Below are 60948 nucleotides of genomic sequence, written 5' to 3'. Positions count from 1 at the left end.
GTAGGGGTAGGGGTAGTGGTAGGGGTAGGAGTATGGGTAGTAGTAGTGGTAGGGGTAGATGTAGTGGTAGGGGTAGGGGTAGGGGTAGGGGTAGGGGTAGTGGTAGGGGTAGTGGTAGGGGTAGTGGTAGGGGTAGTGGTAGGGGTAGGGGTAGGGGTAGTGGTAGGGTAGGGGTAGTGGTAGGGGTAGTGGTAGGGGTAGGGGTAGTGGTGGAGACAAAAGCAGAACAGTGGCCCGGGCTGATCCCAGCGGACGAGAGGTGACCTATGTGACCTGGCCTGACCCAAAGTGACCGGGGCTGACCCCTTTGACCCGTCTTGACCCCGTATCACCCAAATTTCATCCAACAACGCCCTCAGAACAGTTCTTTTTTAAATTCTCTTCACATTTCCGTCCATATCTATGCTTCTAGACGACACATCGACATGAATCAAACACCATTCGAAAGCAAATTGGCTGGTGCCGCAGTTTTTTTTCCTACCACGCAGCAAAGCAAGTGGCGCAGCCGCTTGTCTATATTACTATTTGAGGAGGGTGCGTCTGTCCGTTACCGAGGTCCCGACTTGGTGGTGCTTTGCGTGGACTACAGGCCAGACCGTTGCACCTAGCGCGGTGAAATTTGCACAACTTATAGATCAAGGATGCGCGACGTGCCTTTGAGGGGTCTGACCTCGATCGGGTTGATAGGGAGCGCGTGGCGCGTGCTCAAAAAGTGCAAATTCGCGTCATAGACTTTACATGTATAAATCAGCGTGCAAAATCGGGCGAAAACGGCTAAATTTGCCCGACACGAGTCCGGTCCCCGTGCAATATTTCGGCAACCGGGCGCCCGATTGACACGGGGAAAACAGCATCGGGTACAGAATTGAACGGGCTATTGAATGGTGTGCAATGCAGAGGATGGCACGTGCCACGTGCACCCGTGAGGGTACTTTTGTTGAAAAAATTGCGGTTTTTGACGAATTTTAGAATTGATTTTATTTTTAGGTGATCGTTAAACTGAGCGAGTTGGAACAACGTCTGTTGGCAAGATAAATGTACCGCCTCTAATGGGAAAATTGTGAATAGCTAATTGAGCGACGCCAAGGTGGTACAAATCGCTGAAGAAAATGGTGTTTGTCGATGATGTGCAACTTTATTATTCACACTGGTTTTGCTGCATAACCTGATATGTTTCGCAATTGAAACTGGTACCGTTTGAAAGAGCATTCAATTTTGTCCAAGATACACCCAACATTTTTGCATGACAAGCAACAATATTCTAAAAAATGCAAATGTTTCAAACCACTACATAGCCATTTTTACCGAAAATCATCGATGGCCCTCAAAAGACTTCACGCCAGTTTTCGAATCATTCTTAAGTAGAACGCATGATAATACGATACGGGCACCTCGATGCGATGTATCTTTTTGTTTTATTACAAAATGCTTGGCCGTCAAAAAGCAATCGAACGAAATGGATACCAACCAAACCGACACAGACCAACCCAATACCCACGGGTCAAAAATAACCCTTCTTCGCGTTGCGGAGCACGCGGGTAACCCTAGTGCAACACTAAAAACACAAATATTGACACCATGTCAGTTACAAATCTCACTGGCCACTGCTATGTGCCTAATGTCAGCTCTAATCATTATTTCTACGCCATGCTTGCTATCACCTACCTTTAAACGGAATACTTAGAGAACCTGAACAAAGTGGAATGAAATCAAACAACACACTTCAACTTTGTTTGAAGCGAATATGTCTCGTTCTCTTGCCTGACAGCAGGCATCACTATCGTATATCGTGTGTCGTATAGTGGCAATACTTCATTGACTAGGGATGCATTTATATCGATGTTTATGCCTGAGATATATTCAAAGACTCACAAAAAAGCGACCTCACATCTGATGTGCCGGCACGAGGGTCAACCAGATCTCTGATTCTCACATTTGTGCGCTTGGATTTGCTATTGATCATGTCACTCCGAGTTCAGTTTATGATATTGCTGTCCCCACCTCGCTATTGACCCATCTGGAGCATTGAAACACGTAAGTCAGCTCACAGGCTGGCCATGGCCGGTTCTACCGAACAGTTCACAGATCACTGTCCTGGGCCAGCCAGGTCTAGCGAGCCACCACCGCTACATACAGCGCACCCGTTAGCTGTCAGAGCTCTTGAAGCGCAGGCGGCTGCGCGGTCGCTGCCGCATGGAGCCTTGGTCGAGCGGCCAGCGGTAGGAACGAGCCGGTCTCGCCACCTCCCCGGCGGACCGTGCCCTCCGCCGCGGTACGGCCGGCGCCGACAGCAGCGCCGCCTCTCGGCCCAAAGGTGGCGCTGCCACACGCCGGTCTGTATGTTCAGATGTCGCTAGTGTCGGCGGCCGGCCAGCCGGTCTCGCCGTCAGCAGGGCAGGGTTGAGCGGCAGCTGTCGGTCGTATCCGGCTGGCGGTGGCTGTAGCAGCTCAACAGGCCGCGGCAGCGGTGCCGACTGAGTGCGCGTGCGGCCCGCCCTCTGCCGGTGCAGACGGAGCGCCTCCTGTTCGGCGACAATTTTGGCGCGCAGCCAGTCGGCCGGCTCGGCGGCGGTGCAGCCCAGCAGTCGGACGCACACTAAACTGTACATGGCCCGGCGGAAGTCCTTGAGGTTGTAGGCGTACAGCAGCGGGTTCAGGGCCGAGTTGGCGTGCGACAAGATGATGGTGAAGTTGGTCAGCTGCAGCGGGATGTTACAGTCCGGACAGAACGCCTGTGGCAGGCAAACACAGTCAATCAGCACTCATCTATGTATGTACAAAAGTAAGACGCGTTCGAAACGGCTACCTCTCTGATATATATATATATATATATATATATATATATATATATATATATATATATATATATATATATATATATATATATATATATATATATATATATATATATATATATATATATATAGTCCTTATTTTTCGGAGGAGGTGTGAAGTAAGTTTTTGAACGTTTGGGGAAGCTCACGCTTAGCACCTCAGCAAATCCCAGGGCTTTAAGCTATAAAGCATGGTAAAAAGAACCGAATTTTCCGACAATCTGCGAATCAGGCTACGTTACTGCTTACCACGGGTTATCGCGCACTTACATCTTACTTTCTACCCACACACGAGCCTGTGATTACTTACGTTGATGCAGTTGATGGTGTAGAGCGGGAACCAGCAGACCATGAAGAACAGCACGATGATGGAGAGGTTTTTGGCTGCCTTGACCTCCTTGCGAGCCACCTGGCCGCCGGCGCAGTTACGGTAGCAGCTGCTCTCCCGGGCGCTCTCCGGTAGGTGGGAGAAAAACGACATGCTGCGTACCTGAAGGCACGGACACATCACAGGTCATTTGATGGTCGCTGTCCAAGCGAAAAGATGTGCTCACCAATGCTTTATTACGTGCAGCAGCAGGTGGGGCATCGGATCGGTATTTATGCGACAGTGAATTCAGGATGCATACGTGAGCTAGAGAGTTAAGCTAGAGGTTTTTATTATTGTCAAAATAATTGAAATGCTATACGACAATACAGTTAGGTATATAATTCGCCAGCAGGTACCCACTGGCTGCGCCTTTCCTTTCTTTTCTTTTTGGTAATGGAGTTGCATCAATTTTGCAATGAAAGTGCGAATGTCATAAGCGCGGTAACCGGGGGGCAGTGGGGGCAGCTTGCCCCCCCCCCCCCACCTCAGGGGCCGTGGGGGCGGTGCCCCCACAACTTTGAGACGTAATACCGTACTTTTTTTGCAAATGTTTTCTTTTTTTGTTGAAAAAGCCAAGGGATGAAAAATAAGTGTCCTAAAACCGATGAGAAAACTTGATTTGGGGTAGGACCCTAGGTTGATCTGTATTATAGTGCCCCCCCCCCCCAGTCTGAAAGTAGTTCCCGCGCCCCTTGCGAATGTCGCATCAGAAAATGCATAGGCAAATATTTTATGCCAGCCCACCTTTGCCCGTCCTTCCGTGTTTGAGACGCTAGAGAAATAATTACCTACTGCAATTGCAGCGCGGAGCTTGCTATAAATCTGAATACGCATTATTGGTGCGTCTATGAGCTGCATCATTGCTGTTCCAGTGTCGGGACTCATTACCTATCACCTGATCGCTCCCCAACATAGTCATTTTAGTCCATTGAGTCCAACACGTCCCTTTGTGCGCTCCTCACGCAACCTGCTCGGCAAATTTATAATAAAAAATATGCTCGGCAAAATTATAGGTATTTGGTTCAAAATTGACGGCTGGCACTCAGGCGCAGCGCACAAGGTGGGCGATGGCTTACGTGAGGCGACAGAGTACAATTATGCTACGTGTTTGGAATTTGACAGGCAACATAACCAGTTCACCACGTATAGCATTAATTCTTATAACCCTTATAACTTGCATACCATGTCTCGCCAGTATGAAATGCTACTAACACATTTTTATTCTTGCCAAAATTACTCGCAAAAAAATAGACACGGCCGCTGAAGGACCCACATCCGGTGTGACCTGTATGCTGCCCCCTTATGACGTCAGCCGTCAGCGCTCGTCCCGGGAGGGGCCTGGTCGGCCGTCACTGGCGGCTATTTTCCGGTGCCGCCCCGCGCCAGTGCGCAGTGACGGCGGCAGCCGGTTGTTTTTCTCCCGGCGCACAAACGGCGGCGACACTGTGCGCCCGGACGACGATGGCCAATTATGTGTGGTCCCAGGACTGGTGCCGGGAGTGCCCGGTCTCCGCTGCGCAATACCTCTTCAGTCATGGTAAACGGATATGTGTGGGCTGGCTCTTCGTAAGAAATGTGAGGCTTTTATACAAGCTGGCTTTGATGGAAAGTTCAGCTTGACAAGTTCCTAGAGCTCATGTTTTCATGTGAGGTGGATGCCTAGGCATGTGGTCAAAGAGCAGCCACATTGTTGGTGAGAATGAAATGAAATAAGAACTGGGGCTGTGAAAATCCAAGATAGTATCAACTGCAATACGTTTCAATGTCACAGCTACTGCTGCCTACAATGCAGCCTGCAGGTCCACATGTGGCTGTCAACAAGTGTGATGCGCAGTTTTCTCCGCCTGTTTGTCCGCCTGTTTGTCCGTCGGTTCTCCACGAGAAGGCCGGAGACGGCAGATAATCAGCGTGCCGCCCATGTCCCCGGTGTGTGCACGGGACGCTCTCCGGGGTATTCATTAGAGACCGCGATAACAGCGCGGCTCTGGCCGGCTTCTCGGGCGGGCGGCAATCGCGGCGGGTCGGCAGCGAGTCCCGGTGGGACCGACTGACCCCACCGGGCCTACCCCGAGAGCAGACAGCGGCCACGGCCACCGACTGTCCGTGGCCGAGTCACCGACACTCCACCCCCTGCTACGTCGATAGACTGCCACGCTAATATATTCATCGATTATAACGCGGTCTCGGAGGCGGTAGATATAGGGCATTACCACCGCCCGTCTCGGCGCTGGTGTCGGCGTGGCCAAACAGCCATAATTTTAGCGGGCCGACACGCTGCCGGCACCGCCCGCCCGAGACGGAACGGAAAACACGTGCTTCGGACACAATCAGACGGAATGATGGCGGATTTGCGGTTAGTAAGAGGAAGTGATTTCAGGTTTGATTTAACATCACAAGGTAAGGGTAGCGAAGATTTCTGAAGAGAATTTCCGAAAATTCTCCTTGGGAAGCATTGTCGCAAAATACTCATTTTTGTTTACATCAGAGTTCAGACATCAGCACATAACAGCATTGACGCCTGGTGGCGCATCGAAAAATAAAACCGTCTAAAGAGATTTGTAAGTGTTGAAGCAGTACGTTCAAGAAGCATTTATATTTGAGCTGATATAAGGAGACCTATAAGCAAATACATGTATATCCCTTTTTATTCAATCGGCTTCAATGACGACAACGCCAGCCCTCACCGATCATGCAGCCCGATTTCTAGTTAACCTGGCGCGTAGACTGTACCGCCGAGCCGGTATGTAGTGCGGGTTGCCTACCCTGCCAGTTCCCAAGCCGCCGCGCCCGGCCGGTGTCCTGTCTATCCTGGGTGTTCTGGTATCCGTCCGTCGTCTTACCCACCTGTTTGACGACGACTATGTAGATGCGGATGTAGAATACGGCCATCACGAGGCCGGGGAAGACGATGGTGGCGAAGTAGAGGAACACGAGGTAGTCGTAGTCCATGACTCGTGTGAAGAGACAGGACGGGTAGGGGCCGGCGTTCCAGCCCATAACTGGGAGCAGTCCGACCACGGCTCCCAGCACCCAGCAGCCGATTATAATACCTGTAACACCAGTAAAACGCCTTTTGGGCGAAGAACGAGCGAGCGAGATAGTGAGCCCTGCACGTGCGGAAGGGCGAGAGGGTGCTTCCAACGGGCTTGCGCAAAGCACCCTTCTAACTGGTCGCTAGCGGTGTGCCAAATTTGAACGCAATCGGCCCAGCCGTTCCTGAGATCTGGAAGCGGCATTCTGCACGTGCGCACGTGCAAACGGGGTCCAAAATGACTTTTGCACGGCACCCTACTAACTGGTCCCCAACCGTGTACCAAATTTGAGCGCAATCGGCCCAGCCGTTCTCGAGATCTGGAAACGCCCCCTGCACGTGCGCACGTGCAGTAGCACCCTAACCGCAACACATGGGAATGCATTGCCTGGTGGGTGCCTACATGTATGCCAAGTTTCAGCGAAATCGCCCCAGTAATTACCGAGTTACTGAAATGGGAACAAATTTGGCACCTCTTATTGTTGTATTTTGCACGTGCACTGGGGGTGACCCACATGCATCGAGAGTATCCTATTTTGGGTAGAAGGGATGCTGCTACCCTATAAAAATTACCGCAAGTCAATCGCCCAAGCGGCTGCTGAGATATGAGCCTCTCAAAATCACTACTTTTGCAAAACAGCTTGAACACCCTTGACTTTTCACGTGGCACGTGCCACGACGGTCACTGAGATGTATCACAAGTAGTCAATTACGGGGTAGAAGGGATGGGGCTACCCAACAAAAAAGACCGCAGGCCAATCGGTCCAGCGGTTGCTGAGATATAAGCCTCTCAAAAGCGTTACAGGCCGGGCCGGGCCGGGCCGCTCATACTGAGATTTTTCCGTTATATTGAAAAGACTCACTTCGCTCGCTGCGCTCGCTCGCTCGTAATAATATGCAGCGGATTCATTACATTGGAGAGAAAATGGAAAATGTTTGTTAACCCGCGCACCGACGGGGGTCTGCGCCAACTTCGCACCGACGGGGGGGGGGGGGCGGATGACCGCCCCCCCTGAGATCTCGAGAACGAAGCAAGATAGCGACAAGCGGTAAACGGCATCGGATACGCACGGTCAAGATCTACAATTTTTACAAAGGTCATTTTCAGGTCAGGTCAAAGATGACGTCACAGGGGTCGAAAAAGTCAAAATGGCGGCGCTAGATATGGAGAGAGTTTTTCTCGAATAACTTTCGAATTACTCAAGATAGGAACAAACTAAGGGCATCATCGTGATCCTCTCGTCAATCCGCATCGAATGATATATATGTTGACCTCGAAAGGTCAAGGTCAAAGGTTGACCTCAGGTCACGTGACCTCGAGGTCATCATGTATATCATTCGATGCGTCTTGACGAGCTGAACACAATGAGACCATCCACGCGGCTGTATTTTGTTCCTGTACGGAGTTATTGGCCAAAAACCTTTGGTGACCTTTGATGACGTCACATGACCTCACAGCTGCCCAACAGCAAAACAGACCTCAAGGTAGTGAAGGTTGATCGTATATGAAGTCATGTATGGTATATGGGGCCATTCCGACCCGTTTTAGTGGTAAAAACAGGGAGTTGATTTTCCCCCCATTGACTTATAATGGGGAGGTCGCGAAATTGACCTGACCTTAGGTCACCGATATCAAAATTCCGAGATATACAAATTGTAGCTACTAATGACCTTATAACATCCTGCGACTTTCAAAGGCCTCCGACATCTACTGTAGCTCTGGCACGGTGACAAAGTTGCAAAAAAGTGACTTGAGGTTGGGTCATTCAAAGTGACCTGGTGACCTGACCTTAAAAGGTAGGAGGTTCAAACTTGCACACCATGTGTAAAATTGATGAGGGAATAGTCGTATTTAATTTCGCGCCGCGGTTTTCCCGCTATTCGCGAAAAACCTCAGGGGGGGCGGATATCCGCCCCCCCCGTCGGTGCGCGGGTTAAGATAAATAATTCGATTTATTGAAAATAGTGACATGTACCAGAACAACCCATTGAAGGAGTCTAAATCGCATTGGGCTAAATTTTCTAAAACGGATTTCACTCAGATAAAGCGCCTTAAACAACGCGCACCTAGCGTCTATTGGTTTGGTGATACAAACTTCAAAGCTCTCTCAGTGAGATCACAAAGCCTTTTATTCTAATTAGGAAGGTAGGTATGCATGCACATTGCACCATTCTAGAAACTTCTTTGAAACGAAAACAATGACCACGTCAGGTGCGGGTTAAATGTACATAGGTAACCGACCTGCAGTTTTAATCGAAAACGACTGTAAAGCTACGGCAAATGGTGAAAATGCCGTGTTCAGTTATCGTTAGTTCAAATTCTCATCTCGAATAGTGCACTAGTAATTCCCTCAAAGGTCATCGCCACTGTGAAGTCCGTTCTCAGGATGTACCCAATCAATAGCAATACAATTTTCTGGCGGCGATGCTATGATGGGCAATGTTGGTGTGGTATCGCGGTGTCCCCAGACCGAGTCATTACTGCAGACCACGATTCAAGTGTGGGTTGTTGGTCGTTATTGGCGGGGTGTTGGTCGTTATTACAGACGGCCGGACGAGAGGCGTGCCGTAGACTGTTTTTGCCTATATCGGCAGCTGTCCAGGTCATTAGCGACAGCCAAGGTGGGAGGTGGCGATAGCGGTCGCCGGCGGAGTCATGACACGCCATCGACCCCGACACAGCGGCACAACAGTCAGCAGGCTGCAGTCCGCCGCCGCCGCCGCCGCCGCCGGGCCGGCTGACTGCTGCCGATACTCGGCTAATGACGACCCGACCCCGAACCCTATCCCACCAGCGCGGCGCGGCGCCCTCGCCGCCGTCCCGTCCCCACCTCCGCTACAGATCCCCATGCCGTCGGACGTCAGAGAAGGCGTGTCGCCGAGCTTTTGTGGCCAGATAGCCGATTGGTGCCAGTCTACGGTCTATTACGAGTGGGGTTACGGGGTCAAGGGTGCCACTCATGTCAGAATATTGCATGCGTAATAAATATGGCTGGGAGCTGGATGGGAGTGCCGGCCGGATCCTTTTGCCTCTGAGGCGTCTGGATGCTGAGTTTTTTTTTCTCTCAAAGTATTGCCATTGAGAATAAGAAAACGACATTGTTATACTAGACATTGCAGTATTTAATCGTAAGTCTATTTTAACGTCACTTGAATGCTCACCGCTGGTCACATCCCTGAACAATAGGTTCTCAACAGGAGGGTCTCCATCGAAGCCTATATCTCTCACCTGTGACTAGCTGTGACGTCATGATGCGCGCGTACTGCATCGGATAGAGGATGGCCCAGAATCGGTCCACCGACACGGCCAGCAGGTTCAGGATGCTGGTGGTGCACAGGATGAGTAGTACCGAGATGCTGACCAGGCAGGCGCCGAGGGCGCGCGGCAGGCCCACGCTGGCCAGCACCGCCACCGGTACTCCCAGCACCCCGACCAGGAGATCGGAGAGTGCCAGCGACAAAATGTAGTAGTTGGTCTGCTTGCGCAACCGCCGGTCGGTCACGAACACGATGCACACCAGGCTGTTGCCGACGGCTGCCACGATGCCCACCAGGATCTCGCAGAGCGTGTAGGTGAGGCTGAGCCGCGTCTCCAGCTCCGTGGCCGGATGCTCGGTGGGCGGCGGCCCCAGCCGGGCGGCCGCCAGCGACCAGTTGGCCAGGTGGACCGAATCGGCCGACCAGCCCGGCAGACGGTCCGACCCCGCGCCGACCGGCCAGCCCGCCGTCAGCAGATCAGGACCCGGCGTCCCCGGCACCTCCGAGCTCCAGTTGAACGCCATCCGACCGGCGCCGCCAGCTCTGAAACAAAAATAATGATATCTAACAATCGTGACATGGCTAGCTGATCAAAATATGGTGGGAATAGGAATTAAACGTTAAGTCGGTCGTTTCATATATTGGGATGCTCGGCAAAAGTTACGGGCTATTTTTCAGTGTGCCAGTTAATTGTGTGCTAATTTGATGCCTAATTTCGTGGATATATGCCCTCAAATCACAACCTGCATGACTATAGTCTGAGTTTACATTCGATTTCGCTAACGATCTGACCTCAGCTGTCCAACTGTCTAAATAGGCCCGAGTTATTTCTGGTAGGTCTTCACACGATGAATTATAGCTCTCTCATCGATTTATTCGACAAACCTATGAAACTCGACTCTGCACCAGACAGCATGGCTATCTATCCCAGACAGCTTTAAAAAAGAAGATAGGGACCAAGTTACTGAAATGATAGCATTGCGTCAGAACATCCAATAGAAATATTGGTTTCTTGTGAAAGCTTATCTTTTGATTGCGCCCTACACCGGCATCATACCTGAAACGCTATACCTATTGTAATGTTTGTTGTCTGATATGTAGGTTGGTAGTTGCATTGGCAAATTGTAGATGCAACTAGGCTTTGTATGCATCACTTTTTACTGTACTACTGCCGAATTTTGAGCTGCCAGAGCTCCGAAGCACGCAAATGCAAGATGGAATAATATCCTAATAATGCTGAGTGGAGTAATGATTCAAATGCAAAAAAAGGCAGCTAAAAGGATTATTAATGATGCGCTGTGCTTTGCATGAAAGCGCACTTTTTGGTGGCGTTTTTGTTCCCGCTCTCTGGTCTCTGTTCTCATTGCGGCACAAGTGGCCCGAATTGGCGGCTCTGAGCGCGTCTGACGCTGATGGGATCCAGTGACTTGGAGCGTAAAGACATAATCACCGCGTCAGACCGGAGGCTCCCGGGGCTCTGAGGCGTATAAGAGGTCCCGACAGCGTGCAGCGACGGAGTTACCGCCCCGAACCCCGAACCCCCTCCGCATGGCCCGGCCGCCACGGGGCCCTGTTGGTAGCCGGCTGCTCCACGTCAATACATCAAATGCAACCACTACTTCTGATTCTAAAGGTTGGCGACGGACTGCTACACAGTCAAAGATAACCACTACTTAGGTTCTAATGATATCAAGGTAAATCCAGACTTCCAGTATCACGGTTTTTAACTGACTGCATCAATGTAACTCGTGTGCTCCGACATTCGCTACCTCTGCTTTTCGTCCCCCTCCACACCACCACACCCCGTGTTTATTGTTTCAAGGTCGCTGCTAGTGGTCAGCGTCCGGTCGTCTGTTTTGTCCTGTGGCCGGTCTGTTTTGGACCGCTTTCCGGCTGTTTTGGGTTTGTGTTCACCAGCCGACAGTTGACCGATGGCCACACAGACACTGCAGCTCTAATGATGTGTGCGGTGTTATTTGGAGAGAGAGAGAGAGAGAGAGAGAGAGAGAGAGAGAGAGAGAGAGAGAGAGAGAGAGAGAGAGAGAGAGAGAGAGGGAGGGAGGGAGGGAGAGAGAGAGGTAACGATTGAAAGAGACAACTATGCATTCCTGTCACATATAAATATTTGACAGATGGAATTGAAGACCCAAGCAGTCAGGCAGACAGACAGACAGACAGACACAGAGACAGAAAGACAGAGGGGAATGAATCTCTTCCCAACCCATACTGGCTTCTTTTTGTTTGTTTAGTTTGTCCCTGTTACGGCCTACGAAAACATGCATGCATACATTTTAGTCACCAAGAACCGGGCCTCGTCATGCGGAGAGAATAGCAACGTCACGAGCTCGCGATATCTGTCTGTTTCAGGACGAGCGCACCATTTACGACCGTGCGAGTGAATAAACAAAGGGCATCTCGTGTGTACCATGGGACCTTCACTGGAATGAATTGTGGTATGTAGCTGCTTCAATCTGAAAATCAAATGAAAACGCTGTAAGTGAAAATGGCAATCAATTTCTTTAAGATTAACAGGATTGGTTTGACGTAACTTTTCGGTATTGATTGCATGCAAGCTCAATTTATCTCTGAAGTGTGTGTTTTATCAAATGATGTGTAGTGTGTACCTACCATGCCGACGGCCGTCAGACATACCTATTTCGGTTGTGGGTGGCACGCTAGCCCTTTTGACACATCAATAAATTAAGTGCTATCTATGCAACACAGCCACGCTCACGCACACAGCCCCCCCCCCCCCCCCCCCCCACCACCACCACCAAGCACACCTCATCCACTTATCTCCGGTGGCGGGGCGTGTCTGTTTCGTCCCGCCCGCACGCGTGCCCGGCGCGGCCCGGTGCCGACCTGCCGTGGTCGTTCTAAGTCCATCACATTGCTGTGTCCACACGACTCGGCAGTCCGCGCCGGCCCGTCCGTGCTCCCCCCGCCCCTCCCCACACCGCCTGACGTGCAGCTGCGCCCCGACGCGACGGCCGCAGGGCTGGGCAGCGGACGCGCCTTGCCTTATGCCTGAAACAGACTCTTTCCGCAGTCAGGAAATCGCATGCGAGAGCCTATTCAAATACATGGAAGCACGCTCGCATCAATCGCACGCACCTCCCGCAAGCGATTGATGCGAGAAGAATTATAATGTATTTGAATAGGCTCTCACGTGCGATTTCCTGAACGCGGAAAGAGTCTGTTTCAGCCTTTACGCCCGGCCCTTCGCCTCAGGCAGCAGTTCGATAGCGTCCGTCCCGTGACTGTCGTGCATCAGTGAACTTTTCCCATTTCCGTACACTATACGTCAGTCAGCTTCTTATAAGAGTAATTGGCGAATGCCATTTGCGATCTGTCTTCTACAGGTGCCGGTGAAGTAGCGATGCTTTTCAGATGGATAAGTACCTAAAACATCCCTACGCATACCAAAGATCTATTTTACTACCAATTTTTATCTAAAAAGCATTTCTATCTTCCAGGTCCTATTTGTCAATTCAAAACCATTTTGGGATCCACAGCATAATTATAGGTACCAGTATAACGCCTTTTGGGGCGACTAACGGAGCGAGCGAGAGGGTGGGCCTTACACGTGCGAAATTGCGAGGGGGTACTTCCAACTGACTTGTGCACTGCACCCTCCTAGCTGGTCTCTAGCGAGGTGCCAAATTTGAGACAATCGGTCCAGCCGTTCTCGAGATCTGGAAGCGGCATCCTGCAGGTGCGCACGTGCAAAATGGGTCCCAACTGACTTGTGCACGGCACCCTACTAACCGGTCCCTATGTGTACCAAATTTGAGCGCAATCGGTCGAGCCGTTCTCGAGATCTGGAAACGACCCCTGCACGTGCGCACGTGCAGCAGCACCCCAACTCTGGCACATGGATATGCAGTGCCTAGTGGGTGCCTACCTACATGCCAACTTTCAGCGCAATCGGCCAAGTAGTTGCCGAGATATTGCAACAATTACAAAACTGACACCTCTTCGTTTTGCACGTGGCACGTGCATAAGGGGTCACCCACATGCATTGGGAATAGTCCAATACTTGGTAGAAGGAATGAAGCTACCCTACAAAAATTACCGCATGTAAATCGGTCAAGTGGTTGCTGAGATATAAGAGGCAAAAGCGTCCGCACGGCCGGCCGGTCATACTCAGAAATTTCCGTTAATCTAAGGAAAGACTCCGCTCGCTTCGCTCGCTCCGTAATAAATATAATAGTAATTTTTAATTGATTAAAAATTATAATTTCAGTGTCCGAATCTCTTACCGAATCTCTTGTCACCATTTCCCTGTGTGAATTCACCGCTCCTCATGCCTCCATATGCTCCTCTGTTGAGCTGACAGCCCGCTGAGTGACTGCTAATGCTGTACATAATGTCGCACCTCGCCCCCTTCCCATCCGGGACGTGTCGGGCCGGGGCGTGTCGGGCAGTCTGGGTGAACTACAGGCGGCCGCCGAAGGAGGTCCGTCACACACCGTCGTCGCCGCGACGGTCGGTGGGTCGGCCCGACCGTCGTAGCCGTCGCGGCCGAAATGCCGCCACTTCGAAGTTCCAGTGCCGGAGGCCTTCTCGATCGCAGATTCGCTTGAGTGACGGCCACATTTAAGATGGTTCTCAAGCTAACCTGGCCTGTTAACCCTCGACGGCACAGGGGGGGGGGGGGTCATGCAACCCCCCTAAGGTTTTTCGCAAATAACTCGCGTAAAAAGCGGCCGATCGCGACGAAACTTTCAGTACCTTCGCATTAATTAATTTTACATCTACCCTGAAAATTTCATGACCCTGACCCCAATGACCTTGGACCTGTGACCTCTTTTCCGTGACCATGTTTGGCCGAAATCGCGATTCGGCGTATGTCGGCTCGCATTAGCCGCGCGTTTGCAAGTTTTTCGTGGTTTCAAACGTTCAAACATGTGATTTGATGTTTCTCCCATGGATAAGGGTGGGTGTCAAGGTCACCTGAAGGTCAGGTCAGGTCATTGACCTTTGGTGACCTCGGTTCACTTTTTCGAGTTTTACATGTTTCTAGGCTAGTTTTTGGAGCTGAATTCGAATTTAGCAACCATTTGAGCATTTACGAAGTAGGTTTGGTGCCTTCGTAACATGTTACGAAGCTGTCAGAAGTGGATGACAGGTACTACGAATACCTGTCACGATCCCTACCGGTTGACCTGACCTGACCTGACCTGACCTGACCTGACCCGACCCATGGTCTTAACGCTTAACGACATCCTCTGTGATCAAAACTAACACGTTATTCGTGATCAGCACCCCGGAAAATCCCTTAGAAGCCACGCTTTACGACTTTCTAGCAGGTCCCGATATTCTCAATTTTTGGGTCATTGACCTGACCTGGAAGGTCAACCGATGACCTAGGACCTTAAAACCCTCGCATGTGTGCGGCGTTTGCCAGCTTCTAATGTGTAGGGGGGGGGTCGGTTGGACCCCCCTTGCCGTTTGGCCCCTGATCGAGCTAGAGCTTCGCGGAAAAAACCGAGCGTGTTGCCCGTGACGAGAGGAAGCCGATGATATCCAATTTTAAGGTCCTAGGTCATTGGTTGACCTTCCAGGTCAGGTCAATGACCCAAAGTCGGGAAAATCGGGACCTATTAGAAAGTCGTAAAGTGTGGCTGCTATGGGGTTTTTCGGGGTGCTGATCACGAATATCGTGCTAGTTTTGATCACAGATGATGTCTTTAAGCATTTCGACTAGGTCGGGTCAGGTCAGGTCAGGTCAACCAGTAGGCGTCGTGACGGGTATTCGTAGTGCGTGTCAACCGCCTCTGACAGCTTCGTAACATGTTACGAAGGCACCACAACTACTTCGTAAATGTTCAAATGGTTACTAAATTCGAATTCAGCTCCAAAAACTAGTCTAGAAACATGTAAAACTCGAAAAAGTGAACCGAGGTCACCCGAGGTCACCAAAGGTCAATGACCTGACCTGACCTTCAGGTGACCTTGACACCCACCCTAATGCATGGGAGTAACATCAAATCACATGTTTGAACGTTTGAAACCACGAAAAGCTTGCAAACGCGCGGCTAATGCGAGCCGACATACACGGAATCGCGATTCCGGCCAAACATGGTCTCGGAAAAGAGGTCACAGGTCAAAGGTCATTTGGGTCAGGATCATGAAATTTTCAGGGTAGGTGTAAAATTGATCAATGCCAAGGTACTGAAGGTTTCGTCGCGATCAGCCACTTTTAACGCGAGTTATTCGCGAAAAAACATGGGGGGTCTATCCGACCCTCTACACATGCGAGGGTTAAAATTGGGTATCATTGGCTTCCTCTTGTGACGGGCAACACGCTCGTTTTTTCTGCGAAGCTCTAGCTCCATCAGGGGCCAAACGTGAGGGGGTCGTACCAACCCCCCCCCTTGTGCCGTCGAAGGACTCAAAATCGCCTGTGCCGGCGAGGGTTGAAATTAGTTATACCTTACGCCAGCTAAATCTAAACTATTTTTTTCGGATTAACATAAAAGACAAGGGGTGCAGAGACTTCCACTGGCGTCCAACTGGCGTATAACTGAGCAGACGTCCAAGTTGGCGTCTAACTTGGTGTCTAACTGTTGGACGGAGACTTCCAAGCTAGACGCGTCTGAAGTTAGTTGTCGCCAGATAGACGCAGCCGCCGTCCAGCTAGACGCGTTTAAGACTTAGACGCGTCTAGCTATACGCGAAATGAAAGTCTACACCAAAGATGCTGGGCTAGCTCGTATAGCCTGTAGCAAAATGAATTATCCTTCCTCAGATCTTTCAAATCTGTCGGATTCAGTTATCTTTTTCGTTGCATAAATCATAATCAATAAGTGCCAAGTGCAGTTAGTTTGGTTTTTACGGAGCGAGCGAAGCGAGCGGAGTCTTACGTAGAATAACGGAAATTTCTGAGTATGAGCGGCCGGCCGGCCGGCCGGCCGTGGGGACGCTCTTCAAAAGCTAATATCTTAGGAACGGGACATCCGATTGACAAGCGGTCTTCTTTACTGAATGTCACTTGGACGTAAAAGTTCTGTGGTGTGATGGCCACCATGCGTTCTTGCCAACCACCGCACGTGGCGCGTGGTAAAGTTGGACATTTTTTAAGAACCCCCAAAATTGCAACCTCAATAACGGCACAACGGCTGGGCCGATTGAATTGAAACTCGGTACACAGTTAGGTCTCCATCAGATAATTCATCTGCATGTGTTAGGGTTGGGGTGCTGCTGCACGTGCGCACGTGCAGGGGTCGTTTCCAGATCTCGAGAACGGCTGGGCCGATGGCGCTCAAATTTGGTACACGGTTAGGGACCAGTTAGTAGGGTGCCGTGCACAAGTCAGTTGGGACCCATTTTGCACGTGCGCACGTGCAGGGTGCCGCTTCCAGATCTCGAGAACGGCTGGGCCGATTGTGCTCAAATTTGGCACATCGCTAGAGACCGGTTAGTAGGGTGCCGTGCACAAGTCAGTTGGAGGTACCCCCTCGAAATTTCGCACGTGCAAGGCCCACCCTCTCGCTCGCTCCGTTAGTCGCCCCATAAGGCGTTATACTGGCCATCACACCACAGGGATACTAACCGGTCTCTACTAACCGGTTAGTATCCCTACTAACCGGTCTCTAGCGATGTGCCAAATTTGAGTACAATCGGCCCAGCCGTTCTAGACGTGATGGCTTTCTAGGTGTGATGGCCAAGCTATTTTTTTAGATATATTCATCTTATTGTTATAGGAAAATAAATACATATCAACTTTAATTCGCTGACGTCAAAATCATTTGCATCATGCACCCCTTTTCCTCTTCTTTGTAAGTTTTGATGCTAAGCGAAACGCAATTGATGCCTTAGCCTAATGAGTTTCGAGCAAAACGTCCCAACAATGTTTTCATACTTATTTTCTCATGGGATACTCTATAATGATAGCATCAAACCTCACTGAGCAATCCAAGCTATTTTTGCTCTCTGTGGAGTGTGGACTCAGTGGGCGCCGTTCCCACTGCTGCCGGTCGTGACCGACGCACAGTCCGCGAGGTGCCACCGTGCCGTGTCGAGGCGCGCGCCGGCCGCCGCGCCGTCACCGCGTGACGGTTTGATGGCGACAGACGACACTCGTTACGGGCGACTACGGCGGGCCGGCGCGCCTCGTTACGCGCCCGGCCAGGTCGCCAGGTCGGCCGGGGCCTCACGACTGCCTACCGTGCCGGCCACGTATCGACCGATGGGTGGCCGCCGGTGCCGCCGCCGACACAGACAGGGTGGGGGTCGGGCGGGGACCGGTCACAAATCAGATAATCACGAGCCACCGACTCCGAATGCGGAGCGCTGGAAGGCTGCCCGGTAGGCAGGCTCCAAAACCTCTACCAATAAACCGGAGAATTACCAACAAATTCAACATGAATGTTGTGTTGGAAATGCTGAAGTGCAATGGATGGATGCCGGATGGCGTGTGTCCAGTTCCACACATATCAGAGACAGAACGACGCCTGAGCATTGTGCCTCCATCCCATTTCCCGGCACAAATTATGCATAAAGTCAATGTAATCAGCCATTCTCGAATTGCTGAGCCCAGCCGGGTCAAGGCCCAACGGTTCACCTTTATTACTCACAGGAGAGTATACCGAGCAGGTGAATTTGGTACGTAAATGTCAATCCATATAAATTGCGATACGGGCTGAAAACGCATGACTCGGACAAATTTTTCCCTGCCTGCAGTACCATCGTGCAGTGTCAAAGCCACTGCCGTGCCTGCCATCACCACTGAACACATACTACCTCTGCCGCAATCGTTCCCGATGACCCGAGTGCGGTTCAAGTCTGATCACTTCCTCCCTGTTTCCCGGTATCCCTCTCTCCCTCTCGTTGGCGGTTCAGTGCTGTCGGCGTATGTCCGGCCGGGTAGAGCCAGTTCTGATTAAATTGAGGAGTCCGGCCGCAGCCGACGCCTGTTAGTGCTGCGGCCTGCCCCTTTGGGAGCCTCTGGGGACGGTGGTCAGCACGGCAGGACGCGATCGCGCAGCAGCTGTTCCTACCTTCGTCCGCCACGGCCAAACAACAAAAATATCCAGAGTGGTCGGTACGGCGGGGGCAACATCGCTCTGATTAAGTGCGACCACCTAACACATCGCAAGACCACTCTGTCAAGCTATTCCTCCTGCGCCAGCGGATAGACAGTTCTTACGACACATTACGGACAACAGCGCATCCCCATGGACAGGCCAAGAGCCCAGTCTTGTGGACGTGACGTCTCCATCCGGCGACACCCCCGCTGGGAGAAGGTGGGCCGTCTCCACATCTCTGACCGGACAGGACTCCGGCCCGCCCTACCGAGCTAGAAGTCGGCCCGACACGGCAGCCTGCTCCGCCCCCGCCGCGTCGCCAGCGCTCTGTAGAGCTCGTGACGTCTGACTCCACAGACGTCCGAGTCCCCTCCTGACTTGGGTCGTCTGGGGAAGGTGAAGGTTCGCGAGCGGCTCGGTGCCACCTGGCTCCCAATTCCACCTCTGCACGCGAACTGGATTGGAGTGCTTCTCGGGAAAGTCGTGCAGGATATAAAAGAATTGATGTGTGCTGCTCTTACTCCAATGCGCATTTTATTTACTTTATAACATTTGAGTTTTTCTACCTCTTTGTTTTTCCAACCTTTCTCTGTCTCACTCCTCTCCTTCTCTCCTTCTCTCCTCCTCTCTCTCTCTCTCTCTCTCTCTCTCTCTCTCTCTCTCTCTCTCTCTCTCTCTCTCTCTCTCTCTCTCTTCGGCATCTGGTAGCGAGTGCAGATAGAAGCATTGATTTCAGCTCCCTCTCTTGAATCTCCCATTGGTGACGCGGTGGCGACCTATTGGAGCTGAGCCGCTCCAATATCGGTCAGTTCGTGGAGCGAATGTTCGTGCTCAGTGTCCGCCAGAGCAGAGGTGTCGATCAGTAGGCCGGTGACCTCTCCCCTCCAGCGTCACCCGGTCTGTGACAATGAGCAGGACGAGCCGCGGGGTCAAACGTCGAACCGTGCGGATGGCTCGGCCGTTCACACCAGTACGACGCCGGTCCAGTCGCCCTGACCGGGGTCAGCGACATGAAGTGCTGATGTCTGAGTGGAGATCAATGGTGGACCGGTATTACCACTGTCATACTGAAGCGGGTGGTCAAAGACGCGGCTCAACTAAAGCTGTGGTCGTTTGTAACTAGGTCATAGACAAGCTAGCTCGACAGGAAGCTCAGGGCTCAGAGTTGTGTCATATTCGCTTGTGTCCTGTGATGATGTGAGACATTCTACAACGTTTCGAAAAACGACCCATCCGTGCTTTAAGTCGAGTATTATCACAATCTGAATGACATGAGTTTTACGAAACGGGTGTAACAAATTACAAAGCTTTACAGAGAACATAAATAATATGCTAACTGGGGGCAGCTAAGAAGAGGCAATGAAATGACTTCCTGCAGCTCGCAGTGGCTTAATGGTATGTCAAATAGCTACGGATACCTAGCACTTCTGGGAGTTTCGAATCTTCGTGATTCGGCTCCAGGCGTTGCCCAGCGGGGGGTGCAGTAAATTATCGGGGATGAACATTGTAAATCGTTGTGACTGGAGTTCATGAGTGATAGGGTTGCCTGTGGCTGCCGCGGAGAGTTTTGAGTCGCCCTGGCTGTAAGCTAGTGCTCGCCGTTGCTGGGAGCCATAAGTCACCTTCCGTCACCGCTGCGCATGTAGGGGAAATCAGTCCCCACGGCGAGGCGTCGCTGCAGTGGCCGTGACCTGACATCATCGGACACGAACAGCACTTTTCAGCCGGGCATCTAACGATTGCTAATCACAGGCGGACTGGCAATACTTGACACCTGTAGCCGACTATATATAACAAAGCAAATGAAACCAGCTGCTTTCTTGATACATTGTGAAGGTCTTCTGGTAGAAATAAATGAAAACCTATTTGTTAGTTTTATCTTGAGTTTCCCACCGAAAAGACTATGCTAGCTTCACGCGCTCATAAGGTCTTTCTCTTTATGTCCTTAATGTCACCTCTCCCATTGTCATAATCTCCTATGTCTTCCTGTAGCCAAGACGGGTGTCAATTGGGCGTCGCAGCGCTGCTATTAAGCGTGGAAACGGGGCGATGACGTCGTGGTCTGAGCTTGAACAGCTGTAGGTCGACTGCACCCCAAATTGGCTGTCAACCTAATAACTGTCGCGTCATAGACTCATAACTCAACTGCGATGGTATTATAAACGATTTAGTCGTCCAGGTACTCGCGTCGCATCCTGTTCGGTCGCTTGCGGACTGGAGACTGGCATCCGTGTGTCTCCGCCTCTTTTTTCACCGCTTGGACAGACGAGATAGACACTCCAGTAGCCAAACTTGTCTCTTGTGCTACATTGATACTTGCAGCGGCTCTCTCATCACCTTGCTTGAGATGTTCATCTTTCTTATTAGTAAAATATTTGTAGACATTGTATATTGTTTGCCTGGTTTGTGCACCAAGTGGCTTTCCTTGCCGAAGTTTTGAAAACATTTAACAGTAGCTGTATCAACACGATAATATTTTAAATTACCCTTTATAAAAATGATGTTATTAAATACGTTTCAAATAAAAAATCAGTATCACCTGATATTTTACGGACTTATCTGGGCTACCAATGACCAAGACCAAACATACCAAATTGATACCAAAGTGACTTGTCGGACTCGTCGGACTTGTCCGTCAGAATTTCGCCGCAGCCTTGGCTGCAGCTCTGCTCGATTTTCTTAAGTATGCTGTAATGTCGCGTGCTTAATGAGCCACGCATCTTGGAGTGAATGTTGAAGTTAAGTGGAACAGACTATAGAACTCCACTCGCCAGCCGTCATATAACCCGTTGGCACAGATAACACTAGACTATTGTTGATAGCCTACAAAGTGATAAAAATATTATGATATCCAGCATATAGCCATTTAGGTATTCGAGGAACCGGTGGATGAGTCTGGATATTTCTCACGCCGTCACGAGAAAAAATCGAATGTCTAAAATATCTTAATTATCTGCACGACTTATCCTCCTCTTCTATGTACTTCCGTGTGTGTTTTACCACTATCAGTTTTCAAATGCATCATTTTCTCATTATCATGCCTGAGCCTCATTCTTCTTATTTTTCTCGTCGTCATTTTTGTAAGCTTTTTTTTGTACTGCTAGCGACGTGTGCAATGTTCGAGCATGTGTAAGATAATATTATTGAGGTAATTTTCTTAAACGCTAACTTTGAAACCGAATTGCACGACAGTTCACAATCATCAAGCTAGATAATGCCAACTGATTGACCCATTATTGTTCACCTTCCACTTGATGCATTTCAATTCAACGAAAGAACGCTTTGCTAAAGGCGCGCAATGCACTGGAATGATCGTCAATGTCTGCAGTCTTTTTACCAAACTGGCTCATTCTTTACCACGACATCCCTCGGCAAAGTGGTTAGGGATGAAATTATGCAACAAAAATGCAGCATTCATTGCCTGCATAAAATCTGAACTGTCTATGAGAAGGAAAGAGGTTTCTTATATCAGTTGGGAGTCAGATTTCTTTAATTTCTTTATTTTCTTCATTTCTATATTTTCTTTATCATAGTTTCTTTATTCGTAGTTTTAACCATTGCCTACTCGTACTCTGAATATTTTAACTGTGTTCATTGTGTCGTGCTTTTAAAGTTATGTATTTTTATTCAAATGTTCATCGACGTGGCTGCTGGAACACCCACTTTGTGGAAGCACTCAAATATATCATAGATTCATATATGTCATCTCATATTACCTATGCTTAAGTGTTGACGTTCCGCTACCTTTTAGGTAAGTACATGTATTTACGTGCCAGGCTGAAATAAAAAGCAGAAATGATAATTGATAAATCCAAGGCAAACCCTGCATATTTTACAGTTAAATGGACGAATACACACAGAAAAATATTGACACCGTTAGCGGTGTAATTGCACAGTACATATCTGAGCACTTGAGGAAAGTTAATTTAGTCCCTTCCCCGCTTAAATTACTCGCGCTTCCAAATGAACACCAGGAAGAAGGTAATAGAACACTGTTAGGAGGGTTGGGTGTTTTACTACATGTAGCAAAACACCTAACCCTCCTTACAGTGTTCTATTACCTTCTTCCTGGTGTTCATTTGGAAGCGCGAGTAATTTAAGCGGGGAAGGGACTAAATTAACTTTCCTCAAGTGCTCAGATATGTACTGTGCAATTACACCGCTAACGGTGTTAATATTTTTATGTGTGTAGAGTAAATATTTTGAAGGTGTTAAGTTATTCTCCGTATTGTCAGTGGAAACGATACTGATCTCAGGCAGCATTTGCCAAATTGTCAGGGAACTTAGATTTGTTTCTCAATAGAAAAACACAATTCTAACGAATAGTGTTTTAACTATTGACAACAAACCTTAGGTTATTGTCATTAAACCTTAAAACTAATTCAGCTAATTCATAAACAGACAGAGCTCCGATATGTTAAAAAAGTCTTTCAAAATGTCTCTATCACTAAGCTTCATATACACGCAATATACACACTGTCTGGGTTTGACAAATTGCGCTTTTTCACGCAAAAAGTAACACCGTATGTTTTAACGCCATCTATCCCACAGAAATTCCATTTCATAGGCATGATTTACAGTCACATCAGTTGCGGACATTTCCACTGTTTCAATTTGAAATGAAATATTTTCCACAGGTCTGAGGGATCAGTCAAACATATAATGCATCTCATGGTTGCCATTATATCTCATAGCTCTGGCGGCTGACCTTTCCTGAAAGTCTCTAAACCCTGAGTAGATATTCAACAACACTTCTGTTTGCTTCATTGACATTCTCTTGCGTGACCGGGCGCATTTTTCAATTGCCTTTGTGTGAACCATACTGCAGCGGACTTATGCAACGATAGTATCCCGAAAACCATTGTGAATAGGTACTTTAAGACACTAACATATTAAACCTATCTCTGTAGTCATAAGTGACGCAAAGCTGAACTATAGGATAAAACTGTATTGGCGACCGATTACACATTTTGTACTGTAAGAAAAGGAGAGTCCGCCAACGGACAGGCATCGACGGTCGGATGTTTATTTCTTTGCATTTACTGCTATAGGCGTAACTTCAAAACCAGTCTTATACCCACACTCCACCGGGATATTCAGCCGAACGCGCCCTGTTGAGGGGGGGGGGGGGCAGATTCTGTCCATAATCTTCCGAACGAATGGTCGTAGAAAGACGGAGAAAGCGACAGTTGAAATCTCTTAACAAGATAACTCTTTGAAGAACAACCTTTTATGCTTAAGTTAATTAGAAGTCAGGTCAAGGTCAGGTCAAGGGTAAAAAGAAGGTAAGGATCTTGTGGCCAATGCCCACTTATGAAAAATGCCTAAACTATGCATATGAAGCTTTTCAGCACTTGGAGCAGGTGTCAAACAAGGTCAACAATCAGCCTTCATTTTCAACAAACAACACAAGAACACATCAAGTCATAAAACACGAAGCACACAATGTCGTAATACATAAGAAAGAACTGCCGTTGCTACGCGCTACAAATAGATGAAAAGAAATGTGAATTCCAAGGCAGGCTTGTGACCATATATTTCATTTTGTCATGGTCTTATACACATAACCAATCATGAGCCACGTCTGTAGACGCGAAAACCTACCTCTCCTGGCCTATCACCAATAGGGTAAGTGGATGATAAAGGCCGCCGTCCACTGGTTCAGTAGGTACGCGCTGAATTTAACATGGGAGTTTATGGGCTGCGCGCCGACTGCAGTGTCAGCGCCGAATGCGCGATGAATCGCATTCAACTGATATTCGGCGGCTGTTGGACGTCGAATCTTGCGCTGACCACTCAAGACTACTTAATTACCCCTGACGACTTTCAATACGTTAACTTTTCAGCGCACACTAGGCATCGGACGATTACGCGCAAATGCTCGCCTAAACAGTGGTCACTGGTCAGTGGCCTTAACCCACTAGTTGCTGGGGGGGGGGGGGCGTTAAACGCCCCCACTTTTTTCGCCGGGCCAAAGCATAAAAACGGCGGCGTGCGCCAAATTTTGAGTACCTGTAGGCAGGGCTGCGGAGTCGATGGATTTACGGCGACTCCGACTCCGACTCCGACTCCGGCTTTCAAAAACCAACTCCGACTCCGACTCCGACTCCGGCTTTCAAAAACGAACTCCGACTCCGACTCCGACTCCGGGCAGAAATGTCGACTCCGATCGACTCCAACTCCCGACTCCGACTCCGCACACCTGGTAGGGCTGCGGAGTCGACAGATTTTCGGTGACTCCGACTCCGACTCCGGCTGGGGTTTCCAATATCGACTCCGACTCCGACTCCGACTCCGGTCACAACTGTCGACTCCGACCGACTCCGACTCCGACTCCGACTCCGACTCCGCAGCCCTGCCTGTAGGAAATTGATTGAAGTTTATTGTGACAAAGTTTCAAAAAAATCGGTCGAAAATTTTTTGAGATATCGAGGTTTTAGTGACGTCATGATTTCTGAGTTTTCGACCAAAAACGGCATATGTTAAAAAATCATATAAAATCACAGAATAGACATACAGACATAACGTAAACGCCATTAGACTGCCAATACCATGAACAACTAATTGGCTATCTTCGATTATTGATTATCGTTCCGCATTTTCCAAACTCTTGAACTAAATCTTGGCAATTTCTCGTGACTACTTCACGACCATGATACATGCATTTCTTAAATTGAACTTTTTGAGCCAAACACGTACACTTATGATAAAAGGAATGTCACCATCGTGTTCTACGCCCCAAATTACCCATAAAACATGTGTCACAGGCTGCGAATATCAGTTTTGATTTTCGGGGATATGTGCCTAACCGGTTGACCTGACCTTGACCCTGACCTATGCTAGACTGACCCCTACATGGAGCTGACACTCTTGTAGGCCTTATATGATGGATTGTGCACCGTTTTGACAGAGTTTATGACGAGAGGCGCCCATTGCGAAGTCCTGAAGTTCATGCTACTGAAAGCCCGATTTCAGGTGTTTGACCTGACCTTGACCCGACCTGTGACCTCAAAATCCAATTTTAAAGTACTCATCTGAAGCGTCTCGTCGCGTTCTTTCGTTTGCCGCCTCGTGCGTTTCGCTGTGCCTATTCGTTTTCGAGTTATCGGCTGGGGGCGTTTAACGCCCCCCCCCTCCCCCCCAGCAAACGGTGGGTGGCGAAATACCCCAGCAACTGCCGGGTTAAGAGTCTATTTTCGCGTCATAGATGTAGACCCTGGCGTAGCGACATTTAAAATGGTATCTTACATCAACCTGTTGTATCGAAGGCATTTCAGGATAAACATGTCTTTCACAAAACCATGGTTCTGTCTGAGGATGAAATGCAGTTGCCTCAATTCACACCTCAGAAGTGTTTTTGTTTATCTTCATTCTTTTCCGAAACGGTTCCAGCAAAGTCATGTGTCAGCTGCACCGCCAGTGAAATATCTTTCTGCTGAAAATGCGGTCTGCATCTCATTGGGTCGTCTGCTCCTGTGAAATGTCCGATCAATCCTCATGCAGCGAGCTCCAGACATCATAGACGAGCTAAGATTTTCCCTAGTCCGCCTGAAGAAGCCGCTGTCATGGAAAACCATTTGACAAAGAGGACCGTAACCCATGCCAGGAGGGGCAGTAAAGTTTAAATATCAATGGCGCGATGAAAAAGTATCAGAAGGTCATGAGGCGAGTGACCATTCAGAATGTCACCAATACGGATGCTGGATACGTGAATGACTTTGACCTGCCATGTCACTATTCTATAGCCGGTAACCAGGAAATACACGCAATGTTATTTTATTGGCGACTCAAGAGGCACAGCTATCCATCTAGTATCCATTAGTGGTTCTAGGTAAGGTCCATTTCTTTTCTTCAATCTATGCAGCTGAAATGATAAAAATGGTAATTATGAACATCAATTATCAAATTGGCTCCTATTTTTTCGTACCTATATTATCAGAAGGGAGCCAATCGATTGAGACTTGATTTATTGGGCAGCTGCTAATCAAATGATGTATTTGTCCCCACTGACTTTTTGATGCTTCACAATTATCCAAGGACGGGGCTAGAATTCACATGGTTTCGACAAGCTCTCGAGTACCTCCCAACGTGACACGCCCCGCACACAGAGGCGGAATTAGAGAGGTGACGTGAACTACATTCCCGTTGCATAAGACACTGACACGAGCACCTACACCGTATATTGTTGTTGAGTCACGTAGCGACAGTCTCCACAAAAGTATCGTATCGGCCCTCTGCGTGTCACTGTCGCGGGACGGTTAATGTCAGCTGTCATGAGACAATATCAGGTCAATAGTCCTGACTTGTGGAGTCGTGGACGGTGACGGCGCGTGCGAGGAGTTACAGAGCTCCGCCTCTTTGTCTCCCTCACTGCCGCCACGTCATTGGGCCTTGACTCTGAGCAGGACTTCCTGCTTAGGAGTTCATCGCGGCTGTGACGTGAAGTTCAGCCCCCCCCCCCGTTGGTTGATAAAAAAGGTCATGCGGTCTGGACAGGAGTTGATGATTCATGACGAGCTCAGTTATGGACGTCCTCTGTATGTCTGTATGCATTCCGGCTTTATGGTTAAACTCTGAATGGATCTGCGATCATTTGCATTCCCGCAGACAGCGGTATACCAATGCATACCTTATACATCTACCACGATAAAATGTTCGTCAAACTTCAAGCAGTTGCTCTCAAACTATGCACAGAATACAGATGCACGACAGATAAGCTGATCTCCGCCAGATCTCCGCTCAGTAATATCTGGCCGCCCGCATGACCTGAGGTCAATGCCATCTGACTTAAGGCCTGCTAGAAATTGATCATGTTCTCCTACGATTTTCATTAAAAATACAAACAATATGGCAGCTAAATCTGCCGTTTTACCAGAAGTTAGGTAATGATTGACATTAGGGGAAGTTGGGGGAACGCCGAATACTTTTTTTCTGACGCCCGTAGCACGCAAGGTAGACAACATAAGCTATTCTTGTTGGCGTCATTCGAGAGGCCAGTCTTTTGCCTTTCAAACATACCAGGCGCATTTTATGAATTCGCATACCGTTAAGCGCACAAACTAAAAATGTCAAAGAAGTGACTTTTTCGGCGTTGCCGCGGACTGCGGGGAAAGCCGAAAATGGGGGAAATGATCTACGGGAAATGCCGAAATTGATGTTTTGCCACTTTATCTCAAACTTTATCCAGAATTCATCAAAGCTGACGCGCGTTTTAAGAGCTTGAGGACGCTTGGTGCACACTGGAAGTTATAATTGTGTGATATAATAAGAAAAGGCCAGGTAAATCATTCCTTATAGATAACAGGCCGTTGTGTCGGTTGAAAGTGTAATTTGTGTGACTAAAAATACATGTTGCTATTCTACAGCAATTAAGTCCACGTAGCGTGCTTTAACGTGCGTAATTGCACGTTTTCGGCATTACCCCAGCCAGCCATACTTTCATTTGCAGGCCCATAACTTTTTAACGTGCTGTATAAATTTCAAATAGGCAGCACACTTATGCAAAGACATGCTGAAGATTACTTGACCGAATTGGCCAGACAAACGGTAGCATAATGAGTAAGAAATGCAGCTTCAAAGGCGCATGCAGTACAAGGGAAACGTACCTTGAAAACGCTCTTGGCGCCCTCACAGCCGAAGTATTCCGAATGACGACTCGTAACAAACATGCGATAATTGGTAGTCACTTAACCCGCGACCGCCTGGGGGGGGGGGGTCGGATCCGACCCCCCCCCCCCTCCGTTTTTCTTGAATAACTCATGAACCACTTTCGCTATCTACTTGAAACTTCGCATACCTTCTCCCCCATCAATTTGACGTCTCCTGTGCAATTTTTAAGAAAAAATTTCCAAAACATTTTGAGATATATCGATTTTAGTAACGTAACTACATGGCGTTTTTAGTCAAAAAGTGGTAAATGTTCAAAAAATCGCCAAAAATCAGGGTTTGAAGCAATTTGCAAATTAAGGACATCAAAAGACGCAGCTCAACGAGTTCTTTAAATTGGATATCTCGGACTTTCCATAAAATGCGTTTTTAACCCCTAAAAATTAAAAAAACTATATTTTTTGGAAAACAGCTAATAAAATCCAAAATTTTGGGAATTTCCAAAAAAAACGGAATATATGTTGTAGAGCTCTATTAGAACATTAGATGCCCCAAATTTCAACTTTCTATCTTGATTTTTGACCCCCAAATTGTAAAAAATAGCTCCAACATGCATAGGGCATGGTGACGTCATAGGCGTTTTCGTGAATTAGAGGCACTTCTGAACATCGCATGTGAAAACAAATGGCACCACTAGATTCCTGGGACAAAGCTCGTCTAGAAAAGTGCATTTTTATGTCAAAAATAAAAAGTTGAAAAATTGACCTTTTTTTCTTAGCCCTCGTTTAGTTATGTATAGTATAAACGATTTTTTATGCTTTCAATGCACATTTATCACCAGCACAGTGACTTGGGGTCACATATAACCATTACCATCGGATTCGGCGTGAAAAATAAGCCATAAAACATGTGTCGCACGCCCATGTAGCAGAAAGTGAAAACCGTGACCTTTCGTGACCTGACCTGACCTTGACCTGTACCTAGTATGACCCCTATACGCACATGGCACCTTCACTAGGCCTTTGAGGTCATTTTTGGTGAGTTTCGAGCAGCAGCTATCGATTCCGCTGTCCGTAAGCCGATTCATGCAAAACCCCTGAATTTGACCTTTGACCTGACCTTGACCCGAAAGTTGACCTCAATCTTAAAATCTTAAGAGTGCTTTGGGAAGGTCTCGTAGAGACCTTTCGAACGCCGCCTCGCGGGGCTCGATACGACCATTGGTTCTCGAGATAACAGGGGGGGGGTCGGATCCGACCCCCCCCCCCCAGGCTGTCGTGGGTACGGAAATAGCCCAGGCGGTGCCGGGTTAAGCTTCAGAGCATCACTGACAGGTGGCATCCATGTCGTACGGTTTTCGTACGACATTTCGAATTTCGGCTTTGCCCCAACTCCGGCATTGCCCCAACTTCCCCTATATAATTGATTTATAGACTCTGGACCTGCGTCGCTCTACGATGACCATCAAACCACGGGCCCACACTGGGTGAGACTTGGAGCGTGCACTGGTTTCCAGGCAAGCGTGCTTCATGCACTGCGAACTTCAATCAACTCGCTTTTGATTGAGCACGGCAGTTTAACTTTTACAGCTTCCCGTCGAGCAAAGGGCATTCACAAAGCATACCTGTCAGAACAGTCGCGATTGTCCTACGAAAAAGGTCGTATAAACAGCACGGTAGCTGCGTTAACCCGCGCGGGGCTGGGGTCTCCAGCCGAACGCGCGGGGCTGGGGGGGGGTAAATTTTACCCCCCCCTGTTATCTCCCGAACTAACGGTCCGATTTGGAAAATTAAAACGCCAATCGAAAGCTCTCATCACGAACTATTAAAAACATGTACTTAATTTAAAGTTTGAGGTCAAGGTCAAGGTCAGGTCAAGGGTACAAATTGCAAGTTTCTACAGTATCGGCCTTGCACCGTAGTTGCCGAAGAATGGAGTCATGGACTGAGACTGATCGCCCAAAACGTGTTCTTAGGCTACCAAGACAATATTCGTTGCATACAATATCATTCAGAGGTCAAGGTCAAGGTCAGGTCAGGTCAGGTCAGGTCACCAAAAAACAAAATATAGAAAAGGGCATGTGCGACACATGTTTTATGGGTCATTTTACTCATAGAATTCAATAGGCACACTCAATAAGTGATATGGACCACCTCTGGATGAATTTCAGGTCGAGGTCAGGTCAAGGTCAGGTCAAGTGAGGTCAAATTTTGAAGTTGGTTATTAAGGCCTAAAAAGGTGTCTATCTGATGCAGTTTTTCACGGCGAATGGAATGGTGCTACTTTTGTTTCCGTACGAGGTCTATAACTTCCAAAAAAGTCATTTTTTAATTTTTTTGTGTGTCGTGACGTCATACAATTTTAAATAACTCCCACATTTTTGAACCGATTCTTGTAAAACTTGGTATGTAGGTGCACATAGACCACTTCTCTGACATATATTCCGGTTTTTTCGATACACTTAAAATTTTGGATTTTATAGCTATTTTCCCAAAAAAAATCAGTTTTTTGAAAAAAATTTGGGCCAAAATCCAAAAATTTCAAAAAACCGAGATAGCCATTTGATAGACAAAGTAAAATTACGTATAACCTTTTTTGTTACGTCTTGATTCCTTTAAAAATGAAGATGTTAGCGGCGTTTGAACTTTTGCCGTTTTTGAGGCGAAAATGACGAACATGACGTCACTAAAACGTCAACATCTCAAAAAGTTTCCGACGGATTTCGCTCAAATTTTCAGGGAACGTGTCAAATTGATGTAAGAAAAGGTACTGAAAGTTTGGCGGCGCTGCGCGCCGCCGTTTTTGAGATATCACAAAAATTCGCGAGGGGGGGTAAAATTTACCCCCCCAGCCCCGCGCGGGTTAATGACCCATCCAGCCTGCAGGTTGTAAGGGGCCGAGTCTGGGATTAGAGAGAGCACGGTCGCGGCAGTCTGTTAGCCAGACAACCAGCCGTCTGTCGGCCACCAGGTGCCGATGACAAACGAGCTCAACTCTGGAGCGTCATTAATAACGGCGCGGAGCTCCGCAATTGGCTACGACACGTCCGCGAATGAAGTTGTATATTATTTACAAGTTGAGGTAAGCTCCGATTCAAATTGCACCTAGTTGCTTTTCACAACGGAAATAGCACCAGCTTACGTTTGCATTTGCTTAGAATATGTATGGTGAAGACTGATATTACTTGTCTAATTCTATTGAGTGGCACATATTTCATCAACATATTACATTGCAATATATTGATATTCATAATATGCTATTGGGTTTCTGTAATTGAACAGAACCCCCATAGAATAAACCAGTTTTCTAAACGTGTTCAATAACGTAAGAAAACACACCAATGCATCACATTTCCCATGCTTTTTAGTTTTTACCAAGGCCCTCTAACCATTTTTAAATTTGCCTTTTCTTTCTTCATTTTACATACTTTTAGGTATGTCCATTAGTTTGTCTATTCAAGTGCTCATTTCACATTCGTCGTTTCTCTTCTTATTACAGCAGAGAAAAGGCTGATAGTAAAACTGTGCGACAATAGTAGTTCGCTCAGCTGGTCTAAAAGTACCCCAAAGGCTCCAGCCGGCGGCAAACAACCTATCCGTTTTTGTGAGCTCACGGGCTATAGCTCCGGTGGCTGTTTGCTCTACCCTTCGGCAGGCTGCCGAGGAATGTCAGATGCACGAAACCGAGCCCAATCGCAGATCCTGTGTACAGAGTAAATGCTGCCAGCGCCGAATTGGCAGGCCAGATATGCGCAGCGGTCCCGACGAAGTCGGGCCGTGGCGGCCGCCGAAGGTGCGAGGTCTGTGGTTGGAAGGTACAACAGGCGAAATTGAGTCGTTTGCACCACTCGACGTTGGTGTGATTATTCAGCACTGATGACGAACGGCCAGTTTTTGGTGTTTACTTTTGTTGTTGGTGATGGTTACGGCGTATATACCTAGGCAATGATGCTTTATAGAAAACCCGGCTCCGCCTAAAACGATTTAACATGAGCATAAAGTTATGGTCTAGGCCAAGGCCGTATATAGGGTCTAGGCCATATTTTACATGCAGTGACAGTGTTTTGTATGGGAACACAAACTAATTTATTCAGCTACCATTGACATGCTGCAAAGTGCTTTGCAATGCACATTGCGCGCGCGGACGGCGATTTGATTGCAAAAGGGAGGAATCAATCTTCACCTACGTCCTTCCAGCGCCTGTTGTCTAACGCTGTTGTCTAATGTCTCTTATAAGCGCACTAAGGTTACTGACTAACGACTTTAATCATGAAACTATCTAATGTCCAATGTCCATTTAATCAACATTCAATTGGCCATGTCTACGTATGTCCATTGTCCACTGACCACTACCACACAATGTGCGAAAGATGCTTTGTGCTTATTTGATGTTCAATACTGTATCAGACTATCTACGCGCTACCACCCATCGTCCAGTATCTGTCGATGCAGACAGAGTAATGAAGACACTGCTCTATGAAGTTATCTCTACCGATTTGAGAATGCTCGGTCCAGTATCTAAGTCTACCTACAAATGGCACCGATTTTCCAGCGTCTGCCGACTAACGAACTGAAAAGCAAATACGGAGTGTAACGATCTTCGGATTATGGGTGTATCCGCTGTCGTTAATCCAAAACTTCAGCTATGCACATTGCACGCTCCTCTAGGTACGTTATAGTCGATTCTAGAAACGTGGTAGGCGCTTGACATTTTAACGAATTAATTGGAGCAAATTAGAATCTGCACGGTACCAGCACGATGCGCAGATTGTGTGTGTCAACGGTGTCCAGAGCCATAGGTACTGCTTTATATATTTAAGAAAAAATGTTTATGATCTATGCAAGGGCGGATCTAGGGGGTCGTTTTGGGGGGGGTCACCAGTCGGCCGACATACCAGGTCTGGTGAATGAATTCTGACGACCGGGGGGGGGGGGGGGGGTAGGGAGCGAGTATGTCGAGATCAAAAAATGACATTTGATCTTCGTCGTTTATAAGATGAAGTTTTATCGTAAGTCACTCGGCTCAGTAGTTTTAGTTAGTGAAACCCACCTATATAGGAGCGTCGCCACGGATTTTTTACTGGGGGGGGGGGGGAGGCGGGTCGACCGACTTAAAAACCCAGAAGTAGATATAGTTACCTCACTTTTAGCCTAATGCATTAGTAAATAGTAGCATACAGTCACGATCTCTCTTATTGACCTGTGTATGAATCGGCGGCGCGAAGCGCCGCAAAAATTTGCAAAAAAAAGTTGTCAAAACACAGCTCTAAAACACAAATATTACAACCTTTTTAGCATGCTAGTACAAGCCGGAGTTCCTTCACAGTACACATATGAATTCCGATTCAATTTGACACGGTTGGTGTTATTACAGTCACTGTTATTTCTCTCTTATTGATTGGTGTATAAATCGGCGGCGCGAAGCGCCGAGAAAATTTGCAAAAGAATGTGTCGAAACACAGCTCCAAAACACAAATTTTACCACCCTTTTAGCCTTGCAGTACAAGCCGGAGTTCCTTTACAGCACACATATGAATTCTGATTCAATTTGACACGGTTGGTTTATGTAATTACAGTCAAGATTTCGTATTGACCTGTACGTATGTACATAAATCGGCGGCGCGAAGCGCCGCGAAAAATTTGCAAAAACATTTGTCAAAACACAGAGGGGGCCTCCTCTCTACAGAGGACCACCGATCTCTACTGCGGGCCTCCTCTTTTCACAGGGCCTCTTAACTACAGAAGCTACAGGGCCTCCTCTCTACAGAGGGCTTCCTCTCTACTGAGGGTCTCTCCCTTTAAGAGGGCCTCCTTTACAGAGGGCCTCCTCTCTTCAAAGAGCCAGAGGACCTCATCTCTGCAAAGGGCCTCCTCTCTTCAGAGGGCCTCTTCTCTACAGAGGGCCTCCTTTCTTCAGAGGGCCTCTTCTCTACAGCGGGTCTCCACTCTTCAGAGGGCCTTCTGCATTCAGGCGGTCTCCTTTCCACAGAGGGCCTCCTCTCTACACAGGGCCTCCTCTCTACATAGAGCCTTCTCTCTACAGCAGGTCTCCTCTCTACAGAGGGCCTCCTCTTTAAAGGGGTCTCCTCTCTACAGGGGGCCTCCTCTCTACTGAGGGCCTCCTTTCTACAGAGGACCTCCTCTACAGAGGGCCTCCTACCTACTGAGGAGTCAGAGGGGCCCTAGCGGTCAGACACAGACACTAGCGGTTATTCACTGGAGGCCCCAGGAAGTAAGAAGGGCCCTAGCTGTCAGGCTGGTCAGAGGGCCCTGAATGTCCTGACGTGATTTTTGGGATTCCCGTGAATTTCTTTCGCCTCAGACGTGATTTTGACCTGCCAGGGCCCAGGGGCACTAAAAATAAAACAAACAAAATAAAAAATGAAAATAGGACATCACCAAAATTAAGTGACCGAAATCCGTTGAGTTTTTAATTTTGCGTATAGGTAGGGGCACCACGAATTAAATTCATGACCATCCCCTTGGAGTTTTCCTGGATCATCCCCTGGTGCTCGCACGGTTGAGACAAAAACGAGTAAGATTCTGGTCTTCAATACGCCTTTTCACGCAACACGATCCAGAAAAACAAAGGTATTAGCTCAGAAGTGTTTGACAGGTGATTTTGAGCATGCAAGACGGCGTCTATAGCGCATTTAGGTCTTCGGCTTTTGGGGGGGGTCAAATGACCCTCTCAGACCTTTTGGGGGGGGTCATGACCCCGTGGACCCCCCCCAGGATCCGCCAGTGGATCTATGAACGGTCTCTATAACTTGTTATGACCAGTAAAACGCCTTTTGGGCGAAGAACGAGCGAGCGAGATAGTGAGCCCTGCACGTGCGGAAGGGCGAGAGGGTGCTCCCAACAGGCTTGCGCAAAGCACCCTTCTAACCGGTCGCTAGCGGTGTGCCAAATTTGAACGCAATCGGCCCAGCCGTTCCTGAGATCTGGAAGCGGCATTCTGCACGTGCGCACGTGCAAACGGGGTCCAAAATGACTTTTGCACGGCACCCTACTAACTGGTCCCCAACCGTGTACCAAATTTGAGCGCAATCGGCCGAGCCGTTCTCGAGATCTGGAAACGCCCCCTGCACGTGCGCACGTGCAGTAGCACCCTAACCGCAACACATGGGAATGCATTGCCTGGTGGATGCCTACCTGTATGCCAAGTTTCAGCGAAATCGCCCCAGTAATTACCGAGTTACTGAAATGGGAACAAATTTGGCACCTCTTATTGCTGTATTTTGCACGTGCACTGGGGGTGACCCACATGCATCGAGAGTATCCTATTTTGGGTAGAAGGGATGCTGCTACCCTACAAAAATTACCGCAAGTCAATCGCCCAAGCGGCTGCTGAGATATGAGCCTCTCAAAATCACCACTTTTGCAAAACAGCTTGAACACCCTTGACTTTTCACGTGGCACGTGCCACGACGGTCACTGAGATGTATCAAAAGTAGTCAATTACGGGGTAGAAGGGATGGGGCTACCCAACAAAAAAGACCGCAGGCCAATCGGTCCAGCGGTTGCTGAGATATAAGCCTCTCAAAAGCGTTACAGGCCGGGCCGGGCCGGGCCGCTCATACTGAGATTTTTCCGTTATTTTGAAAAGACTCACTTCGCTCGCTGCGCTCCCTCGCTCGTAATCAGGGTTTCGAAGTTAAAGAAACAAAGGGCGAAGCAAACGCACCCCATGATTGTTTTGAAATGTTGGTTTTGCCATGCACGTGACAGCCCATGGCGAGTGTCAGGAGTGCTGACACAATCGAACACCGATGATGTTCCGTTTAATTGGCGTGGGAGCGACGCTTCAGAACCACAGAGATGCCGCTCCCATTGGGCAGGTCGCAGCTGGGCATATGGACATATAGCAGCGCTAAAATATTGATAAAGAAAAGGAAAACTTTCTGATTAATGTAAGTAAATACCTACATGTGATTTGAGCTTACCAAGAAAGCGTCCAGGTGAGAAACCTCTTGTCTGGCTTGTGCAGGACAGAGGTGGGAGAATCTGTTGATGCTTTAGCACGGCTCACCAGCACGTCTCGACACCGGTCAGTATCAGCGGCGGGTCGCTGCCTCCAGCTCACTGTGGCTGCAGTGTCAGTGACACCGTCCGATCCTGCAGCTGGCCTCGCTAGGAGTGACACTGACACACAGGCTGAACTCCGTGATATACTGGTGCAGGCCTATCCTCCACCAGTTATGCACACTCCAGTTATACCAATGACAGTACAGAGATGATCACTGAGCCGCCACTGTCACACTCCGTAACCGATAACCTGACCCGACACTGACCCAGCGTTCACCGCCCGGCCGCGACGCGCAGACTGAGGTCCGCGGCGCCCTCGCCGCCCACCGCCCCCGCCCCGCCCCCGCCCGAGTGACGTCAGAAAGACTGAGGAACGTGCGCCTCGCACGCTGGACGGGGGGTCGGGAGGGGGGGAGTTAACGCACACCCCTCTGTAGTATAGGACGGCGTCACGGCTCCGAAAAACAGACCGGGACTGAGTTACGGTGGATCTGTCAGCTGCTATTTTGTCATGGAGCGCCTTGGTGGACGCAGCAGCCTGCAGCGGTCACCACACGTGGCCATTGGTCATGGAGTTGGCTCGAACAGCGGGGCGCTGTATGAGGAATAGGCGGGTGATCAATGCCCGCGATTGTTGCGCAGCATGTGCATGCAACAGCTGGTCTGAATAATGCAGCGCCTTTGCGGATCAATACCAGAACGTGCATATGTTCAGTAGATCGTGGGTGTTCGTAGCTCGAACAGTGTGTTTGTGTTTCATCGGTGTATCGTTAACATGCATTAGGTAGATGTTGGCTAATGTGCTTACGTAATAGATATAGTTGAAGCCACACACCAAAACCCATCAAAATTCGACAACTAGCGTATTTGCTTAGAGAAGCGGTGTTTGAGTCTCTCCACTTACCTACTAAGATAAACATTGAAATAAATTACATTTTATATAAAATTCCTAATAATTGACAAACTCCGCATGTGATAGGTAGTAGGTACTTATGTGTTCAGCCATCAGTTCACATGGGCATCTAGAGAAACGGCCGGATGTTGGAAAGCCCCGCCACTGCAATGCAGCTGCACCTGGTTTACAGCGCTCAACTCCAGCCAGTGTCAGACGCTATCTAACGAATCAGTCACACTATCAAACGCTCGAACTTAATTGAAACTACTATCTGCACTCTGAGCGGGCTGACTCCCGGAGCTCACTCCACCCGTGCGCTCTGCCGACACATTCCTTCCGATTTCCTCTCTCTCTCTCTGCCCGGCTGAGGCGGATGTTCCGGCGTGTCTCGGCAGACTCGGCGGCCGCTGTCTGTTGTTGCAGAGACCATCCGGCGGGGGGGGGGGGAGGGCTGTGGTTGTGGTCTTCGGTCGGCGGTTGATACTGGGGACTGTCTGCAGGTCCGCGGCACAGCACAGCCCGGGGGCACAGCACAGCCGGCGGCACAGACGGCACGGCCCGACGGTCGGCGCTATCACAAGCCGGCCGGTCGCCGGACGCCCGCACGGGGACGGACCCGGCGGCCGGCCTCTGCCTCGATTAGGCCGCTGCCGGCTGCCACTGAGCGCTGGAGTGTCGTGCCGACGGCAGCGGCTGTGTGCCTCCAGCGGGATATTGGCCAGGCGAGGAATACGGGTGACGCAACGGGCAGCCTGCAGGCGCGGTGTCGTCAGGAGCGAGCCTATGTGACGGGCTCCGCCCGCGCCGCGCCGTGGACGGGCTGATACTGACCAATGAGACGTGAACGAGCTGGTCCATGAAGGCGGCCGTCAATAGTTTATAAGAGTGCGGAGGAAAGCAAGTGCAATTCAGGAAATAGCTTCAAGGGTGCCTAGGCTGATAAAAATATTTATAGCAGAATGCATGAACAGGGATAATGAATAACACCGAACACGACCAAAGAATATCGAAATTTGTTAAAATCTCAAAACACAACTGACCACGACATTCATAGACAAATTCACTGAAAATTTACACCTTCCTCGGGTGTAAACACCTCAGGAGGGTGTAGCTGAAATTCTGCGTTTTTTACCCTCGTCTGAAGTGTAATATTTACACTCAAATATGGTGTAACAAGACACTCGCCCGGGGCGTTGATTTTGCAGGTTTACACTCTCCAGGCGGATGAAAAAGGCGGGTACACTCGTGATTGACCTTTTACTGAAGTGTTACACCTAGAGCAGAGCACGCCTTCCGAGTGTATATATCGATCCGATTTCGGGTGTTGTTGATTCCAGATCCCCTTCCCCTTTCCTCCCCCCTTTCCCCTGCACCGGTCGCGCTCACGCTCTTTACGAAGAATAAACACCAGTATGTCAGAATATTTTAACGTTTATTGGACGTTGATCCGTGCAACAAGTACATGAAACGGCGAGTCCTCTGCAGATATGAACCGGGGCTAGGCGTTCGAGTCCAGCGCCTGCGAGCGCGCTCGAAAAAGATAGCGATGTTCGTGATGTACAGCTCGTCCTGCATGTTCGCCATTGTTTGGAATTTGGCGATCTTCTCCCTTTCGACCCAAAGTGCGCCATCTGCGATGATGATGTTCGTTGTCGCAGGGCCAAAAACGACCTGCTCCTCACGCATCTCGAGTAGAAGGTGTTCGAGTTCCTTCTCTGAAACACACATGGGAAGCGAAATTACTCATACTTGTCGCTGCCAGAAAGTTTAACCCGCGCCCGGGTGGGCCTCTCAGCCTACTTCGCCATGGGGGGAGGGGGGCACACCAGGTTATCTAAGAAAGTATAGCTAAGACGCAGACAAAAGCAACAGATAGCTCGTTATAGATCGTTCAGAATCATTCAGGTCATTTTTTGATCAGGTCATTGCTGAGGTCACTGGAGGTCTCCAAACGTAAAAATTTCACGAAGTTCTAGTATTAAACAAGGATGAAGCAAAAACCAATAATCCTAGTGCCATGAATATCATCAACAGAAGCAGAGCAGAGCCAGCACCACGGCGCGCCTCATTTTTCCCATCCCTGCATTACAAATTAGCTTTGGAAATCACGCACGTCCTAATTTTTCGAGAAAAAGTATAATCTCGAAAATGCTGTCATCTACTTACCCGTTCCGGAGCAGGTGGGTCTTCCTCAATGCTCAATAGTCACACCAGCTCAGCACACTAACAACCACGTTCGTTGAAGCACAATGGCGCACTGGAAGCCGCGTGGGTGCGAGCGCCGAGCGGCGTCACGCGCATGCGCCTTTGCCGTCCGGTACATTACACTTCAGAGCAGTGTTAAGCCAAGACAAAAATGCGGCAATCGCAGATCAAGGATCCTTTGTCAATAACACAGCACACATGAAGCGCGATCATCTACACTACAGGAAGGTGTTATTCGTAAATGAACAAAAGCTAGGTGTTAAAGTTCAGAATTGCACTTCCATAAGGTGTTGTATGAGTGTGATTTGCACACCAACGAGGTGTAATTTCGCTTTGATCAGTTTCTAAGCGTAATTGCCGTGTTATAGACCTGCGTATAGTGCTCAGTCTGCTATTTACACCTTTAGGTGGTGTTAATACGGCGATGTGAGTGTAAAAATGCTTTCAGTGTTGTAGTTTTCACGAACACCGCATTCAGGTGTTAACTGATCTAATATGAATGCTCTGTGTGATAGCCTTTCATCTCATACCTATCAAAACAATTTTGGAAACTCTGCTCTAGCATCAGACGCCGTTCATTCATAGCCGATAGGCCTTTCAATTATAGGCTGTCAAGTCGTTAAGCTAAGGGCATCGATTTTTTTTTTTCAAATAAATAAGCTACTGACAGAACAAAATAAGTCCAATACAAACATGCAATTTAGTCAGAGAAAGATCACCAATCGCATGGTCAGCCTGGTTGATTGCAACTGTCGCAGTAGATTCATCGGACAACGCCATATTGCGTGCTAAAAAGGCACACTGACGAATGTGGCAGCGTCCTGTCAATAGTCAATACCGCATCCATCGAACAATAGTGCCGGTCTGGAAATACGATCCTTGTGCTCCAGCCTTCATTGTATCACTAGGTCAATTTCCTGTGTCCACACCGCGTCGTCAAGTCGTATAGGCCTTGCAGCGGACAGCTCTGTGGACGCTGCACACTGTGGAGTGAGGAGTGGAGGTGTGTGGGATTGTCTCGATAATTTTAACATTTTTCGTCGCATTGCCACTAACTATTTACGTACATTGTACGCACGTATACCTATATAAACAGACGGGCCAAAGACAGTTATTTTTAATGAGCTGGCAACTGAGTTACAGAAGTGGTAGGTGACACCTTTATTTGACTGTACTGCATGGATTATAAGAAATATGCGTTGCATCGGTACAAAAAGGATATGGCGTTACCTAAATATTCGGATTCACTTTGGAAACTTATGAATGCTTCAAGAAGATTTGTTCTTGCAGGCATATGATTGACAGCCAAGAAAGGAATAGGTACATTGGCTGCACATTGCGGCAATTAGGTATGATTTATGAACACACTTACTTGGCCACAACTTACAGCCTTCTCTATGTAGCGTAGTCTATATTAACATTTTATTGTGACTTGATTCAGCTGAAACAAGCCAGGCTGAAATGAATGAAGATTGTGACAGTAAAATAAAAAGGATCCTCAGAGTACGTAAAAAATGTATACTGCGAATGGCTACTTATCATTATAGAGGTAAGCTTTCACACAAAACAGACATTTTAAATCCTCTCAATTAATTCGCAAGGCCACAAAGTCCTCCAATGAGCTTAAGTTGTTCGGGCGCAGCGTTTATTGGTGGGGGCAAAATGTCAAACTGGTGAGGCAATCGCCCCACCAACTACATACAGGAAGCTCTGCCCCTGTAGCAAACTACACCATAAATGAAGCCGTGGCGAAAGCACAGTGCTCGAAATCCAACCAATTCATTTTAAAATCCACTGGGATTCGAGTCACCAGACATCAACTCGCTGTGGCCAGCAGCGATATCTTTTTCCATATACAAACGTTGTGTCGCAACGTCGCACTGAGTGGTTGGCGGTGTATAAAAGAATGAGTGACTGACCGGCTGGCACCCGGCGACTGCAGCAGCTGGCTGTGTGCGTTATTGGATGCTGCACTGGATGGATCATTGCCTGCTGCGTACCAGTCGTACGTACGAGTCGAGTCGCGCCCTGCTGGGGGGGGTGTTTGAACACCCCCCCTTGTGGTTTTTCGCGAATATCTCAAAAACGGCGGCGCGGAGCGCCGCCGTTTTTGGTACACCTTATCATACATCAATTCTACACATGTTGTGAAAATTTCAGACCAAGGTCATTCAAGGTCAGGTCACCAGGTCACTTGAAGTGACCTCACCTCATAAAAACTTTCAATGTCTGTCATAGCTACACCGAGTGACCGATCGCTTTGAAACTTTCAGCGATTGCTAAGAGCAATAGCATGTACAAAATGTATATCTCAGAATTTTGATATCGATGACCTAAGGTCAGGTCAATTTTGCGACCTCCCCATTATAAGTCAATGGGAGAAAATTGAAATGCGCCTCTTTTGGATGAAAGACATTATAAACATCCCAAACACCGAATTACAAGTGGTATAGACACACTGAACTTGAAAATGATGTCCGTGACCCTTTTTTATGCCCTGAGGTCATCTTAGGTCACGAATGGTATCTAACAGTTTTTTCGCAAATAACTTTTGATAGAGGCATACTAGAGCGATGAAAACGCCTTAGATGTGTTCATCTCGACGATACGGATCGACTGATATGCAACATGACCCTTTCCGGTCAGGTCATGACCTTGACCTGAGGTCAAATTTTCAAGTTGACCTTTCAAGGTCAAGTCATAGTTTATTCGATGCGTCTTGACGAGAGGAACACGATGCCGGTAAAAGTAAGCTCGTACAAGGCTTGGGTCAGAAGTTATTGCAGAAAAACTGTTTTCGAAAAAATCGGCTATTTTTGCAGTTTTTGCCCCCTGCAGGCAAAACCGTTGACGTTAGGTCAAATCTGAGAGGATTACTCAGAAAGGGCGTTAATAGGGCTATCGAATGCGCTTTTCCGCGGCGCTGTAGCTCTATTGGTTCCCGAGTTATGCGTTGGCTTCTTGGAAATTTTCGACATTGGACCTGGAAATCGGCGAAATTTTGCCTTCAATGACCTCTGGTGACCTGACCTTTGACCTGACCAAAAAATTGACCGAAGTGATTTCGTCATTATTTTTGACGCTCTTTCGAACGCCGCCTTCCGCGTATCGCTACGTGGCCCAGGAGCCGAGTTACAAGGGGGGGTGTTCAAACACCCCCCCCCCCCCAGCAGGGCGTGGAAATCCAGGACCCCCAGCAGGGCGCGGGTTAACGCAATGCTCACTGCGTCCGGTGCCCGTATGGCGTATACTGCAGACTTCCGGCAAGGCGGAGGTACAGCTGGACTGTTAGCCGAGTGCCATACCACAGCCGCATATGAAGTGCGTGCATACTACAAAGGACATTAAATTGATTATAGGAATGCTGAGGGATGATAGGGGAATGGAAATTGTTTGTGCTTGTTCGTACTCGCTCGTCACCCGGAGGACTACCTATATAAAGTTATTGTTCAGGTGTACAGAGGTCAAGGGTCTGCCGGCCGGCCGGGCGCGCGGCTCGCCAACCTATGTACAGTTGACGGGTCGCGGGCCCGGCCGGCGGCCTGGGGCATCGCCCCAGCGAGGACGAGTATGTATTCCGCGGGGCGATGCGGGGCGGACAGGATGACATGGAAGTTTGTGGTATAGTGTAGGGATGTTGTGAACATGTACTGTGTCTTGTGAATTTGATTGAAAATAAACATGGAAAAAGGTGTACAGAGGTCTATGTGTTCATATATGCAAAAGATCCATTCCTGATTGACAGGCAAGAGATTAAAATGGGTTAAGTACGGTGGTCACTGGTCACAGATGCAGCGCAATTCGTCGTATTCTGGTCAGGCCACGTCGGCCACCTCGTACGCGGCTACGCCGGCGCGGCTCGCACCGGCGCGGCGGAGTTGCGTCGAAGACTGTCGGGCTCAGGGTTTATAGAACGTGGCCCCGTCCCGTCCAAGTCCTCGTGGTACTAACACGTAGTCATGAGAACCAGGACAGGGACTAGATGATACATATGCGTCGGCGCGGCGCGCCCAGCGCCAACCGTCTTTCCTCGCTAACAGAAATGATCATGGAAATGTATTCAGAAAATGCATATGTGACTGGCACTTGTAGAACCATCACCCAGGCTAAAGGGGTGCCTGCCCTCTGTTTAGGGCATTTTTGCGCCCCGCAGTGTCCGAAATTGAAGATATTTTATCGTTTTTACACATATAGAAGAAACTAAGTAACTGACCCCATCGGCCAGCCGCTCAAGACCAGCTAAAGTTTACCAGCACTAGGGGAAAGTAGGGTAAGACGGGCACCTTAACTTTGGAGCCATTTTTCGGCCGGTTAGAAACATCATAGAAACGGGAAACTGAGTGAAAACCTTTTTTAGACATTTTACTTCCAAATTCCATTTGCCAGAAGATGAGACTTAGACCTGATTCAACAACTAAACTGCAGCTATTTTTGCAAAACCTGGCAAAAACCCGTCTTACCCCACCCCATGGGGTACGACGGTCACATGGGTAGGGCAAGATGGCCAGCTTCTTTCACCGACCAGCACAGCTCGCAACAAATGCCCGAGATTAGCCGCATTGATACAGTCGCTCGTTGGTCTCAAGTGCTTCGGAAATGGCAGTAGGTATACGAGATTCGTGCAGAAGGCGTATTATGCTCGTATATAGGCCCTAGTTCAGAAGCCATTAACATACAGTGCAAACCACAAGTAGCACCAGCGGGCACCGCTTACATTCTTCTCAATAGATGGCGGAGGTGAAAACGCCTGCAAGTATGCTGTTCCGCAATACAAGGGAATAAGCATTTTGATTGGCTAAGGCAAATGACGTAATAAGAACAAGCAGATATAATGAAGATGATTTTTATAAGAATCTTGGGATAGGCATTAATAGCGCAAATGGTGCGCCAAATTGGATATGTGGCGCGATGGCGGCGTATTTTGAATTCACCATAGGGCTCAGCCACTCCTAGCGGAAAATTCTGTGGAATTCTCCCCCTGGCGACAAATGTGGGGAAATGAGCATAAATGTGTAAGTCCCTAGAAACTAATTCGTCCCAAGAAGTCCCCCACTACATTAGTGATGCAAGTTTGACTGGGGTATATTAGAGATGCAAATTACATGAAAAGATGTTATATTTTATGTTAAGATTGAGAAACCGTGCTTATAGTGGAAGGTATGTTAATGATGCAAACATATTAGCGAACTGGGAGTGGTCACTGGTCACCTGCTAATTTTGCGTCATTCCGCTAACGCTAGTTGAGCCAGTTATTGCTTGAAGCGTCATAACTTCGGTATAACTATACATCATTATTTGTTGGCTATTAACTGAGATCTGATTTCTTTATCTTTTAAAGAAGACTTAATATAAGAGAGATGGTAGCATCGTCTTGGTGTCATATCTGATCAAAGCGGCCATCCTCCAATGTCCCAACTTACCCCGCGGCGGGGGGTCAGTTGGGCCAGGGCCTAAGGCAAGTTGGTACACTAGGAAAAACAGTTTATCTAAACACATTTTTATTCATGTTTCACATGAACAATCATCGCTAATCCATGCGGGCATTAACGACAAAACACAAACGTTTGCAGTACTCCTGCGGCAAACAAAAAGGCACACACAACGACACTAGAAGAGAATATTTTCACAGCAAGAAAATCACTTTTGGTACCTGAAACACATTTGTAGCGATTATGAACAGCACTTACCTCAGCACGCGCCGACACCACGTTGACAAACAGACTGTGCATGTACTGTGCATGTACAAAATAAGTTTGAACGCCAACTGTCGAGAAGTATTGGAAATATTCCTTCCGTCCCAACTTACCCCCCCCCCCCCTGGCACCAACTTGCCCCGGTCACCCCCACTTCACCTCTACCACTCAGCGCCCCAGGGGGCGGTTCTGGTCAACACAGGTGGCCAGGCTGTGGGGCGCCGCCGACCGCCTGGCGGAGGCTGCCACGTAGCCGTGCTCCCCGGTGCGCGCGGAGCGGCACGGCCGTCCAGCGGGCCAGCGAGCGCGACCCCGCACGTTGGTGCTGGTGCGACGGGCAGTGCTGGTCGGCTGGACCGGAATCTGGGTGGCGTTCCGCCGGCAGCCCTGCGCACCTCCAAACTGGTGCAGAGCGGACTGGCGGCCAGCAGTGGGCAGCTGGCCCCACCTCTGCTGGAAGGCAGCGGCAGCCCTCTCCCAGGTGTCGTCCTGGACGACTGCCTCGCACATGAAGGCTGCCCACTCCTGGATGAACGCCACGGTTTGGCGTGTCCGGTCATCTGAGCGTCGCTGCTCAGCTCCACTGACAGCCGCCGCCGCAGCGGCGGGGTCCTCGAAGTCCATTGCGTCGTCGTCGTACTCCTCGGGACCAGGCGACGGCTGGGGCTGCGCGACTCCGGGGGCGCTGGCGGGCGTGGGGCCAGGAGGTGACGAGGTGGACGGCTCGGCGACCAGAGGGTCAAACCAGTTGCCTGGCAGCTGCTGGCTGGTCCCCATGGCGATGTCCATCAAGGCCCTCCGCGTCTCCTTTGTCGCCGTCGCCTCCGGCACAGCGCCAGTCTGCTGCCGCACGGCTCGGAGGTGTTTGCAGCCGCCAGTCCGCCGGTTCATCCTGCAGGTGCAGGCGCCGACGTTCAGGTCCACCAGGTAGGTGATGCCGACCGACGTCAGCGACTTCACCTGATAGGTGAACTCCGTCACCTGTGGGAGGGGCAACACATAAAATCCTGTAAAATTCTTATGTACAGTCTGTCTTAAAAGTACCGCGCAAAGTGACGGTGGATCCATCAAGCCTTACTGAAGAAAGGCCTGCTTTACTTTGAAAGTCACCGAACCAATTGACCTGGGGAATGGACGAGAATATCAATTGCTTTGATGACTCAAATTGAGCAGGCCCTTCCTCGGTCAGGCTTGATGGATCCACCGTTGCTTTTTCGCGGACTTTTAAGACAGACTGTACAACATAAACTGACGGACGGTTACTTGTACGAAAATCCGAACCTGTTCATTCGCCCCAGTACTGTCAGCTTGGCCTTTTAAAACAGACCCCCAAAGGGAAAAAAGAAGAAACAAGAAAAAAACGCGAAACGAGTCACGAGATGTGGCACACAGCGCCAACACCACGCGGCCCTACAGTGGCACAGCGGTACAGTGACAGACTCTTGTGTGTGAATGCACAGCCATGTGGTTTATTGGTGCTTAGGGGCGCGCCGATTGCATTGGTCACTTTGCACAGCCATGTGGCAGTACGGGTGGGACCAGCATTGGAAAACGAGCTGTCTTATGTGACCTCAATCAGTTCTCGTGTCATGCAAAATACCTGCGTCACAGTGCCCGTTTCTTGGCTGGTGCCGCCGCGGACCGGCGCAGTGCCGCCCGCTGCCGGCCGTTGGCCACGTCGCACGCCCTCCTGGCGTAGTGCTTGCTGAGCTGGACCGTGACGAAATCAAACAGCTGCAGCAGGTTGAACGCCCGAGTCCTGGAAAAACAGCGCGTGTCAAGCGAATATTTCAACAATTTCTTTGCAGCTATAATTAACGGTAGACTGCCAGCGTATGGACACAATAAGGCTTTCAGAAGAGCAACCAAAAGCACAACTAACAATTTCACAACCTACCCGAAATGCGAAAGTTTGTTTTTCTTCCACATGTAGGGTTAACAGAAATGTAAAACCGTGATATTCACAAGTTAATCCGTGTTAATCCATGAAAGTCACAAGTTAGTAATTAACGTCTTTGACGAAGGGATGTATGGTCCAATTCCGTTTCGGGGGCTTCAGGCTCTGAACTTTGGCAGACACTGGGGAGAATTGCACAGTCCTAGGGATTTTGATGGTGTTTTCGAGAACATTTTACCGGCTCACTCTCAGCCCTCCGACCTATATTGAAAGGAAAAACTACTCCCCTGCTTTGGCTTTTTTCCAATTATTTGTCTTTATTAATTGGAATTTGTCTGTAACTGCAACTTTGACATTTCTTCAACATTTGCCACTTTTGGGCAACCTTACAACTTGAAATATTTTAAAATAGTAATGAATCTATTGCAATACCTCCGGTCACCGAAACAGTTTTACAATCAACTTTAGTTAAAAGACAGGTTTGTCTATGAACGCCAGGTTAACTGTTTTATTTATTGAACCGCAATTAGGTGAAACATATGAATAAAGACTGACCTGTAGAGGACAGAGTCTTTGAGGACTCTGAAGGCGGACTCCACGATGTTGTTCGTGTTGTGTCCCCGGGTGGGGACATCCGTGCGGAGGCACAGCGCCCACTCTTGACGGCGGGCAGCGAAACCCTGCAGGTACTGGTCCAGCAGTGGGTAGCGCTCGCCCCACTCGGTAGCCACCAGCTCCATCGTCGTCGCTATCTCCGCCTCATTGTTGGCGTACACGAGCTGTTTGGCTAGTGCCATGATAGCCTGCCTGTGCTGGAAGAAAATGCACAATTTAACTGGTATCCGAGTGTGGGAGGCGGGAGGGGTGAAGGGTGAAGGGTGAAGGTAAATGTAAATATACGGGGTGTTTGAGATGAAATTAATCAAACTCATTTACGTTCTTTTACAGCCTTTAGACCAGTATCACTGCATGTATATTCCTGACTGCCAGCCTATGTCTGTCTATGCCTGACTGCCTGCCTCTGCCTGCCTCTGCCCAGCTGTCTGCCTGCCTCTCTCTCTCTCTCTCTCTCTCTCTCTCTCTCTCTCTCTCTCTCTCTCTCTCTCTCTCTCTCTCTCTCTCTCTCTCTCTCTCTCCTCTCTCTCTCTCTCTCTCTCTCTCTCTCTCTCTCTCTCTCTCTCTCTCTCTCTCTCTCTCTCTCTCTCTCTCTCTCTCTCTCTCTCTCTCTCTCTCTCTCTCCCTCCTCTCTATGTCTCTGTCTCTTTCTGTGCCTCCCTCTCTCCCTCTCTCTCTCTCTCTCTCTCTCCCCTCTCTCTCTCGCTCTCTCTCTGTGTTTCTCAAAAAGGGGTAATTAGACAAAAATGAACGGAAATTCATTCCCAGTAGAAACTACTCACTTGCTTGTCGATGCCATGTTTGCCGTTGTGAAGCCATCGCCAGACGGCCTGCAGCACGTGAAACGTGCACAGCAGGAGCCGCGCCTCAGGCCACACCGCCGACAGCGCGTTCCGCTCGGCCTGACAGTCGTCCGTCATGAAGCACAGAGGGCCGCGCCTTCCACGCCCGCCAAAGGCGCCTGTCAAAGAAGCATTCTCGGTCAAACACGATATTGGATTTTATACACCAATGCACAACTGACTGGACAATTCAGAGTTTAGCCGCCAGATATGGGAATTCATGGCAAATGTAGGTATATCGTACCGTCTGGTAAAATCCCGACGAGCAGCCGGAAGGCTTTGTCCACCACGGCCTCGGTCTCCGAGGTGGAGACGATGACACCGAGAGGCAGACCACCGGCCGGGCTCCAGCACATCAGCAGGAAGACGCGCTGGCCGTGCCGGTTCATCCCTCCTGAGGCGTCGACGAAGACCACCTCTCCCGCGTCGGGGAGCGTGTGGACGCGCTCCATCAGCGGCGTCACCGCCGCGATCACCGTCTCGCCGTCCTCGACTGAGACCGCCGTGCGGACGTCCTTCATGTGGCGGATGAGGTCCATGGTCTCCTCCTGGGTCGAGGCTGGGTAACGCTCCCGACAGTGCTTGTAGTACAGGCTGAAAACACATTGCATTGTCAATTGACTTCCAGCTGCAAGTGGTGGTCAGTTTCATTTTGTGATAAAATACCGATTGCATAACAGTGTACTTATGGTTAAGCTTCAGCTGTCCCACTTGTTCCTGATTCGTCCCAATCAAAATATAGCTTACCCCTCAGCGCATTGAATTACACAAATCCAAGGTGAAAATAATGTTAACCTGCGCTGGGCCGGAAGGGGGGCGTTTAGACGCCATTCCCCTTCAGGTTTTTCACGAATAGCAGGAAAACGGAAATGACCCTGACACATAGGCGTACGTAATATGATTATCGATAGCTTTTACTAAACCAGAGTGCATTTATCGCAGCGTAAAATGTTGCGAGTTTTTAGCACAACACAATTCATAGATAACAGTAGAACTGGATGTGACACGAAAACAGGCAGATTGCAATAGGGGACCCAAAAATTGTCAATGGCCAGATCAGTCTCGGATCGCAACCACATATCCCAGACATGCGGCCTTCTTTTCTGAGTAGCCCTATCATCTCTGCTCCGTGTAACGATCAATTGCATCTCATATATGAGAATCATGTGTAACTTTATAGGGAAAGTCTAATTATTTCAGATACTGTCCCTACAGACTTGCTAACTTGTGGCAGTGTGGCTTTGCATCAAGCTGTTAAAAACTTACTAGTAGACGGCCATCCTATCTGGGACAATGGCTCGGTCTGCGGCCACCGACGGGTAGGCGCTCCCATGCTCCTCCTGAAGCTGTAGTTTCAGGGTCTCCAGCGCCGTGGAGGGCGAGTGGTGGTGCTGGAACAGCTCCATCAGCCGGGCCTTCGTCAGCTCAGAGACGCGTCGATGTCTCAGAGCGGCAGCGTTGTCCACGGCGTGGTTGTGGGGCTTCTTGTTACATGTCACCCGTAGCTCGTAAGCCGCGCATGGGTCTGTAGACCTATTCCTGGAAAGGGAGGATTCGTCAACAATATAAAAAACACGAGACGATGGTGTTATTCAGAAGAAATTCCGCTCCTTCCACGCACTTTTATAAGGTACCAGCAAGAAACCTTTTGAGGCAAGGAACGAGCGAGGTGAAATGTTTCGGATTATCACCGTTTTTAGTTTTCTGAGCCAAGATTGGCACAACTAAGAAAGATAGCGACTTGAAATCTTTTCGGCAGCGAACTCCTTCATCAAATATGTAGTTTTTTTCAATTGCGGTTGATCGTTTGATCAACTAAGGCGTTTGTAAAAAGCAGGGCTGCGGAGTCGGAGTCGGAGTCGGTCGGAGTCAACAGTTTTGGTCGGAGTCGGAGTCGATCTTTTTTCTTGGCCAGAGTCGATAAGATTTTACCGACTCCGGCCATGTAGTCCGAAAATCGCCTTTCATCAAGTGAAATTGTTGTCTGGTGAAAGCAAAATGGCAATTATCCCGATGATCCAAAGTGGTCAGACAACAAAATCGACCTACGATTTTGATCAGCCTTTTCTTTTCTCCCGAAGTTCACGTCTCTGCACTGGTTCGGTGAACCAAAGGGCCAAATAAATGCTTTCCAGAACTAATAGGTCGGAGTCGGAGTCAGAGTCGATTTTGTGAGGCCGGAGTCGGAGTCGGAGTTGGCTAAAGTTGGGTCGACTCCGCAGCCCTGGTAAAAGGTGCCAATGACAAAAGACGGTGAGAAACTTGCCGTTTTGGAGTGTTGGCGACAGTCACTTTCAGGCGCAGGGGGCACCCGGTGTCCTTGGCGGATTGGTTTTTCCTCGGACGACTCGGCTTTTCTGGGACGTCGTGGTGACAACGAAGCCTGGCCTGAAAAAAAAATTGACAACATTAACAAAAGTGATGAAATCAATTGCCACTCATTAGTCCGTCATTTAAATGAGGATGAAAGTTTCTCGATTTAAAAAACGTTACCTTTTTAACTGACCCTGATCATGGTGTTTCATTAACCCGCACCTTCCTGCGATATAAAAGAGTAAAAGTTACTGGGTGCAGTGGCGCACCCAGGGAGGAGTCAGGGGGACAAAGGGGTCAGCTGACCCTCCCGAAATCTAGCGGGCCCGCTGGTAGGTGCCCGTCCAGTCCTCCGAGACACCCGGTATGACGGCTGGATGACTGGTCCTCAGTACGCGGCATCAAGCTGGGGATTCATGCAGCGAGCCCAGGCCGCCGGGCCCTCTGTCAGTAGACCCCGACAGGCTTTCATACGGGCGGGTCTTTGCTGAACCCTCAGGAGGCTCTGCACCAGCAGAATTTTCCATTGGCGGGCCCAGGTCGAGTGCTCGGGCAAAAGTACCCCCCTGCCGAGCTTTACACGGCGAGCCCAAACTGGTATTTCATAAACTAAAGCTCTCACCCAGTACACCACCCTTTGGCCATTCGACATGGAGTCGTACGTCGTCAGGGTGATGTTGGCGGCCTCTTGGTACAGCTGAATCCACTGCAGGGCCGATTCCTTTGACGCCGGACATCGGTAGGCCACAGTGGTGCCCTCCATCAACTCCTGAAACGAAATAATGCAAGGTCTCACTGGGGTATTCTTGTCTGGGACCAATGCACGATCGTATTACCGTAATAGTCAGCTATAATGCAGATGACAAATACTTAGTGACAAGACGCGTTATATTCAAATACAGATCACCGCACACACCACTCATACCAATAATATTGTCATTCACAATTGATAAAACTTTGTTACCGAAGCCTGTGGGGAAAGTTGATAGTTCCATTTTAAAAATGGAAGTTTTCATTCATGAAATGATTGCAACATGGCTCAAACCAATTACATATAATATGTGTTACTGCAAATTGAAATTGCCATCATCGGCAATTGCTATTGCTTTAAGCAAATTGCTATATTTGATGCTCACCGGTTCCAGGTCAGGAATCATATCAAGCTTCTCGCACAAGATGTACTTGGCATCAGCCTTCCAGATTACTTGGAAGTGATCCTGTTGGAAGAAGGAATGTTCCATAAAGTTAGTGGCGGACTTGTACCTATTCAATATTTAATATCAATATAGTAACAATGGTTATACGACTCATAATCTTCACTTACAGCATTTCTTAAAAATTACCTATGTAAAGATTATAATTCTGCTGGTGATACCTATAGCCATGTGGGTAAATGTCAAGTTTAAGTCCTAAGCAGATTTCATGGATAATTTTTCATATTCTTACATTATTTGGCCGGTACACATGGAGGTCCCCGCTTCAAAATTAGTTAATTTTGAATTTAGTGTTTCCGACCATTATTTGACATCCTGAATCCAAAAATGATACTTATATGTCTCGTAACTAAAAGAAAAACATAATCAAACCTGAACTAACCTTACCTTTTCACCTATAACCTACCAATCTACTACCTACAAACCTACAATGCAACCTAAAACTTACAGCCTAACGTAACCTAAAACATAATTTTTTTGCTGTTACAGATTTGTATCAACAGCGTCACAGTTATAGTTAGGACCTAAACTTGACATATACCTGTATTTCTTGCGCCCTAACCCACAACAACAGCAACAACAACTGTATTTCTTGCAAAGAACATGCACCTAAAATGGAAATACTTATTAATCACCAACCTTTTCCAGCATCTTGAAGCATATATAGGCCTCCGCAATAAACGAGCAAACATGAGACACGAAAAAGGCGCTTTGGATTAAAAGGCGCGCCAGTGGCATCGGAAGAGCTGCCAGATCGGCTGAAATCCCTAGCGCGATTTCGCTTTTTTCCAAGGTGCCTAGAATTCCTCTAGGAATGGCTGAGCCCTATGGTGAATTCAAAATACGCGTGCGGCGCCCCTCGTGGCCGACCCGCCAGCGGCACCGTCACCCATTTATCTGCTGAGGGGGCCATGTGCAGCGGCGCCACCCCGCTCCCCGCTGGAGACGGAACTGAAGGGTGCACGGCGGAGGAACCACGGAAGGAGGTGAGTGAGATTTTCTTTTGGAGATTTGCTGTCGAATTCGTGTGCAAATGCGAAGGTTGCAAGTGTGTTACCGTTTGATATTTGTTTTCATACCAGGCCTGCAATGCTTGTTATAAGGTTACCTTTTCATTAATTAATGGCTCAGGCTCAGTCTGCTAACGTGGATGTTTTGAACTGGTTTATGGACATGAAACACGCATGCTCCAATGTTAATATTATGCGGACGGATACTTGGTAAAGTAAACGTTAGGAAGGGATGATTTTTTGCATTAGCTTTCTTTTTGCTTGAAGTTAACCCTCGGCCTCGCGGGCCCGGACGAGGGAATTTTTCGCCCCCCCCCCCCCCTCCTTGCGAATATTGGGGATAGCTCCCAAACGCTTAGGGATAGGAATGCGAAACTTTCAGTAATTTTTCGCTATCAATTTGACATCTTCAGTACCAAACAAACCTTTTTGACCTAGCACCCTTGATGATGTCACAGGGTCCATTTTTCTAGACCCCTGCACAGCAAACTTCGGCGCCAGAGACGTGAGCTTCAAACAGCTGCCAAAAATAGAATTTTAGAGATAAAGACAAATTACGAGCACGGCTGCGTAGCGTGTGACCTAAGGAATTAGGAAAAATGCAAAAATAGTTTTAGTGACTTGAGGTCAAAGATCAGGTCAACAACCCAAGCTGGGGTTTTAGTTTTTTTCGCAAATTTCTTGTAAAGGAATCGGAATCCGTAAGGGTTTTTAGAAGATTGAAGAAAAACAGCTTTGTGTCTTCGCTGAGATCTATAACGAAGGTAGCTGCTTATTTCATGTGGTTTTAAACGGCTTAACATTAATATAAAAATCTCATTTGACATCAATTTTTGTGAATTTATTACACGACTTGAATACAAAGTCTAGATTTCAACGTGACATTCCACCTAGCACTCCTGTTGCTGCTGTTGCTGTTGTGTTGACTTGTACAGTTGATACTGTGCCGTCGGACCGCCGAGCGCTGCGGGACAGTCTACTTACCCAGCACCTGTACTGGCGCTATGGCCGAGAGGAAACGGGAGCGGAACAGGAAGGAAGGGGGGAGGGGGCAAGTTAGCTGGACATATTGTTGTGCGGTAGCAGCTTTAAAGTGCCTTGAACCTGCTTCATCTTATAAACAGCTGGAGGTCGGTTAATCAAAGCAATGAGACGTCCTTATGCGAGGATGCAAATTTATTTAGATTTTACGCATCGACCGAAATAAGATAAAATGACTGTGATTTGTCGCATCTATTTGTGTCTTTGGTTACCTGCTACTTTTTCAAGTAACTTATGTTACATTGGGATAGCTATACGTAAATTACCAAAGTTCTGATCCCCACCTTCCGTCATAAAGCGTGACTGCTTTCGCACGGCCATGCCTAAAATATAAATTGTGGCTTTGTTCTGGCCCTTTGAAGACAAAATGAAGTTCTTAATTGTTTTAACAACGCAACTAAACCGGAATAAGTTTGGTTGGTTCTGTGCTCCTTGTAAGCTTACTTGCCAAAAATACTATAAGTACAGCAAAACGGATACTCGACGCATCAAAACGGATACTAAGAAGAAATTACGATGCAAATTTGTTCTGATGCGCCATACCACAATCGTAAACGCATACTACGACGCATCAAAACGGATACTAAGAAGAAATTACGATGCAAATTTGTTCTGATGCGCCATACCACAATCGTAAACGGATACTACGACGCATCAAAACGGATATTGAAGAAATTATGATGCAAAATTTGTTCTGATGCGCCATACCACAATCGTAAACGGATACTACGACGCATCAAAACGGATACTAAGAAGAAATTACGATGTGAATTTGTTCTGATGCGCCATACTGATACCACAATCGTCGCACAACGGATCTGCGCACGTCAGTCCATCTCCATCTAACATCTTCAGATCTGTCATCAGTTGACCCCCTCGACTTGGCTGTGATGTGAACTGAACCATCACAACCTCCTTGAGTGGGTGAGGTGAGCGACAGAGCCTTCGCGATACCGCCAACAGTGGGAGACTGCCCAGTGATGGAGGAAACAGACAGTGGGCTGGTCATGGTGGACAGTGGACAGCGTCCACAGTAAGCTGTTGGACAGTGGAGAGCCCTCACAGTGGACTGGTGGACAGTGGACAGCGTCCACAGTGGACTGGTGGACAGTGGACAGCGCCTACAGTAAGCTGTGGACAGTGGAGAGCGTCCACAATAAGCTGCTGGACAGTAGTGGACAGTGGACAGTGTCCACAGTGGACTGATAGACAGTGGACAGCGTCCACAGTGGACTACTGGACACAGTGGACAGTGTGGGTCCACAGCGGACTGGTGGACACTGGATGAGCGTCCACAGTGGACAGAGACGGAGCCGACAGTACCCAACACACAGCGATCCCAGGCCCCGGGCGGCCACAGCCGGACGAAGAAAAATAAACAGCGACTGAAATTGACGAGTGCCGGCAGATGAAGCTTGGGTCACTGTCTCCATCCCTCCTCCGTTCCCCTGGCCGAAACCAGATGCTCCAATCTAGGAGTAAACAATAGGGTGTGTCGACCACAAAGAAATTACTGGAGACAGCTATTTTTTATGTCCCTGAAGCACAGTAAGTTCATTGGCATTCAGCTTTCATCTTACAATTCAAAGGCAACTGGCCAACAGACAATTGTCTGCGCAGAGCTTCTCCCATTCCGCGATATCAGCGCCATCTGCTTTTTAGCGCAGAGTTACGGTGGTCTTTCTGAGAAGCTTAAGTACACAGATGTCGCTAGAGTCGTCCGAGCCAACAGTCCACCGAAGCATTGACTTTGTAGTCGAAAAATACGCCCAAACACTAAACAGCTGCTGCCATAAACTATGTCTATTGTTTAGACAACCAACATAGCAGACTAGGTCGCCATTAACACCAGCCAAGTGCATCCCGTGTGTCAAAAATTCCGAATCCTAGCCTGAGTGGCAGCCCTCGCCCCTCCCCTAGCCTGCTCGCCGTGGGGGGCACGGACCGCCACAGCCGCATTTGCCTATCGGCCACCGCACTGAGCCCCTCCCCTCTCCCTCCCCACATATACTACTAACCAGTCAGAAACATGTAGCTATATACCGTAGTCGTAATCCCCCGTCATCTTAATGTCACGCTAAACCCGCGACGGGTTAGACGGCTCCGTGCGGACCCGGTGGCGATTAATATCGGCATCTGAAGTAACAGGGACGCAGACAATTCGAACGAATCTGACAGGTGAAAAACAACCCACATTCCACCGATTCTACTATCTACAGTGGCACCTCAGCCCGCACCGCCCAAAATATCTACGCCCAGAAGAGGATTTTACATTTGCACATCCCGCTTGGAATTGAACTTCGGGACGCTTTTACGGTGTTTTATGCACGCCGTGATGCGACCGTGTCGTGCCTCCTCGCCCACCACCCGCAAGCTGGCCTCTGTCACATCGCGCACGGCTCGCTCCACGGCCTGTGTGTGCACAGGATACGCCGAGACCCGGAGAGGAGCAGCTGCGATTCCTTGGAGTTCAGTGACACTTAGATCTCGCAGAAGGGGTGGCTCTGTGACCTTCTCCGCCGCCCAGTCGATGAGATCGACATACCGCTGGGCGCCGAAGTTGATGGTGGGAAGGGTGAACTTCCTCACCTCCTGTCCTTCCTTTTCCCTCTCGCGAGCGGCGCGAATGTGCTGGATCGCCGCGGTGCGGATCTCTCGATCCTCGTCTGCGATCATGGCGAGCAGGAGCTGCTCTGGGTGCGCCCAGTAGCCATTCTTGGAGATTACGGGCCTGATGATATCCTGGATATCCTGTGGAAGACCACGAAGGAGCTCGATGTTGCGGTAGACGTTCTTTGAGCCTTCGGTGCAGGCGTTATGTGTAAGGGCTAAATTGAGCGCGTGAGAGATGTGTGGAGCGGCGGGCCGGAGAACCAGAGTGCGTGTTAGGCCAGTCCGTCGTATGAGGCGGGGGGAAGGCGTGCCCGCCGGGTGAAAGGCAGCGGCTGGCCGGCACCTGGGACTCGCGGACCCGCCTCTCGAGGCATTTGCCTGTGCGGTGTCGTCGGGGCAACATCTTTCGGTAAGCGAATTTTCCATTCCCCCCTAAATTAATGCCGCAGCGCTGCGGAAGTCCCCGACAAATGTCCTGGATTTCATTTGGCTTTCCGACCCGCCGCAAATAGCGGTGGGCACTCCCGTTATATCCAGGACAGTCCCATCTAAAATAATTGGTCGGCGCGGCGCGAGGCGTAAATGAGTGAGCGATTGTAAGTGTGATGTGTAGTGTGCGTGAGAGAAAGGATCCGAGAGATTAACACTTTGTCCCGCAAGACCAAAATACAGTGTAATGGGAATGTGAGCCAAATATTTGAATTGGGTAAAGGCAGATGCCGGGCTGATACACGGTGAACATGAACGAACAATCATACGGGCCGCTTAGTTTAATACACCCAGGTGGCAGGCGGGCATTGTAGAGTAACTTGATTAACGTAATGTCTGTACATGGGGGGGGGGGGGGGGAACCAATAAAAGGATGCAGGTTCCGATGCTTGAAACCCCTACATCTGCTGCCTGAATTTTTCAGTCTAGAACATAATATAATGTTTTCTCAATGTAATAAAAGTGTGTAAATTGATGATGTCTTTAGAACACAGAAAATGCACAATAACAACAAAATACCTTTTACGACAAATTTTAGCGGCATGCTGATGTTTCACCTATCGAACATCGAAAAACCGATGAATTTCGGACAGGGTTCGGTACGGCCAAACATCTGATCTAGGTGGCGCCACCATAGAAATGAGTCATGAGTAGGTGGCGCTGGGGTCGAAAAGATAGATTCGGGCCCGTCGCAGAAAAGTCGTCCTTGGCCAATTGCCTTTGCATTCTAAGTGCTGCGATGCTGACAGGTCGACATTCCAGGGCCATGGGACATAGAAAACCGTTGTCTCCATAACATTGAAGAGAAAACCATACAGAATGACACACCCTAGTAAACAACCGGTATCGAGCGGTCGCTCTGTTCCAGGACATTTCGTACAGCTCGTTTCCTGGATCATGATACGGAAGTAGATGTTATTTGAAAGCATGTTTCACGTGATTTTTTTTCCAGCAGTTGGAACTGTCGAAACACAGTTGGAGCTTGAAGCAGCTGGATGATTTTATTTAACGTTTAGTTAACGTTTGTAATGGCCATTTTGGAAGTAGGGATGCCCCCTGCGTAGGTGATTATTTACCAACCACTTAACTTATTGACTGATGCCAGCACCCTTAGTTGGCATCAGTGCATAATTCTGTTAAAATGGCCTAACTTCTACTTCATTGACGTCATTCATTTCTTATCAGCAATAATGCCAAACATATTTCGGTACCTATCCATAATGCTTGTAAACAGATATATTCGACAAACGAGCTTATTTACGCTCCCAATCATTTCGTTTCTTTTCAGTCGACAAAATAAATAGGTGCTAATTAATGAGTTTTCAAATTAATTAATAAAGCAGTAGTTAACAAACATCACACTGATTATGAAACAATAAATGCACTTTAAACACTAATCTGGATGATCGTTTCATTAGATCTCTCGATGCGCTACTCGTACGCCGCACTGTGGTACAAAGTTGGGCCATGGAACAGACGGCTGATTAAACATACACCGACCTTTCATGCGCCGTGCACGGGATGAGGGGCCCGTAGAGGTAACGGTTCATGAAGCTTTGCGGAAGCCTCGCCTGTAAATTTCCTCTTAGACAGTCCGTACAGTAAACTGCACGCGCCGCCTGTAGCCTGTTGCCTAGCGTAACGTATACTCGACGAACATCCTTAGCAACCGTTGCTAGAACTAGGATCAAAAGACAAAGCTCGAATTGATTTGCAATTGCTGGTGAATTGCATTTGAATTGCTGAATTTATTTGCAGTTTTTATTCAGCACCTTTTGTGACTCCTGCAACGGTGATTGATATTCGGTCTCTGGTCTGTCTTTGTTATCCCTCGCCCGCACATGCCATTTTCCCATCCTAGAACGCACATGGGGGGGGTGGTTGCCACCCCCCCCCGCGCCATTTCGTTCCTGTTGGAGATAGAGCTTAGCAGTAAAGACCAAAAAGATTTTGGGAAGAGACGAATCCAATGATACCCAGTTTACCTTCTCAGGTCAGTCATTGACCTTCCAGGTCAGGTCAAACTAAAAAATGTTGCTGTTTTGGGTCACCGTTGGATATCAAGTGCGCTGCTTATCAGATACCGATGACGATGCTGTTTCTGGTGCCAAGCTAGCTAGAACCTCTTTGTCACACTATCCGACCAGAATTTTGCTGCTGAGGTCATTTCAGGTCAAGTTAGGTCAAGGTCAATTATATGTGTTTGTATGTCTGTGTGTGTCTGTGTGTATACTGATGTGTGAACGATTGTTTTTGGGTCCATATCACATGAAATCATGATCTGAGAAGCTTTTACCAAAAATGCAGTCAAAAAACTTCACAAAAAGTAAATTCAGCTTGCCTAAACGCAATTATCTTAGATGACCTAGGTTGACCTTGACCCTGACCTTGACCCCTGTACATCGTCGAACAACATGTTCCATGATAGGTGGGAGGTAAGACTGGCAAAAAAGGCCGAAATCAGGGTGTCAAAAGCTCACAAGGCCCATGGCAAACGCAAGATGTTGAGAATTGGCCATTTGGGTCATGACATGACCTGAAAAACAAGGTCATATCTCCGAAACCAAAAATCACAGAAACTTGAAATTTTCAGTGGACATCAAGAAAGGACAGACGAGCAGCTATACGAAAAATCAGCTTTCTAGCTCTAAAAATGTTGAGTGCAGAGCAGAAAGACTGCCTGGGGGGGTGGCAACACCCCCCCCCCCCCCATGGGGGCGAGGGTTATAGTGTTCTGTCGGAATAGGTTGTAGTAATCTTGTGTCGGAATAGGCACAAGACCAATCTTGATTGATCAAAATATCACTTACACCGTTAGTAGAAACTGATGTTTGTCTGTAAATTGTCCTTACATTTATGTTATTTGAAATACGTTCACCGTGTTGTTTGCCCCATTTTTACACCCTGAGCGCGCCACAGTCCCCTATACCTCCCCTGACACGTCCTGGGCGCGCCCTTGTCCGTTGCACCGCGATGGCCCGCGTGGCCCGAGGGTGTATGAGCCCATCAGAATGGTATGTTTGTTCTGTGGCCGCGTGGTGCAGCTGAGAGGGGGGGGGGGGTACAAGGGGGCGTTGACGGGACGTTATGCTACAGTAGACTGCAGAGAGGAGTTTGCAACCAGCCGCCGGTCGGTGTCCTACCGCGGGGTCTCTGGGGGTAGGGGAGGGGTCAGACTCAGACACCCGCTCCCCTTCAGCTCCTCAGTCGACGTCAACACACGAGACTCAACATTTTTCCAACACTCTCAACAGGACCCAACACCAGACACAACACTCAACAAGAGCTGTGCTTTCAGTGGAGTTAGGGATTAGGGCCGCCATTGAAGCTGTCTTGTTTGTCATCGAAATGATGTAAGCTACGGCAAATTATAACACTGGAAGCGTGGAGGTTATAGTAATATTGTGAAATTGCTCATTAATAAGATTGCTCAGTTGATCTCCTGTTTCTGGCTCCTGGCCCGGAGACAACAACCATAATGGTGCGCATAAAAGTGCGCTATTCCGCAATGGATAGACAAATTATGTGTAGTAGGTATCAATAGGATGGGGGGAGGTCAGTTACTTTTTCTTCATCGATTCATCTGCCAAGGTAATTCAAAAAGTCCCAATTGCTGGCCAGCCATGTTTCGAACTAAAACCAAGGACGTCGGACTAACATTACCTTCAGACGAGGACAGCAACTCAGGACAGTTCAAAACCTAGCGCGCTACGGCCGTCTATCATTGCCGATGGGCAGTTTGCCCATTTCCACGCCACGCCGAGACCCACAATAAGCGCCACCCCAGCAGCACGCCGATGACGATGCCGGCGATCTTGCCGGCATTGGACGGAGCGGAGTCCGGGTCGGCCAGCGGTCCCGGATCGTCGGAGGGATTCTGAAACGTCCGCAGCTGCATCTTGGGGTGATGTGAAAGGTGGCGTCGAGTTTAAACTCGGCCGCCTTCAGCGAGACGGACGGGTC

At 48.7% G+C, this 60948-nt stretch overlaps 2 protein-coding genes across 2 annotated transcripts; both read right to left on the bottom strand.

Moving 5' to 3' along the window:
* Nucleotides 1–1172: 1172 nt before the first annotated feature.
* LOC122367647 (adenosine receptor A2b-like) lies at nucleotides 1173–37715 on the bottom strand. The gene is made up of 5 exons (XM_043340957.1): nucleotides 36077–37715; nucleotides 9465–10036; nucleotides 6049–6254; nucleotides 3145–3324; nucleotides 1173–2732 (listed from the first exon to the last, which is right to left on the bottom strand). The coding sequence occupies exons 2-5, from the start codon at nucleotides 10015–10017 to the stop codon at nucleotides 2145–2147; spliced, it is 1527 nt and encodes a 508-aa protein (XP_043196892.1). The 5' UTR covers nucleotides 10018–10036; nucleotides 36077–37715; the 3' UTR covers nucleotides 1173–2144.
* A 7028-nt stretch (nucleotides 37716–44743) lies between these two features.
* LOC122367669 lies at nucleotides 44744–52675 on the bottom strand. The gene is made up of 10 exons (XM_043340986.1): nucleotides 52472–52675; nucleotides 51755–51835; nucleotides 51241–51387; nucleotides 50572–50693; nucleotides 49572–49844; nucleotides 48550–48899; nucleotides 48246–48424; nucleotides 47404–47660; nucleotides 46552–46710; nucleotides 44744–45932 (listed from the first exon to the last, which is right to left on the bottom strand). Exons 1-9 carry the CDS (start codon nucleotides 52568–52570, stop codon nucleotides 46557–46559), a joined length of 1662 nt encoding a protein of 553 aa, XP_043196921.1. The 5' UTR covers nucleotides 52571–52675; the 3' UTR covers nucleotides 44744–45932; nucleotides 46552–46556.
* Between the last annotated feature and the right edge of the window lie 8273 nt (nucleotides 52676–60948).

This window comes from Amphibalanus amphitrite, unplaced genomic scaffold (assembly GCF_019059575.1).
Source record: "Amphibalanus amphitrite isolate SeventyFive unplaced genomic scaffold, NRLGWU_Aamphi_draft 000886F_arrow, whole genome shotgun sequence".
Lineage (NCBI taxonomy): Eukaryota > Metazoa > Arthropoda > Thecostraca > Balanomorpha > Balanidae > Amphibalanus > Amphibalanus amphitrite.
Note: the sequence above shows the minus strand (reverse complement) of the source record. Positions and strands in the feature narration are given on the sequence as shown.

Bases quoted from the DNA above. Each gene is read 5' to 3' on its own strand.
- LOC122367647 (XM_043340957.1), bottom strand. From the start codon at position 10,017: ATGGCGTTCAACTGGAGCTCGGAGGTGCCGGGGACGCCGGGTCCTGAT. The intron at 6,255-9,464 runs GTGAGAGATATA...CTGGTGTTACAG, and splicing joins GACGTCACAGCTAGTCACAG to GTATTATAATCGGCTGCTGG. The intron at 2,733-3,144 runs GTAAGTAATCAC...TGCCTGCCACAG, and splicing joins ACACCATCAACTGCATCAAC to GCGTTCTGTCCGGACTGTAA.
- LOC122367669 (XM_043340986.1), bottom strand. From the start codon at position 52,570: ATGCCACTGGCGCGCCTTTTAATCCAAAGCGCCTTTTTCGTGTCTCAT. The intron at 48,900-49,571 runs GTAAGTTTTTAA...ATGTGTTTTCAG, and splicing joins GATAGGATGGCCGTCTACTA to CCTGTACTACAAGCACTGTC. The intron at 48,425-48,549 runs GTACGATATACC...CTTCTTTGACAG, and splicing joins CGTCGGGATTTTACCAGACG to GCGCCTTTGGCGGGCGTGGA.